This window comes from Hordeum vulgare, chromosome 3H, assembly GCF_904849725.1.
Source record: "Hordeum vulgare subsp. vulgare chromosome 3H, MorexV3_pseudomolecules_assembly, whole genome shotgun sequence".
NCBI lineage: Eukaryota > Viridiplantae > Streptophyta > Magnoliopsida > Poales > Poaceae > Hordeum > Hordeum vulgare.
This window is the reverse complement of record NC_058520.1, coordinates 511542996-511615084: the sequence shown is the minus strand read 5'-3', so window position 1 is coordinate 511615084 and position 72089 is coordinate 511542996. Positions and strand designations below refer to the sequence as shown.

General features: G+C 46.0%; 3 protein-coding genes and 1 long non-coding RNA gene across 5 annotated transcripts; 2 read left to right on the top strand and 2 right to left on the bottom strand.

Annotated features, from left to right (window-relative positions):
- Positions 1–37191: 37191 nt before the first annotated feature.
- On the bottom strand, positions 37192–37587 carry LOC123440339. The gene is made up of 3 exons (XR_006630310.1): positions 37534–37587; positions 37349–37410; positions 37192–37283 (listed from the first exon to the last, which is right to left on the bottom strand). It is a non-coding gene; the product is annotated as an uncharacterized LOC123440339 (long non-coding RNA).
- Positions 37588–53521: 15934 nt separating this feature from the next.
- Positions 53522–56724, top strand: LOC123444580 (2-oxoglutarate-dependent dioxygenase 19-like). Of its 2 annotated transcripts, XM_045121356.1 has the most exons (5): positions 53522–53857; positions 53937–54083; positions 54537–54775; positions 54869–55196; positions 55316–56724. In XM_045121356.1, exons 1-5 carry the CDS (start codon positions 53831–53833, stop codon positions 55637–55639), a joined length of 1065 nt encoding a protein of 354 aa, XP_044977291.1. In that variant the 5' UTR covers positions 53522–53830; the 3' UTR covers positions 55640–56724. The 2 variants fall into 2 exon arrangements, with proteins under 2 accessions (XP_044977291.1, XP_044977290.1); XM_045121355.1 differs by having other exon boundaries at positions 53522–54083.
- Positions 56725–58011: 1287 nt separating this feature from the next.
- Positions 58012–58593, top strand: LOC123444579 (calcium-binding protein PBP1-like). Its single transcript, XM_045121354.1, has one exon. It carries the CDS (start codon positions 58154–58156, stop codon positions 58472–58474), a length of 321 nt encoding a protein of 106 aa, XP_044977289.1. The 5' UTR covers positions 58012–58153; the 3' UTR covers positions 58475–58593.
- Positions 58594–58632: 39 nt separating this feature from the next.
- LOC123444578 (frataxin, mitochondrial) lies at positions 58633–60907 on the bottom strand. Its single transcript, XM_045121353.1, has 5 exons — positions 60571–60907; positions 59746–59818; positions 59583–59630; positions 59382–59476; positions 58633–59018 (listed from the first exon to the last, which is right to left on the bottom strand). The coding sequence occupies exons 1-5, from the start codon at positions 60816–60818 to the stop codon at positions 58889–58891; spliced, it is 594 nt and encodes a 197-aa protein (XP_044977288.1). The 5' UTR covers positions 60819–60907; the 3' UTR covers positions 58633–58888.
- Between the last annotated feature and the right edge of the window lie 11182 nt (positions 60908–72089).

Here is a 72089-nt window from a genome sequence, read left to right as displayed (position 1 = left end):
TTTAGGGCAGATTTGAGACGACTTTCTCACGGCTGCCCGACCACATACCTCCATAGTTTTTCCTCTAGATCGCGTTTCTGCGGAGCTCGGGCGGAGCCCTGCTGAGACAAGATCATCACCAACCTCTGGAGCGCCGTCACGCTGCCGGAGAACTCTTCTACCTCTCCGTCTCTCTTGCTGGATCAAGAAGGCCGAGATCATCGTCGAGATGTACGTGTATTGAACGCGGAGGTGCCGTCCGTTCGGTACTAGATCGTGGGACTGATCGCGGGATTGTTCGCGGGGCGGATCGAGAGACGTGAGGACGTTCCACTACATCAACCGCGTTCTCTAACGCTTCTGCTGTACGATCTACAAGGGTACGTAGATCACTCATCCCCTCTCGTAGATGGACATCACCATGATAGGTCTTCGTGCGCGTAGGAAATTTTTTGTTTCCCATGCGACGTTACCCAACAATAGGGTGTCCGGGGCCACCCTGTGGTGGTGCGCGGTGAGCTAGCTGCCGGCGCAGCAAGCACTCACCTCGCGGGCGTGCGCGTGTTGGCACTGCTCTGGGATTCGCAACGAGCACCGACGGCCGAGTGGCGAGCGGGCTGGTGGCCTTGCCAGTGGCTCACCGAGCCTGGCTATAAATTGGCCAGGGAGTTCTTCTCGTTCTCTCACCCGGACTCGTCCCTTGCTGCTGCTCCGGTCCTTTTCCTCCTTCTTCTTCTCCTTGCAGGTGCTCGAGGAGAGACTTCAATGGCGGACGAGCCCCCGGGGTGTCTCATAATCCTCCTGTACGGAGTGGTGGCGATGCTGGTGGGGGTCTCGACGCTGTACTGCGCGATTATCCATGATGATCGTCATGATGTTGTTGCCCCAACAGCGGCTCTCCGTGACGGCAGGGTTCATGACGACTAGGCAACTACTAAGTGTATGTGTGGTGCTAGTGTGTTAGCGGTGTCTCCATGAAATAAATACGTATGCAGGTTTCTTCCCACGAAGGAACTGAGGTGTACCATAGTGGCAAGCGGTTAAGTGTTAAGGCATGTGGTCTTGAACATGGTTGTGGTCCGGGTGAAGGTTGCTTCCGGTGCGTCTGTCCTTGCTAGTCTTATTGTCTTGCACATCGTAGTCGGCGTAGTTGACATAGGAGTTGCAATAAAACTTGTTGTTTCTTCTCCGTTGTCGTGGCTCCTTGATCATGTCGATGCTTCACCATGCTTGCGGGGAATTGTCTTCGGTTGCTGGAGGGTTGTAATGCCTCGCTCTCGAGAGGCGTGGCGATCTGTGGAGTCCGGGGTTCGTCCAAATAGGACTAAGGTGTTCATCATCTTATTGGGCTAATAAGTATGTCATTTGTGAGGATAACAACATATTTTCCCAAGCATCACATAAGCACAGTGCTCATGAGATAGGTGAGGGGAACGGAAGCTCGCTATGGGCGGTCATTGCTCGAGGGGTTCGTGGTCCAACATGACCTAGTCCTTCATGCCCATGTTCGTCATAGACACGATGGGTGGTGGTCGGGGCGGAGTACTGGCCATATTCCAATGACTTAGAGTTGTTTTCTATGGTCGTAACCCGACCACCTATGGCTTGGTGAAGCTTTGGGGTCTCGAGGAACTTAGGATGTGAGTGAACAGTTATCATCCTATCTCTAAGCACATTCCTTAGATGCCAATAGTTTGACCTCTCACTCTGGACAACAATCGCCCTATTTCAACAGAGACGCCACCTCACATAAGTCAACTCCACACCACTCATGCTAGTCAACTCTGGGGTTGAGGGAAGGACTAAACCCAAACACCACAAGTATGGTGTAGTTACATTGCACATGCATTCCTATGCAAGAACCTCGGGGAAGCATACAAGCTGCTAAGCTTGAACTGGGATGCTACAAATCCAAATGTCCAGCTAGATCATTCAATTGACATGGTACTGCATTTCTATATTAAGGAAACACGTAGTATTCCAATCCAAGATCTGGTTTCCTTTCTACTAATCCAATCAAGTGGTTCATCAATCCGGTCGATCACCACTGGACCCATCGCTCCTACAGATCTGATATGGATGGGGTTCTACAGGATCACTTAGAGTCCTCATATTTCACATGTTACCGCAAGGATTACGTCATAGTATATCCACCAACTTCCAATATCATGGCCAACTTATCTCCAAGGACATGCTTATACGGGTTCGTAAGTTATTTCTACAACTCCAATTACTTCTACTCGTTATCCACCGAGAATCATGTTATCATGATCGAGATCATCGGCTAAATCCAATTTACTCCAAACCATGTGGTCTCTGTCTTCATCGATACTCTATTGAGACTACCTATTTAAATCCAAAACTCAAGTCCAATAAGAACTTTTACTTGCTACTCCAAGTCATCATGGTAAAGCATCAAACCATGTCAACTACTCGATAAAGTCAATTATACCACCAAGAACTATTGCACGCGATCATAGTCGTCCTACTAAATTCAATCTTACTCCAGGAACATGTAGGTTATGCTACTATATCAACTTGTTCCACCAAGTTCACCTACCTTTATAAGGGTCTTATGATCCACCAAGATAGTCTAGTTATATCCTCAAGACACCTATCATCATCACAACAACCTTAGTCTAATGCTCTCGGATCCAAGAACGGACCTTCTTATGGCATCATGGTTTTGGTGCTCGCTTAAGAATGAAGGATACTCGTTCACCGTGATTCACTTCTTCCATAAAGAACTCGGTGCTACTCAGAGGTTTATCGGGGCTCGACAGGTGTTCTGGCAAATCCGTGTATTAGACATGTGACCAGAAATTTGAGCCGGAAAGGCTTGCGGAGGTTAGTCTGGGCTAGCGAGGGTTTCTAATCTTGAGGGAAAGCATAACTCCTATGGTTGTGTGTGGTTAAGCTTGGCACAGTTAGTGTCTTCAGTGTCAGCTGTCCATCGAAGTGGATCCTTGGTGCATATTTTCTTGATGGTCTTCAGTTGCCGAGAAGGTTGTGAGAGAGAGAGAGTAGTAGTAGCACAGAGGGGAGTGCCCCTGGGGTGCTACAGTGCAGTTGCAATCAAACAAGTGTTGGAAAGTCAACTCACACATCAAGATGAGGCGGGTGATATGAACGCATGCTTGTTGCCTAGAGCAAAAGTGCGACTTATATCAAAGCACAAACAACAAAAACAAACAACACACAACATGGTCCCATCTGAACCATTCCACAGACTCGACTTCGCATAAGGGATTTATGACTCATCCTACCCTAGGGGTTCTTGGACTCGACAGTCATCCTTGCTTCGCGTCCCGAAGAGGGTCCGCTAAGTCTTTTGTACCTTCTCATGGTGTTGCCACGTCTGTTGTTGTTGCTCACCGAAACAGCTTGAGTTGAGTTGAAAGAATTCTTGATGACTTCCTCTTTGGAGAGTTGCTGACGAAGGTGGTTCCTCATGGCTGTCGTTAGCAGGGTCTTCTGTTGTCTTCATAATCTTGTCACTGTCTTCTTGTCTTCTGAGGCTTCGAGAGTTCAATTGGGCGACCTTTATGTGATGACATCAGCAACGCATGATAGAGTTATGACCCGTCAGTCACGCTGATCACGATATCGACACTTAAAGCGGGGGATGAAGAGAACCGTTTTCCTGCTCACTAAGGTGAGGCGGACCAAATTGCGATGTTCTCATCCACCGGTGGTGGTCGACACAATCTTGATATTGACAGGGTCGCTCTATTAGCGATGTAGATCATGGCCTTCTATATATTACGTCATGTTCATCGTAGGTGTAGGTGGCATCACTCCAGAACAGTGTCGAGGGTGTCTCCATCTTCTAGGCCTCGATGTCCTTGTTCCTCTTGGAGGTACTTCTGTTGGTGTCATCTGGTCGTAGCTTGTCATCCTTGTCCTTCAGTACATGGGTGGTTACTTAGAATGATTGCTTCCCTCCAAGTTTCCCAAGAGGATTTTAAGTAATCCTGTGGTCGGGCATAAGGGTGCAAGCGGCCATTTGCAGTTTTTGAAAAAGCACGCGAGGAGTGCCAAGAGAATAAGTGTGGAAGTACTAAGGCAAAAAAACTTGCTTCCTTTGAAAATTTAGGAGAGGTGAGAAAGATACAAGTTTGTAAGTACTTTTGAAGGGTCTGGAAACCAGTTTTGTCCTAACTAACGTCCGTGCTAACTAAGGGCTTCCTACAGTCAAGATGGCTCTGATACCAGCTCTGTGGGGACCCCGACTTATGAGTCAAGATCAACGAATCAGCGTGCTCAGTGATCCCAGAGATCAATTGTGATAGCCTCGCTTATTAGGGATGATAGACTACTGATATCAATAAGGAATTCCTTCTTTTCCAGGAACCCATTCGAACAGAACTCTTAGGTTAAGCGTGCTCAACTTGGAGTAGTTCTAGGATGGGTGACTGATACGTCTCAAACGTATCTATAATTTTTGATGGTTTCACGTTGTTATCTTGTCAACTTTGGATGTTTTATATACCTTTTATATCTTTTTTGGGACAAACTTATTAATTCAGTGCCAAGTGCCAGTTCCTGCTTTTTCTTTTTTTGACTCTTTTCAGATCTGATTTTGGAACGGAGTCCAAACGGAATAAAAATCCCCGAAATAAATTTTTCTAGATCAGAAGAAGGTCAGGGGACTTGAGGGCCAAGGCAGGGGGCCCACAGGGAGCCCACAAGCCCTGTTGCCGCGGCCAAGGGGGCCCGCGGCAACCAGGCTTGTGGCCTCCCTGGCGCTCCCCTGCCCTAGCTCTTTGGCCTATAAATTCCCTAAAATCGCAGAAAAAATCAGGGCATCCACGAAAACACTTTTCCGCCGCCGCAAGCTTCCGTTTCCGCGAGATCTCATCTGGAGACCCTTCCCGGTGCCCTGCCGAAGGGGACTTTGGAGTTGGAGGGCTTCTACATCAACATCATCGCCTCTCCAATGACTCATGAGTAGTCCACTTCATACCTACGGGTCCGTAGTTAGTAGCTAGATGGTTTCTTCTCTCTCTTGGATCTTCAATACAAAGTTCTCCATGATCTTCATGGAGATCTATCCGATGTAATCCTCTTTGGCGGTGTGTTTGTCGAGATCCGATGAATTGTGAATTTGTGATCAGATCATCTATGAATTATATTTGAGTCTTTGCTGATTTCTTATATGCATGATTTGATATCCTTGTAAGTCTCTCCGAGTCTTGGGTTTTTGTTTGGCCATCTAGATCTATGATTCTTGCAATGGGAGAAGTGCTTGGTTTTGGGTTCATACCGTGTGGTGACCTTTCCCAGTGACAGAAGGGACAGCAAGGCACACATCGTGTTGTTGACATCAAGGGTAACAAGATGGGCTTTCATCATAGATTTGAGATTGTTCATCTACATCATGTCATCTTGCTTAAGGCGTTACTCTGTTCTTTTGGACTTAATACACTAGATGCATGCTGGATAGCGGTCGACGTGTGGAGTAATAGTAGTAGATGCAGAAAGTATCGGTCTACTTGTTTTGGACGTGATGCCTATAGATATAATCATTGCCATAGATAACGTCACGACTTTGCACGGTTCTATCAATAGCTCGACAGTAATTCGTTCACCCACCGTCTACTTTCTTTCATGAGAGAAGCCCCTAGGGAACAATACGGCCCCCGGGTCTATTCACAACTATCGTCTCCACTTTCACTTTTACTTTGCTTTGTTTACTCTTTGCTTTCAGTTCTCACTTTGCAAACAATCTATAAGGGATTGACAACCCGTTCATAGCGTTGGGTTCAAGCTCTTTGTGTTTGTGCAGGTACTTGTGACTTGACGCGATCCTCCCACTGGATCGATACCTTGGTTCTCAAACTGAGGAAAATACTTACCGCCGCTGTGCTACATCACCCTTTCCTCTTCAAGGGAACACCAACGCAAGGCTCCAAGGCCGCGGGGAAATCCTTTGCATATTTGCCAAGGAAGTCCCTAGAGGCGTAGCCCATAGCAGAAGGATTCCTGGCGCCGTTGTCAGGGAAGGTCTGTAGTCGCAGTAGCAGAAGGATTTCTGGCGCTGTTGCCGGGGAGGAGGATCAAGTCAAGAATAGTCTCCCATCAATGTGCCAATTTCTGGCGCGGGGAGGAGAGACCAAGTCAAGATCTATCCAAGTAGGTGTCACAAACTCATCTCTTGCATTTACTTTTTTTGCGAGTTGCCTCTCGTTTTCCTCTCCCCCACTTCACATTTGCCGTTTTCATTTGCCTTTTTCGTTTGCCTTTTTTCGTTTGCCCTTTTTCTCACTTGCTTTTTGTTCACTTGTGTGCCATTTGCCTTCAATATGCTTGCATCTTTGCTTGCTGAAAATCTAATGATATGGATCCTCATCCACTTGCTAATCTCTTTAAGAGATCCAATTATGTTGATCCAATTGCTAGTGAGTTGAGTGCACTTGACTATCTTTACGGAGTTTTGCTTGAGATGCGTGAATCTGAAAATTGTGAGGAAGAAATTTATGAAGTGATTCACGAGGGCTCCTTGGATGAAAAGCATGATTGCAATGGTTTCACTATAAATTCTATTAGTGACAATCTTGCTAAAAATATGCAAAACCCTAAGCTTGGGGATGCTAGTTTTGCTATGCCCACCACTTGTTGCAATGATCATGAGTGGGGCGATGATTTTTCTTATGATCTTGAAAATTTGTTTAAGCCTCATGATGAATATGATATTTGCAATATTAATGAAAGTGGGTTTCGAGAAGTCATGACTTTAGTTGACGATAATCCCACTATTTATGAAGAGCGTCAACTTTGCATGCTTGTGGATCATGAAAAGAATATCCTTTGTGATAGTTACATTGTTGAATTCGAATATGATCCCACATGTAATTATTATGAGAGAGGAAAATATGGTGGTATAAACTTTCATATCACTAGGTCACCTCTCGTTATGTTGAGATTGCTCTTGTCTCTTTCTTCTTCCTTGCATTTGGCAGTTATTTGTTGTCTTGACAATCTGTTTTCCTATAAAATGCCTATGCATAGGAAGTATGTTAGACTTAGATGTGATTTTCACATGCTTTATGATGCTCTCGTTGTGCTTCGATTCTTGTCTTTTGTGTGAGCATCATTGATGCCTAGCTAAGGCCGTTAAACAATAGCGCTTGTTGGGAGGCAACCCAATGAATCTATCCTTTTTCTTTCTGCTTTGTGTTTTCCACACTTTCATAATTCTGTTATGATTGTGTTTTTTTTGTGTTTCTTTTTGCATTTGTGCCAAGTAAAACCATTATGATTAGTCTTGGGGATGATCGTTTGGTCATGCTGGAAAAGACAGAAACTTTCTGCTCATGAAAATATTTTTTATTTTTTTCTGTAAGAGCTTTTGAGTTGATTCTTTTTGCTGCAGATTGCTATGCAAATTCTTCAAAGTGTCGTAATTTTTCAGAATTTTTGTGAAGTACCAGAAGTATACGAAGTATACAGATTTCTACAGACTGGTCTGCTGTTAACAGATTCTGTTTTTGTTGAGTTGGTTGCTTATTTTGATGAAACTATGGATAGTATCGGGGGGTACTAGCCATGGAAGATTGAAAATACAGTAACTCAACATCAACATAAGTAGAATTTAAGTTTGCTACAGTACCTAAGGAAGTGGTAGTTTGCTTTCTTATACTAATGTTATCATGAGTTTCTGTTTAAGTTTCGCGTTGTGAAGTTTTCAAGTCTTGGGTGAAGTTCTTATGGACAAAAAGATAAAGAGTGGCAAGATCTCAAGCTTGGGGATGCCCAAGGCACCCCAAGTTGATTCAAGGATGCCGTAAAAGCCTAAGCTTGGGTATGCCCTGGGAAGGCATCCCCTCTTTCGTCTTCAATCCATCGGTAACATTACTTGGGGCTATATTTTTATTCACCACATGTTATGTGTTTTGCTTGGAGCGTCTTGTATCGTAGGAGTCTTTTATTTTTGTTGTGTCACAATATTCCTTGCTGCACACCTAGAGAGAGAGACATGCACTCACCTTGATTTTGTCGAGCTTCACTTATATCCTTTGGTTAGACAATTCAGCTCCCATGTGCTTCACTTATATCTTTTGAGCTAGTTGATTTTGCTCTATGTGCTTCACTTATATCTTTTAGAGCACGGAAGCACGTGGCTTGGTAGTTTATCTGTGCTATGATAGTATTCTCAAAAGGGGTAGTTATCCAAAGGGATATGAAAACTTCCACCTTCATGTGCATTGAATAGTTAGAGAAGTTTGATTCATCTCAATTAGTTTTGAGTTGTGGTTGTGGTAATATTGAAGTTATATTAGTAAGGTGTTGTGGATCTAGAAATACTTGTGTTGAAGTTAGTGATTCCCATAGCATGCACGTATGGTGAACCGCTATGTGATGAAGTCTGAGCATGATTAGTCTATTGATTGTCATCCTTTGTGTGGTGGTCGGGATCGCGCGATGGTTTATACCTACCAACCCTTCCCCTAGGAGTATGCGTTGAATGCTGTGTTTCGATTACTACTATAACTTTTGCAACAAGTGTATGAGTTCTTCATGACTAATGTTGAGTCCATGGTTTAGATGCACTTTCACCTTCCACCATCACTATCTTCTTTAGTGTCGTGCAACTTTCGCCGGTACACAAAACCCACCATTAGCCTCCCTCAAAACAGCCACCATACCTACCTACTATGGCTTTTTCAAAGCTGTTCCGAGATATATTGCCATGCAACTACCACCATGACATGGGCCACCACTTCTACATTGCCATTGCATGATCATAAGATAGCTAGCATGATGTTTCCATTGATGTCTATGCCATGCTAGATCATTGTCACGGTACACTACCGAAGGCATTCCATATAGAGTCATCATTGCTCTAAGTTTTGAGTTGTAAGTGTGATGATCATCATTGATGGAGCATTGTCCCATGTGAGGAAATAAAAAGAGGACAAAGATGCCCACCAAAATAAAAATAAAAAATAAAATAAAATAACAGGCCAAAGAGCCCACCAAAAAATGAGAGAAAAAGAGAGAAGGGACAATGCTACTACCTTTCCACACTTGTGCATATTAAGCACCATGATCTTCATGATTGAGAGTCTCTCGTTTTGTCACCACCATATAGCTAGTGGGAAATTTTCATTATATAACTTGGCTTGTATATTCCAATGATAGGCTTCCTCAAATTTGCCTTAGGTCTTCGTGAGCAAGCAAGTTGGATGCACACCCACTAGTTTTCTTTAAGAGCTTTCACATACTCTTAGCTCTAGTGCATCATTTGTATGGCAATCCCTACTCATTCACATTGATATATATTGATGAGCATCTCCATAGCTCGTTGATATGCCTAGTCAATGTGACCATCTTCTCCTTGTTTACCTTGCAACCTCCACCACACTCCATTCCACTTATAGTGCTAAAACCATGGCTCACGCTCATGTATTACGTGAGAGTTGAAAAGGTTTGAGAAAGTAAAGGTGTGAAAACAATTACTTGGTCAATACCGAGGTTGTGCATGATTTAAATTCGTTGTGCAAGGATGATAGAGCATAGCCAGATTATATGATTTTGTAGGGATAACTTTCTTTTGGCCTTGTTATTTTGAAAGTTCATGATTATCTTGCTAGTTTGCTTGAAGTATTATTGTCTCCACGTCAATAGCAAACTATTGTTTTGAATCTAATGGATCTGAACATTCACATCACATAAGAGGAGTTACAAAGGACATCTATGCTAGGTAGCATGAAAGCATCAAAAATTCATTCTTTATCACTTCCCTACTCGAGGACGAGCAGGAGTTAAGCTTGGGGATGCTTGATACGTCTCAAATTTATCTATAATTTTTGATGGTTTCACGTTGTTATCTTGTCAACTTTGGATGTTTTATATACCTTTTATATCTTTTTTGGGACTAACTTATTAATTCAGTGCCAAGTGCCAGTTCTTGTTTTTTCTCTGTTTTTGACTCTTTTCAGATCTGATTTTGGAACGGAGTCCAAATGGAATAAAATCCCCGAAATAAATTTTTCCAGATCAGAAGAAGGTGAGGGGACTTGAGGGCCAAGGCAGGGGGCCCACACGGAGCCCACAAGCCCTGTTGCCGCGACCAGGGGGGCCTGCGGCAACCAGGCTTGTGGCCTCCCTGGCGCTCCCCTGCCCTAGCTCTTTGGCCTATAAATTCCCTAAAATCACAGAAAAATAAGGGCATTCACGAAAACAATTTTCCGCCGCCGCAAGCTTCCGTTTCCGCGAGATCTCATCTGGAGACCCTTCCCGGTGCCCTGCCGAAGGGGACTTTGGAGTTGGAGGGCTTCTACATCAACATCATCGCCTCTCCAATGACTCATGAGTAGTCCACTTCATACCTACGGGTCCGTAGTTAGTAGCTAGATGGCTTCTTCTCTCTCTTGGATCTTCAATACAAAGTTCTCCATGATCTTCATAGATATCTATCCGATGTAATCCTCTTTGGCGGTGTGTTTGTCGAGATCCGATGAATTGTGGATTTGTGATCAGATTATCTATGAATTATTTTTGAGTCTTTGCTGATTTCTTATATGCATGATTTGATATCCTTGTAAGTCTCTCCGACTCTTGGGTTTTGTTTGGCCAACTAGATCTATGATTCTTGCAATGGGAGAAGTGCTTGGTTTTGGGTTCATACCGTGTGGTGACCTTTCCCAGTGACAGAAGGGGCAGCAAGGCAGGCATCATGTTGTTGCCATCAAGGGTAACAAGATGGGCTTTCATCATAGATTTGAGATTGTTCATCTACATCATGTCATCTTGCTTAAGGCGTTACTCTATTCTTTTGGACTTATTACACTAGATGCAGAAAGTATCGGTCTACTTGTTTTGCACGTGATGCCTATATATATATCGTCACGACTTTGCGCGGTTCTATCAATTGCTCGACACTAATTCGTTCACCCACCGTCTACTTGCTTTCATGAGAGAAGCCACTAGTGAACACTACGGTCCCTGGGTCTATTCACAACTATCGTCTCCACTTTCACTTTTACTTTGCTTTGTTTACTCTTTGCTTTCAGTTCTCACTTTGCAAACAATCTATAAGGGATTGACAACCCCTTCATAGCGTTGGGTGCAAGCTCTTTGTGTTTGTGAAGGTACTTGTGACTTGACGCGATCCTCCCACTGGATCGATACCTTGGTTCTCAAACTGAGGGAAATATTTACCGCCGCTGTGCTACATCACCCTTTCCTCTTCAAGGGAACACCAACGCAAGGCTCCAAGGCCGAGGGGAAATCCTTTGCATATTTTCCAAGGAAGTCGCTATAGGTGTAGCCCGTAGCAGCAGGATTCCTGGCGCCGTTGTCAGGGAAGGTCTGTTGTCGCAGTAGCAGTGACCGACCGGGAAGTCGATCCCGGGTGCGCATAAGTGAGGATAAAGTGCGCAGAAAAGACTAGTATTGATATGTGGGGCCAGTCTAGATCCCGCCAGGAGTAACGACCGCCGGTGGGTGTGTCCAGGGCATTATATCAATGCTCACCGAACACACAGTAACTGAATAACAAGAGTCTTACATCCATACATACCGCTTGATACAATAAATGACCATTGTGGTCAAATCTTAAATATATAGGGCCTTGAGGGCCAACACACCAAACTTTGACCAATAGCGGAAATATTGGTCGAAAGCGTGAACCCATGCCATCAGCCTTAACCTACACACATTCTGACTGGGAAGCGTCCTAGCTCGTAGGAACGTCACCAAGGTGCTCTTCACCAGTTCCTGTTCTCTCATACTTGGTCAGAAATAACCAGTGGCAAGCTAATGAGTACTTTTAATGTACTCGCAAACAACCCATGATATGGATAATGCATTTGGTGTGATAACAAGTAAAATGCAGTATTGGTGGATAGCACCTTAACAGTAAATAAACATGATCGTAGATGGATGTCCAACATAGCTAGATCGTATTTAGAAGAGCAGGTTACACATAGCAACATATATGTTAAGGGTTGAACACTTCGGGTTCACCAGATATGCCAAGTCACCAAACTTGGTCATATCAACTCTTTCTCAGATATCACCTTGAACACACACACACACTTGGTTTATGCGAAAACGACTAGACGTAGTTTAAGCAGGATTACCCAACTGTCCTTGACCGTGGACACAGCTATTCGAATAGTTTTACACTCTCCAAAGGTTGTAAGTTGTACCCACAATATCCGGGAAACTTCCGTGTCATCCACGACTCGCGGTATATAACATACCCGAGGTAAGTACCCGATCAATGCCTTTCCCCTGATGATACTAGACAAAGAGGTCCACTCGATTGGTACCCAGCCCGCATGATGTACATCTTACGAGCACCGACTCTGGCCAGTATCATCTATGCGGGGACGAACGGTGTGCCCGGAACACGTAAAAACGACATAGTCGTCCTACCTGGCACGACCCCATCACGAGAGTGACCACACATCACTCCCGCCACTAGTAATGTGGCTCTTTGCTAGCACCGACCAAAGTAATCAACAAAGCACCGTCCCATAAAGGGGTAACGTGGTCGCACGTGTAAGGTTGGGATGATCGACACATCATAAATCTATTCCCATTTCCGAAACCACTCACACCAAAATATACCCGGTGCACCACTTGTCCAAAAGTGGCCACCTAACTCATCACCACCCTCGGGCATTAGTGGCACCCGACGGGGTTTTCATAAACCTTTGATATTTACCATCATCATGCTCATGCTTCTACTATGATTAGCTCTTCTTGTCAACATAGTATTAGCGTGACCCTCATAGGTGGTAGGATCTTGCTCAAGATGCAAGTGCTCCGGACGAGCCATCAGTAACATCACATTGATGATTTACCCAACATTCATGATCATATGCAACGGGAATAATTTATCTACTAGCATGCAGTATAACATTTGCTCACACATGGTCAAAGGGCTTCTTGCCTTTGCTTTCATAAGTTCTCGGGGTCTTCGAGGTCTTCCGGTCCAACTCCGAGTTCTCCATCTACTCCGTCAACTATCGTCGGAAACAATCACGGTAAGTCACACAACAAGCATAAATAAAAGTGTTGAATAAATAGGAGTTATATTTTTCTTGGACCTCTCTCGTCATAAGAAAAATACCTGAAGCTTGCTATAGGGGATTTGGACCATCAGGGTTTTTTGAATGGATGAAAGGAAGGATAGGTGATCCTTATAGAAGCCTACAGAAAATATCATGATAAAAATGAGTGGAGGCACTCATTTAACAGAGTATAATTTTAGAAATATTTAGGAAGTTGTTTCACTGGATTTGGAGTTGGTATGAATATTCTAGGGGGTTTATAACATGGAATAAATAGCAAAAGGGAGCTATTTATTTATTGCAACAAAAATATGTCATACAAAAATGTTGACCAAGGCTTCAAAAATAGGGCATGATGTTAGAAGGCTCTGGAATTTGAAATCACTCAATTTGGATTTGATCTGAATGCTATAGGAATATTGAAAGGGGGGCTACAAGCACCCCAAATCTGTATTTAAATATAAATACAATATAAAAGTTATTTGGAAAAATGTGCAAAACACTCCTCTGGATAGATCTTGATTTTTGTGACCTGCAGAATTTTGTATCAACCAAATTGGAGTTAAAATGATTTTTCTATAGAATTTTGAACTTTCTGGAAAAGTAAAAAAGCAAAGAACGGGGCCACGAGGGAGGCCATTGCGTGCTCAGGGCGACCGATAGGCAGGTGGTCCGGCCCAGCTGCGCTAGCTGCCAGCGGAGCGACCACACCGAAGGCGCACGACGCCCTTTACGCTTCCAGCGCGGGGACGCGCACGTGGAGGAACCCGCCTCCACTTAACCACATGGGCCCGACTCGGAGGAGGCTTATAGGGGGGCTCTGGTCAGGTCCTTCCCCAACCTCCTGCTCGCACGCAGGGAGGAGGAGGAGGCCGACCGATCTGTTGCCTGCCCGGGGCTCCGGCCAGCTCCGCCAGCACCCGGGTCGTCGACGCCCTCGGGACGATGTGTCGCGCCCTTCTGAAGCACCAGCCCCGTCGGGGAGTGACGAGGCAGAGGAGGCCTCGGCCGCGGCTGAGGGAGGCAACGGTGGCCATGGGGAGCGGCGCCCGGCCACCTGCAAGGGGGAGGGAGGATGGAGAAGAAGCTGCGGGGTCTGGAGGTGCCCCTGGGGTAGTTAGAAGGGGAGGAGAGAATTGTGTGAGCCTGGACGCGAGCTTGGCTGAAGCGGCCATGAAAGGATAGTAGGGAGCTTGGGAGGAGAGTGGGGCTCAAGGGGAAGCTCTGGGTGCTCAAGGAAGAAGGGGCAAGAGGGGCTCGGGGGAGAGGAGATAAGAGGGTGGAGGGAAAGAGAGAGCTCGAGAGCTCTCAGGTGCTCCTGGTGCATGGATGCCACGCACCCCAGAAGGAGCTTGGAAGCTATCTAGTGATGGGAAGTGCTTGGAACGATCAAAAGGAGATGATGTGACATGCTGATACAAGGTGTGGCTACCTGATTCGAGCCGTGGGGCAAGGTTAGGGTGCAAAGCACCAGTTTTGCATGCCAGGGTGGTGGTCACCATGGCCACCTGTGCCTACACCAGCAGCTTGACCAGTCAAAGGTGTCTGGGATGTGGGGCATCTTAGCTCGAGGGTGAGTGAGGAGTTTGGTCTCTAATGGAGTTAGCTTGAATGGTCTTTGACTGAGGTTAAGTTTGTAACAACAAACTTAGAGCTAATTAAAGTGGGTCTCAACTAGAGAGTCCTGGGGAAAACAATGTATGGCAGTGTTAGCTATGCAATGACTAAAACACTGCCAAGTTTGAGCTCAAGAAGAGGAGGTAGCTAGTACTTGGTGTATAAAGCTGCATTTCAGCTAGAAATCAACTTGTAGATGTGCTGCTCATTTTTCCTACATGAGCATGCCCACTCTTGGTTTGAACGATGCCTTGGGATTCTAGGGACCCTCTGGAAAGAGGTGAGGGCTTTGGCTTAAGCAGAAGTGAGATAAGAGGGGTAAAAACTGTGATCCCAGGGTAAAAATGAGAAGTAGTTACATGGAGTCTCCCTCCAATAATTGACGAGAGGCCATGGAAAAGCTACTGGAGGTGAAATGTAACTATATAGAGTTGTGGTCAAAGTTTAAGGTTAAGGGTAAATGTGGAAGGGCCAAAGTAGCCAATTTGGTGAATGCACACAAGGTGTTTGATGAGTGTCAGGGTTACCAGATGGACTACAATGGATATGAAACTTAACAGTATCAAATAATAGGTGAAAATAAGTTTGGACACCAAATTTGGGATTTGGTGGACAAGGTTTCCAATGTAGACTTGGAAAACCCATGAAATGGGCAGAAATTGCTTTGTGCTTACAAAACTATTCAAATCAATTCCCACAAATCCAATATTTGGTGTGGGGGCATTCTTTGAGCAGTAAAGCATGCCCAAAAAGTTTGCAGTCAATTGGAGGAACTTTATAATGTAAAGTATCCCAAAGTCAGAAATCAACAAAGAGGGTTTTAAGGGGCTTGGGACAAGTTCTTCTATCCTCCTTGGTGCACCACTTGGTGTGAATGTATTATTGGAGTATCAGAACACGTACACCAAATTTGAGCACAATTGGAGACACTTGGCAATGTAGAGTTGCTCAAATTTGGATCCAGACAGATATGGTTCTGAAATAATTAAGTGAATCAAATCAACTTGGATTGAGATGAAACTTGGCAAGATCATCACAAATATCATGTGTGACATGATAGAATTTTAGTGGAATTTATGGAGAATATTTCTTATAGAAATATTCCAAAAACTTGAAATTGGCAGGAAGGGTTTTGAAGGGGTTTGCCCAATATTTTGAACATGACCATGTGTTGAAACTCATATATATGGAATATATATGTCCAGTGAGTTTCCCTAAATTTTATTAAATATTTTGAAGGCAATAAAAATAACTTTCATTCATAAGAGACCATTTTTGGCCTCATAGAAAGGCATTTAAATAAAATAACAAAATAACTTTTAAAATAATAATATTGTGGTTTTGGAAAGCCATTTTGATAATGGGTTTTAAATAAAATAATTGGTGCAAAATAAATTCCCTAATTTGAGGACTTGTAGTACAAATCCCATCTGAGGGGGTTTTAAACCTTAATTCGAGGAAATGCTTTTTGGTGAAAATAATATTTGGTAAAATAGTTTCTGGTCCTAAACACATGACATGATCATTAGGCAGGAGTTTTGGGCTAAGGAGGTGAGTCTCGAGAGTAACAGGAATTATTGAGAATCAAACACAAGCATACAAGTAAGCAAGCAAATAATAGTCACTTCAAGCCTTACAAGCATTCACAAAAAAATTAATTGGTCCTAATTTTTGGGAAAAACCAAATTAGTCAGGAGAGTTAAAAACAGGGTATTACAGTTCAAGTCCTGGGGCACGTATTTATCCTGAATTTATTTTAAAATTTTCATTGATGCGCGTTTAATGGAAGGAGACGTTTCAGTCGACTACGAGACGCCTATGGTGAATTCGTAAAATCTCAAGATGATATGTCTAAGATCATCAAAATCATGATTTTGAATCGGATCGAAGCATTGATGGTAGAATCGTACAACGTAGAATCTTCACTATCAAGATAATAGAAACGTAGATTCTAATAACTAAAATCATAGAATCAGAACAGTTAGTTTGCATCATAAAGTCGTAGAATCTTATAACAGAATCGTGATTCTGACAACCTTGGATATGCCGGCTCAGTCTCTTATAGATGCTCATAAAGACATGATGTGCGTATGTGCGTCCATAGAGCTAGGCGTATGCGCGTGTATATAAGAATTTACATTATATTTTGTTAAAAAAAGAAAACTTCATGTTGGAACAAGATGAAGAGATTAGGTATGCCCGATCAAAATATGTCGGAGCTTTTGTTTTTCACTTTAGGGAGCCACGATTAGGAGGAGATTCAAGGCTCCTCCATATGCTGATGTGCAGAATATTACAACAAAAATGAACTACTCTTTTTTTCCATGAAAGAAAAAAGAACCATTTCAGATGTTGCCGGTGATAAGTGGATTACAGCAACTCTATCAGAGTAGTCATATCCATATTATTTGAATGCTACCGAGGAGACACACAAGCTTAGAGTCGACAAAATGCAGCCTTCATAATTTATTTGCACATTTAAAATATTCTTTTGTTTGAAATTTATATTTAAGTGAATCAAGACCAAATGACACTCAAAATACTAAAAGTTTTTATAATAAGGGCCAAAATTCATTGCATTTACATATAGTTTTCAATTTAAAATGTTGTTGAGCGATATTTGCAACACTAAGATATGCAATGACTATACTCGACATTGCTAGCTAGCTAATAGTGCAGTTCCGGCATCCTGTCCTCGTCCTCGTTGAAAGAGATGAGCATGTCGTCGAGCAGCTTGTCGGCAGCTCAGTAGTGGCCGAGCTCCTGTCAGTGTTGGGCTCGTGACTCCCTCGCACGTCCCCTGACCTAATTCCACTTTTACATATTTGCAAATACCCCAAGCCAACAGAGATCCATCCAAAATATATTTGTTTCTATCGCCGTAAGTCTCTTTTCCACCATGATTCCATCTGGAGGCCTTTTTCGGTGATCTGCCGGATAGGGAATCTTGGAGGCCTTCTTCATCAATCTTGTTGCCTTTATAATGATGGGTGAGTAGTTCACCACAGGCCTACGAGTCCATACTTATTACCTAGATGACTTACTTTCTCTTTTTGATCTTCAATGCAATGTTCTCCTCGATCTCCTTGGAGTTCTATCCGATGTAATCTTGTTTTACGGTGTGTTTGTTGGGATATGATGAAATGTGGGTTTATGATCTGATTATGCATTGAAAGTAATTGATTCAAACCTGAACTTTATTATGCATGATGTTTATAGCTTCGTATTTCTATTTGATCTATCCATTTGGTTTGGCCAACTATACCGATTTATCCTCAACGGGAGTGGTGCGTTGTAAAGGGTTGAATCTTGCGGTGCTCTATATCCCAGTGACAGAAGGGGACAAGACATGTATTTGTATTGTTTCCATTAAGGATAAAAGGATAGATTTTATACATATTGATTGGGTTTACTTTGTCTACGTCATGTCATCTTGCCTAAAGCGTTAGTCTGTTTGTTATGAACTTAATACCATAGATGCATGCTAGATAGCGGTCGGTTGGTAAAATTATAATTAGTAGATGCAGACAGGAGTCGGTCTATTTGTCTATGGATGTGATGCCTATATATATTATCATTGGTGTGAATAACATCATAACTATGCATTTTTCTATCAATTGCCCAACAGTAATTTGTCTACCTATCATATGCTATGCGTTCGAGAGAGAAGCCTCGAGTAAAAACTCTGGCCCCAGGTCTACTTAATCATATTTCTAAAAAACCTAAACACCTTGCTGCAATTTTATTGTTTTGTTTTTTACTTTTATTTTGTTACAACTATCACTATCAGAATTAATCCTTGCAAGTAACGAGTTCAAAGGGATTGACAATCCCCTTGCCCACGTTGGGTGCAAGTGTTTTTCTGTGTGTAGTTACCGAAGAGGGAAATTTGCGTGTTTCTCCTTTTGGTTCGATAACCTTGATTCTCATCGAGGGAAATACTTATCAGCTATTATATCGCTTGACTCTTTCTTTTTGAGAAAAATCCTAACGCAGTTCACAAGTAGCACTACTTTACTACTTCACCTTTTCCCCTTTAGAGAAAACCCAACACATGTACAAAGTAGCACCGCTCGAGATCGACTCGTATTTTAGCTCGTGTAGGTATCGGCTCGAAATGAAATGAGTTGAGTATGAGCACTTTAGGCTGGCCATAGTGGTGGTATCTTGCTAATATCTTGCACTTGGGACTAGCAAACATGCTGATGTGGCAACTAATTAAAGAAAAGTGAGAGGGTTAAAGTAACATAGGTAAATACCGTATCATAATAAATGTTATGCTACTGTGTGTCATGTATAACAACAAAAAAGATCATTTATGATACTATATACTATGAAAATAGTAGAATACACCACTATCATATGCATTGTATTAACATATGATACTCCCCACTATGAATAGCCTTATGTAGCTCGATCGAGAAAGGAGCCGATCTTAAGCCAACATTGTCTCACTCAATTTTACCTTGATACCATATAAGTATATTAAATAATCTGCACGTCTATTACCAATTAGGACCATCCATTGCCATATATATTTTTGTACAATTTTCTTGTTTATTTTACCTACTAGCAAACATCAAACACATTAAGCATCGCCAATGGTGGCCAACCAGCTACGCCACATGGCGCAAGCTGGTTGGCCGCAGTGAGAAAGCTTTTTATTCTTTTAGGGTTTTTTTTCAAAAGCCAAACAGCTATGCCATGTGGCGCATGCTGGTTGGTCGCAGTGAGAAAGTTTTTGATTTTTTGAATCCTTTTCAAAATGAAAATCAGATTTTTTTTCTATTCAAGAAAAGTTTTTTTTAGGTTTTTTCTTTTCTTTTGAGATCGATGTGATGTTCACATGATATATGAACTTTTTTTAATTTCAAGATGAAGATATGGTGCATATAACTTCCTTTCAAGTGGCTCGCAACGGCAGGCCCCAACCACTAGTGGATATTAAGCATGGAGAAAATTTAGCCTCAATATGACACATTGTCGTGGCCAACGTGTGTTCTATATCTTGTAATTTTGGCCAAAGTTTGAGAGAAGACGCACCTTCGTTGTCCTTTATCCATGATCTTTTGTTATTAATTACTAGTCTTTGGTTGAGAAATAATAAATTGAAGGTTGTGCTAACCACCAATAGGTCGGACTATAAGGAACAGATCCGCACGATCCTTCCTGCGCCGACCCGTGAACACCTCTTCTAATCTCCCCTAATAATAAAGCGCGGAGCGCTTCTGTCGTATGTCGCCCATTTTTGCAGAAAAGTCCTTCTGTTCCTTCGAAATCAACCCGCAGTCCTATAGTAAGTGGAAAAAATGTTTCGTCATCTGGGTCGTGGCGTCCTTCCTCGCTCCTCCACCTCCCCCGCCGGAGTCCTCGTCCCCGCTCGCCGCACCCGTAGAGGTGGACGGAGAGGTGGGCTATGTGGACGGGGAGGGGATCGCGGGGATCAGGATATAATCCTAGCTCAGGACCATGCACCCGCGCCTCTTGGCTTCTTCCTCCTCTCTCCCTCACCTCTCTTCCTTCTCTCTCGCAGGTGGCTGCCATGGTCGACCTCAGCCCGGAGCTCTTCGTCGATGGAACCGCCGGCCCCGTCTTCGACCAGATCCGGGCAGGTTGCGCCCGGATCTGCCATTCTTGTGCTTCGTAGGGCATTAGTTTTCCAAATAAGCGTGTCTTTTCTTAATCAGATCTCTGGCGCATTTGGCCAGATTGGTGGTCGGGCTCGTGGGATGCTGAAGGGAGCAGTTGAACGCACCCCACCTCGGACCGGCAACTACAGTATGAAGAAAAGAAGGCATGTACATTCCAGATAAATGATTCTGTCGCTGCATTTTAGGTCGAAGATGATCCCTTCCTGCACAAACAGCTCCTCCAGCAGATCCACATCCTCCTCCTTCAGGCTCAACCATAGCTGCACATACATTTTTGTGGGGGAACGTCGCATGGGAAACAAAAAAATTCCTATGTGCACGAAGACCTATCATGGTGATGTCCATCTACGAGGGGGATTTCAGATCTACGTACCCTTGTAGATCGCACAACAGGAAGCATTAATAAACGTGGGTGATGTAGTGGAACATCCTCACGTCCCTCAATACGCCCCGCGAACTGTCCCACGAACCGTCCCGCGATCCGTCCCCCGATCCGCTCCGACATAGTGCCGAACGGACGGCACCTCCGCGTTCAGCACACGTACAGCTCGACGATGATCTCGGCCTTCTTGATCCAGCAAGAGAGAGGGAGAGGTAGATGAGTTCTCCGGCAGCGTGACGGCGCTCCAGAGGTTGGTAGTGATCTTATTCCAACAGGGCTCCGCCCGAGCTCCGCAGAAACGCAATCTAGAGGAAAAACCGTGGAGGTATGTGGTCGGGCTGTCGTGGCAAAGTTGTCTCAAATCAGCCCTAATACCTCAGTATATATAGGAGGGAGGGGAGGGGCCTTGCCTTGAGGCTCAAGGAGCCCCAAGGGGTTCGGCCGAATGGGGGGGAAGGAATCCTCCTCCAATCCTAGTACAACTAGGATTGGAAGGTGGAGTCCTTCCCTTCCTTCCCACTTCCCCTTTTTTCTCTTTGATTTTTTTATCTCCTGCGCAGGGGCCTTCTTGGGCTTGCCCACCAGCCCACTAAGGGCTGGTGCGGCACCCCTAAGGCCTATGGGCTTCCCCGGGGTGAGCTGCCCCCCGGTGAACATCCGGAACCCATTCGTCACTCCCGGTACATTCCCGGTAATGCCGAAAACTTTCCGGTAATCAAATGAGGTCATCCTATATATCAATCTTTATCTCCGGACCATTCCGGAAACCCTCGTGGCGTTCGTGATCTCATCCGGGACTCCAAACAACATTCGGTAACCAACCATATAACTCAAATACGCATAAAACAACGTTGAACCTTAAGTGTGCAGACCCTGCGGGTTCGAGAACTATGTAGACATGACCCGAGGGACTCCTCGGTCAATATCCAATAGCAGGACCTGGATGCCCATATTGGATCCTACATATTCTATGAAGATCTTATCATTTGAACCTCAGTGCCAAGGATTCATATAATCATGTATGTCATTTCCTTTGTCCTTCGGTATGTTACTTGCCCGAGATTCGATTGTCAGTATCCGCATACCTACTTCAATCTCGTTTACCGGCAAGTCTCTTTACTCGTTCCATAATACAAGATCCCGTGGCTTACACTAAGTCCCATTGCTTGCAAGGCTTTTGTGTGATGTTGTATTACCGAGTGGGCCCCGAGATACCGCTCCGTCACACGGAGTGACAAATCCCAGTCCTGATCCATACTAACTCAACAAACGCTTTCGGAGATACATGTAGAGCATCTTTATAGTCACTGAGTTACATTGTGACATTTGATACACACAAAGCATTCCTCCGGTGTCAGTGAGTTATATGATCTCATGGTCATAGGAATAAATACTTGACACGCAGAAAACAGTAGCAACAAAATGATACGATCAACATGCTACGTCTATTAGTTTGGGTCTAGTCCATCACATGATTCACCCAATGATGTGATCCAGTTATCAAGCAACAACACCTTGTACATAGTCAGAAGACCTTGACTATCCTTGATCAACTGGCTAGCCAACTAGAGGCTTGCTAGGGACAGTGTTTTGTCTATGTATCCACACATGTATCTAAGTCTTCATTCAATACAATTATAGCATGGATGATAAACGATTATCCTCATACATGAATTATAATAATAACTTATTTATCATTGCCTCTAGGGAATAATTCCAACAGTCTCCCACTTACACTAGAGTCAATAATCTAGCCCTCACATCACCATGCGAATTACATTGTAATAAATCTAACACCCATACAGTTCTGGTGTTGATCATGCTTTGCCCGTGGAAGAGGTTTAGTCAGCGGGTCTGCCACATTCAGATCCGTGTGCACTTTGCATATATTCACGTCCTCCTCCTCGACGTAGTCGCGGATGAGGTTGAAGCGTCGTTTGATGTGTCTGGTCTTCTTGTGAAACCACGGTTCCTTTGCTAAGGCAATGGCACCCGTGTTGTCACAAAACAGGCTTATTGGATTCAGTGCGCTCGGCACCACTCCAAGATCCATCATGAACTGCTTCATCCAGACACCCTCCTTAGCTGCCTCTAAGGCAGACATGTACTCCGCTTCACATGTAGAATCAGCTATGATGCTTTGCTTGGAACTACACCAGCTTACCGCACCCCCATTAATAATAAATACGTATCCGGTCTGCGGCTTAGAGTCGTCCGGATCTGTGTCAAAGCTTGCATCGACGTAACCCTTTATGGCGAGCTCTTTGTCACCTCCATATACGAGAAACATATCCTTAGTCCTTTTGAGGTACTTCAGGATATTCTTGACCGCCGTCCAGTGATCCACTCCTGGATTACTCTGGAACCTGCATGCCATACATATGGCCAGGCTAACGTCCGGTCTAGTGCACAACATTGCATACATGATAGAACCTATGGTTGAAGTATAGGGGACGGTGCTCATATGCTCTCTATCTTTATCAGTTGCTGGGCACTGAGTCTTACTCAATCTCGTACCTTGTAAAACTGGCAAGAACCCCTTCTTGGACTGTTCCATTTTGAACCTCTTCAAAACTTTATCAAGGTACGGGCTTTGTGAAAGTCTGATACGTCCATTTTGCATCATGCTTTCATGTTGATATGTATTGCTTTTTGGGCTGTTATATTACTTGTGGTACCATATTTATGCCTTTTCTCTCTTATTTTGCAAGGTTTATTTGAAGAGGGAGAATTCAGGCAGCTGGAATTCTGGACTGGATAAGGAGCAAATCCTAGTCCACTATTCTGCACATCTCCAAATGCCCTGAAAAGTTACGTGGATTTTTTCTGGATTATATAAAAAATACTGGGCGAAAGAACTACAGGAGGGGGGCCACCAGGGCTCCACAAGCCCCCACTCCGCCACCACCCCCCTAGTGGCGCAGGGCAAGCTTGTGGGCTGCCTGGCGGCCCACTAGCTCCCCTCTTTTGCTATATGAAGGGTTTTGGTCTGGAAAAAATCAATAGGGAGCTTTTTCGTGGTTTCGCCGCCGCCACGAGGCGGAACTTGAGCAGATCCAATCTAGAGCTCCGGCCGGACGATCCTTCCGGGGAAACTTCCCTCCCGGAGGTGGGAATAGTCCCCATCGTCATCACCAACACTCCTCTCGTCGGAGGGGAGGCATCTTCATCAACATCTTCATCAGCACCATCTCCTCTCCAATCCCTAGTTCATCTCTTGTAACCAATCTTCATCTCGCGACTCCGATTGGTACTTGTAAGGTTGCTAGTAGTGTTGATTACTCTTTGTAGTTGATGCTAGTTGGATTAGTTGGTGGAAGAGTTTATGTTCAGATCCTTGATGCTATTCATTATACCTCTGATCATGATTATGATTATGCTTTGTGAGTAGTTAATTTTGTTCCTGAGGACATGGGATAAGTCATGCTGATAATAGTCATGTGAATTTCATATTCGTTCAGTATTTTGACATGTTGTATGTTGTCTTTTCCTCTAGTGGTGTTATGTGAACGTCGACTACATAACACTTCACCATATTTGGGCCTAGAGGAAGGCATTGGGAAGTAGTAAGTAGATGATGGGTTGCTGGAGTGACAGAAGCTTAAACCCTAGTCTATGCGTTGCTTCGTAAGGGGCTGATTTGGATCCACTAGTTTAATGCTATGGTTAGACTTTGTCTTAATTCTTCTTTTTTAGTTGCGAATGCTTGCGAGAGAGGTTAATCATAAGTGGGATGCTTGTCCAAGTAAGGGCAGTACCCAAGCGCCGGTCCACCCACATATCAAACTATCAAACTAACAAACGCGAATCATATGAACATGATGAAACTAGCATGACAGAAATTCCCGTGTGTCCTCGGGAGCGTTTTTCCTCCTATAAGACTTTGTTCAGGCTTGTCCCTTGCTACAAAAGGGATTGGGCCACTTGCTGCACCGCTGCTACTACGTGTTACTTGTTACTCTTTGCTTGCGACGTTTCACCTCACTACACAATCACTTGTTACCGCTACTTTCAGTGCTTGCAGTTATTACCTTGCTGAAATCCGCTTATCAGAACCTTCTGCTCCTCGTTGGGTTTGACACTCTTACTTATCGAAAGGACTACGATTGATCCCGTATACTTGTGGGTCATCAAGACTCTTTTTTGGCGCCGTTGCCGGGGAGTGAAGCGCCTTTGGTAAGTGGAAATTGGTAAGGAAACATTTATATACTGTGCTGAAATTTATTGTCACTTGTCACTATGGAAACTGTTCCTTTGAGGAACTTGTTGTTGGGGAACATCGCATGGGAAACAAAAAAATTCCTACGCGCACGAAGACCTATCATGGTGATGTCCATCTACAAGAGGGGATGTGTGATCTACGTACCCTTGTAGACCGTACAGCAGAAGCGTTAGTGAACGCGGTTGATGTAGTGGAACGTCCTCACGTCCCTCGATCCGCCCCGCGAACCGTCCCGCGATCAGTCCCACGATCTAGTGCCGAACGGACGGCACCTCCGCGTTCAGCACACGTACAGCTCGACGATGATCTCGGCCTTCTTGATCCAGCAAGAGAGACGGAGAGGTAGAAGAGTTCTCCGGCAGCGTGACGGCGCTCCGGAGGTTGGTATTGATCTTGTCTCAGCAGGGCTCCGCCCGAGCTCCGCGGAAGCGCGATCTAGAGGAAAAACCGTGGAGGTATGTGGTCGGGCTGCCGTGGAAAAGTCGTCTCAAATCAGCCCTAAAACCTCCGTATATACAGGTGGGAGAGGGGGGGCCTTGCCTTGGGGCTCAAGGAGCCCCAAGGGGGTCGGCCGAGCCAAGGGGGGAAGGTCTCCCCCCCAAACCGAGTCCTACTTTGTTTGGTGGGTGGAGTCCTTCTTTCCTTTCCCACCTCCCCTTTTTTCTCTTTGATTTTATTCCTATGGCGCATAGTGTTGGAATTATGCCCTAGAGGCAATAATAAATATATATAATTCTTGTATCAAGATAATCGTTTATTATCCATGCTATAATTGTATTGAATGAAGACTCATTTACATGTGTGGATACATAGACAAAACATTGTCCCTAGCAAGCCTCTAGTTGGCTAGCCAGCTGATCAAAGATAGTCAGTGTCTTCTAATTATGAACAAGGTGTTGTTGCTTGACAACTGGATCACGTCATTAGGAGAATCACTTGATGGACTAGACCCAAACTAATAGACGTAGCATGTTGATCGTGTCATTTTGTTGCTACTGTTTTCTGCGTGTCAAGTATTTGTTCCTATAACCATGAGATCATATAACTCACTGACACCGGAGGAATACTTTGTGTGTATCAAACGTCGCAACGTAACTGGGTGACTATAAAGATGCTCTACAGGTATCTCCGAAGGTGTTAGTTGAGTTAGTATGGATCAAGACTGGGATTTGTCACTCCGTGTGACGGAGAGGTATCTCGGGGCCCACTCGGTAATGCAACATCACACACAAGCCTTGCAAGCAATGTGACTTAGTGTAAGTTGCGGGATCTTGTATTACGGAACGAGTAAAGAGACTTGCCGGTAAACGAGATTGAAATAGGTATGCGGATACTGACGATCGAATCTCGGGCAAGTAACATACCGAAGGACAAAGGGAATGACATACGAGATTATATGAATCCTTGGCACTGAGGTTCAAACGATAAGATTTTCATAGAATATGTAGGATCCAATATGGGCATCCAGGTCCCGCTATTGTATATAGACCGAGAAGTCTCTCGGGTCATGTCTACATAGTTCTCGAACCCGCAGGGTCTGCACACTTAAGGTTCGACGTTGTTTTATGCGTATTTGAGTTATATGGTTGGTTACCGAATGTTGTTCGGAGTCCCGGATGAGATCACGGACGTCACGAGGGTTTCCGGAATGGTCCGGAAACGAAGATTGATATATAGGATGACCTCATTTGATTACCGGAAGGTTTTCGGAGTTACCGGGAATGTACCGGGAATGACGAATGGGTTCCGGGAGTTCACCGGGGGGGGGCAACCCACCCCGGGGAAGCCCATAGGCTTTGAGGGTGGCGCACCAGCCCTTAGTGGGCTGGTGGGACAGCCCAAAAGGGGCCCTATGCGCATTGGAAGAAAAATCAAAGAGAAAGAAAAAAAAGAGGAGGTGGGAAGGTAAGGAAGGACTCCCACCCACCAAACCAAGTCCAACTCGGTTTGGGGGGGGAGACCTTCCCCCCTTGGCTCGGCCGACCCCCTTGGGGCTCCTTGAGCCCCAAGGCAAGGCCCCCCCTCTCCCACCTATATATACGGAGGTTTTAGGGCTGATTTGAGACGACTTTTCCACGGCAGCCCGACCACATACCTCCACGGTTTTTCCTCTAGATCGTGTTTCTACGGAGCTCGGGCGGAGCCCTGCTGAGACGAGATCATCACCAACCTACGGAGCGTCGTCGCGCTGCCGGAGAACTCTTCTACCTCTCTGTCTCTCTTGCTGGATCAAGAAGGCCGAGATCATCGTCGAGCTATACGTGTGTTGAACGTGGAGGTGTCGTCCGTTCGGTACTAGATCGTGGGACTGATCGCGGGATTGTTCGCGGGGCGGATCGAGGGACGTGAGGACGTTCTACTACATCAACCGCGTTCTCTAACGCTTCTGTTGTACGGTCTACAAGGGTACGTAGATCACTCATCCCCTCTCGTAGATGGACATCACCATGATAGGTCTTCGTGCGCGTAGGAAAAATTTTGTTTCCCATGCGACGTTCCCCAACAGTGGCATCATGAGCTAGGTTCATGCGTAGATGTCTTCTCGAGTAGAACACAAAAGTTTTTGTGGGCGGTGATGTGCGTTTTGCTGCCCTCCTTAGTCTTTTCTTGATTCCGCGGTATTGTTGGATTGAAGCGGCTTGGACCGACATTACTCGTACGCTTACGAGAGACTGGTTTCATCGCTACGAGTAACCCCGTTGCTCAAAGATGACTGGCAAGTGTCGGTTTCTCCAACTTTAGTTGAATCGGATTTGACCGAGGAGGTCCTTGGATGAGGTTAAATAGCAACTCATATATCTCCGTTGTGGTGTTTGCGTAAGTAAGATGCGATCCTACTAGATACCCATGGTCACCACGTAAAACATGCAACAACAAAATTAGAGGATGTCTAACTTGTTTTTGCAGGGTATGCTTGTGATGTGATATGGCCAACGATGTGATGTGATATATTGGATGTATGAGATGATCATGTTGTAATAGATAATATCGACTTGCACGTCGATGGTACGGCAACCGGCAGGAGCCATAGGGTTGTCTTTATACTAACATTTGTGCTTGCAGATGCGTTTACTATTTTGCTAGGATGTAGCTTTAGTAGTAATAGCATGAGTAGCACGACAACCCCGATGGCGACACGTTGATGGAGATCATGGTGTGGCGCCGGTGACTAGATGATCGTGCCGGTGCTTTGGTGATGGAGATCAAGAAGCACGTGATGATGGCCATATCATGTCACTTATGAATTGCATGTGATGTTAATCCTTTTATGCACCTTATTTTGCTTAGAACGACGGTAGCGTTATGAGGTGATCTCTCACTAAAATTTCAAGACGAAATTGTGTTCTCCCCGACTGTGCACCGTTGCTACAGTTTGTCGTTTCGAGACACCACGTGATGATCGGGTGTGATAGACTCAACGTTCACATACAACGGGTGCAAAACAGTTGCGCACGCGGAACACTCGGGTTAAGCTTGACGAGCCTAGCATGTGCAGACATGGCCTCGGAACACATGAGACCGAAAGGTCGATCATGAATCATATAGATGATATGATTAGCATAGGGATGATTACCACTGAAACTATACTCAACTCACGTGATGATCGGACTTGAGCTAGTGTAAGTGGATCATGAACCACTCAAATGACTAGAGAGATGTACTTTTTGAGTGGGAGTTTAGCGAATAATTTGATTAAGTTAAACTCTAATTATCTTGAACATAGTCTAAGTCCACTTTGAATATATTTGTGTTGTAGATCATGGCTCACGCGACAGTCACCCTGAATTTTAATACGTTCCTAGAGAAAGCTAAGTTGAAAGATGATGGAAGCAACTTTGTAGACTGGGCTCGTAATCTTAAGCTAATCTTACAAGCTGGGAAGAAGGATTATGTACTTAATGTTGCGCTAGGAGATGAACCACCCGCTACGGCAGATCAGGATGTTAAGAACGCTTGGTTAGCACGTAAGGAGGACTACTCAGTAGTTCAATGTGCAGTCTTGTATGGCTTAGAACCGGGACTTCAACGTTGCTTTGAGCGTCATGGAGCATTTGAGATGTTCCAGGAGTTGAAGTTTATCTTTCAGAAGAACACCCGGATCGAGAGGTATGAGACCTCCGATAAATTATATGCTTGCAAGATGGAGGAAAACTCGTCTGTCAGTGAACATGTGCTCAAAATGTCTGGGTACTCAAACAGTCTAGCTGAGCTGGGGATTGAACTCCCGCAAGAGGCTATCACTGACAAAATCCTTCAATCACTGCCGCCAAGCTATAAAGGCTTTGTGTTGAACTACAACATGAAAGGGATGAACAAGTCTCCCGGCGAGTTGTTTGCGATGCTGAAAGTCGCAGAATCTGAACTCCGTAAAGAGCATCAAGTGTTGATGGTGAATAAGACCAGTAGTTTCAAGAGAAACGGCAAAGGCAAGAAGGGTAATTCAAAGAAGAGCGGCAAGCCTGTTGCCAATCCGACGAAGAAACCCAAAGCTGGACCTAAGCCTGAAACGGAGTGTTACTATTGCAAGGGTATGGGTCACTGGAAGCGCAATTGCCCCAAGTATCTGGCAGATAAGAAGGCGGCCAAAGAAAAATCAGGTATATTTTATATACATGTTATTGATGTGTACTTGACCGGCTCTCGTAGTAGTGCCTGGGTATTCGATACCGGTTCTGTTGCTCATATTTGCAACTCGAAACAGGAACTGCGGAATAGACGAAGGCTGGCGAAAGATGAAGTGACGATGCGCGTAGGAAATGGTTCCAAGGTTGATGCAATCGCCGTCGGCACAGATTCACTTCAGTTACCATCAGGATTAGTTATGAACTTAAATCATTGTTATTTAGTGCCTGCGTTGAGCATGAACATTATATCTGGATCTTGATTATTGCGAGACGGTTACTCTTTTAAGTCAGAGAATAATGGTTGTTCTATTTCTATAAGTAACATCTTTTATGGTCATGCACCCAATGTGAGAGGATTGTTCATATTGAATTTTGATAGCGATACACACATACATAACATTGAGACCAAAAGAGTTAGAGTTAACAATGATAGCGCCATATTTTTGTCGCACTGCCGCTTAGGTCATATTGGTGTAAAGCTCATGAAGAAACTCCATGCTGATGGACTTTTGGAGTCACTTGACTTTGATTCACTTGACACGTGCGAACCATGCCTCATGGGCAAGATGACTAAGACTCCGTTCTCCGGAACAATGGAGCGTGCAAGTGACTTGTTGGAAATCATACATACCGATGTGTGTGGTCCGATGAGCGTGGAGGCACGCGGCGGATATCGTTATTTTCTCACCTTCACTAACGATTTGAGTAGATATGGTTATGTCTACTTGATGAAGCACAAGTCTGAAACATTTGAAAAGTTCAAGCAATTTCAGACTGAAGTTGAAAATCATCGTAACAAGAAGATCAAGTTCCTACGGTCTGATCGTGGGGGTCAATATCTGAGTTTCGAGTTTGGTGCTCACTTAAGACAATGTGGAATTGTTTCACAGTTGACACCGCGTGGAACACCACAGCGTAATGGTGTGTCCGAACGTCATAATCGTACTTTATTAGAGATGGTGCGATCTATGATGTCTCTTACCGATTTGCCGTTATCGTTTTGGGGTTATGCATTAGAAACAGCTGCATTCACTTTAAATAGGGCACCATCAAAATCCGTTGAGACGACACCATACGAACTGTGGTATGGCAAAAGGCCAAAGTTGTCGTTTCTTAAAGTTTGGGGATGTGATGCTTATGTCAAAAAGCTTCAGCCTGAAAAACTGGAACCCAAAGCGGAAAGGTGCGTCTTCATAGGTTACCCAAAAGAGACAGTTGGGTACACCTTCTATCTCAAATCCGAGGGCAAAGTGTTTGTTGCTAAAAACGGAGCTTTTCTCGAGAAGGAGTTTCTCTCGAGAGAATTGAGTGGGAGGAAGATAGAACTTGACGAGGTTGTCGAACCTCTCATCCCTCTGGATGGTGGCGCAGGGCAAGGGGAAACCTCTGTCGTTGCGACGCCGGTTGAGGAGGAAGTTAATGATAATGATCACGAAACTCCGGTTCAAGTTTCTGTCGAACCACGCAGGTCGACGAGACCACGTGCTGCTCCAGAGTGGTACGGTAATCCCGTCTTATCAATCATGTTGTTGGACAACAATGAGCCTGCAAATTATGAAGAAGCAATGGTGGGCCCGGATTCCAACAAATGGCTAGAAGCCATGAAGTCCGAGATAGGATCCATGTATGAGAACAAAGTGTGGACTTTGGAGGTACTACCTGAGGGCCGCAAGGCTATTCAGAACAAATGGATCTTTAAGAGGAAGACGGACGCTGACGGCATTGTGACCGTTTATAAAGCTCGACTTGTGGCAAAGGGTTTTTCACAAGTTCAAGGAGTTGACTACGATGAGACATTCTCACCCGTAGCGATGCTTAAGTCCGTCAGAATCATGTTAGCAATAGCTGCATTTTTCGATTATGAAATCTGGCAGATGGATGTCAAAACGGCGTTCCTTAATGGTTTCCTTAAGGAAGAATTGTATATGATGCAAGCCGAAGGTTTTGTCGATCCTAAGAATGCTGACAAGGTGTGCAAGCTCCAGCGATCCATTTATGGACTGGTGCAAGCATCTTGGAGTTGGAACAAACGCTTTGATGAGGTGATCAAAGCATTTGGGTTTATACAAGTGGTTGGAGAATCTTGTATTTACAAGAAAGTGAGTGGGAGCTCTGTGGCGTTTCTAATATTATATGTGGATGACATATTGTTGATTGGAAACAACGTAGAGTTTTTGGAGAGCATAAAGGATTACTTGAATAAAAGATTCTCTATGAAGGACCTAGGAGAAGCTGCTTACATTCTAGGCATTAAGATCTACAGGGATAGATCAAAACGCCTGATAGGACTTTCACAAAGCACATACCTTGATAAAGTTCTGAAGAGGTTCAAAATGGAACAGTCCAAGAAAGGAGTCTTGCCAGTTTTACAAGGTACGAGATTGAGTAAGACTCAGTGCCCAGCAACTGATGAGGATAGAGAGCATATGAGCAACGTCCCCTATGCTTCAGCCAGAGGTTCTATCATGTATGCAATGCTGTGCACTAGACCGGACGTTAGCCTGGCCATAAGTATGGAAGGCAGGTTCCAGAGTAATCCAGGAGTGGATCACTGGACAGCGGTCAAGAATATCCTGAAGTACCTGAAAAGGACTAAGGAGATGTTTCTCGTGTATGGAGGTGACGAAGAGCTCGCCGTAAAAGGTTACGTCGATGCAAGCTTTGACACAGATCCGGACGACTCTAAGTCACAAACCGGATACGTATTTATTCTTAATGGGGGTGCGGTAAGCTGGTGCAGTTCCAAGCAAAGCGTCGTAGAAGATTCTACATGTGAAGCGGAGTACATGGCTGCCTGAGAGGCGTCTAAGGAGGGTGTCTGGATGAAGCAGTTCATGACGGATCTTGGAGTGGTGCCAAGCGCACAGAATCCAATAACCTTGTTCTGTGACAACACGGGTGCCATTGCCTTAGCAAAGGAACCACGGTTTCACAAGAAGTCCAGACACATCAAACGACGCTTCAACCTCATCCGCGACTACGTCGAAGGAGAGGACGTAAATATATGCAAAGTGCACACGGATCTGAATGTAGCAGACCCGCTGACTAAACCTCTTCCACGGCCAAAGCATGATCAACACCAGAACTGTATGGGTGTTAGATTTATTACAATGTAATTCGCATGATGATGTGAGGGCTAGATTATTGACTCTAGTGCAAGTGGGAGACTGTTGGAATTATGCCCTAGAGGCAATAATAAATATAGTTATTATTATAATTCCTGTATCAAGATAATCGTTTATTATCCATGCTATAATTGTATTGAATGAAGACTCATTTACATGTGTGGATACATAGACAAAACACTGTCCCTAGCAAGCCTCTAGTTGGCTAGCCAGTTGATCAAAGATAGTCAGTGTCTTCTGATTATGAACAAGGTGTTGTTGCTTGATAACTGGATCACGTCATTAGGAGAATCACGTGATGGACTAGACCCAAACTAATAGACGTAGCATGTTGATCGTGTCATTTTGTTGCTACTATTTTCTGCCTGTCAAGTATTTGTTCCTATGACCATGAGATCATATAACTCACTGGCACCGGAGGAATACTTTGTGTGTATCAAACGTCGCAACGTAACTGGGTGACTATAAAGATGCTCTACCGGTATCTCCGAAGGTGTTAGTTGAGTTAGTATGGATCAAGACTGGGATTTGTCACTCCGTGTGACGGAAAGGTATCTCGGGGCCCACTCGGTAATGCAACATCACACACAAGCCTTGCAAGCAATGTGACTTGCCGGGGATCACACACATCACACACAAGCCTTGCAACCCACCCCGGGGATCTTGTATTATGGAACGATTAAAGAGACTTGCCGGGAAACGAGATTGAAATAGGTATGCGGATACTGACGATCAAATCTCGGGCAAGTAACATACCGAAGGACAAAGGGAATGACATACGGGATTATATGAATCCTTGGCACTGAGGTTCAAACGATAAGATCTTCGTTGAATATGTAGGATCCAATATGGACATCCAGTTCCCGCTATTGGATATTGACCGCGGAGTCCCTCGCGTCATGTCTATATAGTTCTCGAACCCGTAGGATCTGCACACTTAAGGTTCGGCGTTGTTTTATGCGTATTTGAGTTATATGGTTGGTTACCGAATGTTGTTCGGAGTCCCGGATGAGATCACGGACATCACGAGGGTTTCCGGAATGGTCCGGAGACAAAGATTGATATATAGGATGATCTCATTTGATTACCGGAACGTTTTTGGCATTACCGGGAATGTACGGGGAGTGACGAATGAGTTCCGGATGTTCACCGGAGGGGGCCAGCCCACGTGGGAGAAGCCCATAGGCCTTAGGGGTTCCGCACCAGCCCTTAGTGGGCTGGTGGGCAAGCCTAAGAGGGTCTTTGCGCAGGAGAGAAGAAAAACCAAAGAGAAAAGAAAAAAAAAGGGGGAAGTGGGAAACTAGAGAAGGACTCCACCTTCCAATCCTAGTTGGACTAGGATTGGAGGAGGATTCCTCCTCCCCCCCCCCCACTTCGGCCGACCCCTTGGGGCTCCTTGAGCCTCAAGGCAAGGTCCCTCCCCTCCCTCCTATATATACTGAGGTATTAGGGCTGATTTGAGACAACTTTGCCACAGCAGCCCGACCACATACTTCCACAGTTTTTCCTCTAGATCGAGTTTCTGTGGAGCTCGGGCGGAGCCCTACTGAGATTAGATCACCACCAACATCCAGAGCGTCGTCACGCTGCCGGAGAACTCATCTACCTCTTCGTCTATCTTGTTGGATCAAGAAGGCCGAGATCATCGTCGAGCTGTACGTGTGGTGAACGCGGAGGTGCCGTCCGTTCGGCACTAGATCGGAGCGGATCGTGGGACGGATCACGGGACGGTTCGTGGGACGGTTCGCGGGGCGGATCGAGGGACGTGAGGACGTTCCACTACATCAACCGCGTTTATTAACGCTTCTGCTGTGCGATCTACAAGGGTACCTAGATCTGAAATCTCCCTCGTAGATGGACATCACCATGATAGGTCTTCGTGCGCGTAGGAATTTTTTTGTTTCCCATGCGACGTTCCCCAACAAACATCACATGCAATTCATAAGTGACATGATATGGCTATCATCACGTGCTTCTTGATCTCCATCACCAAAGCACCGGCACGATCTTCTTGTCACCGGCGCCACACCATGATCTCCATCAACGTGTCGCCATCGGGGTTATCTAGCTACTCATGCTATTACTACTAAAGCTACATCCTAGGAATATAGTAAACGCATCTGCAAGCACAAACATTAGTTGAAAGACAACCCTATGGCTCCTGCCGTTTGCCGTACCATCGACGTGCAAGTCGATATTAACTACTACAACATGATCATCTCATACATCCAATATATCACATCACATCGTCGGCCATATCACATCACAAGCATACCCTGCAAAAACAAGTTAGACGTCCTCTAATTGTTGTTGCATGTTTTACGTGGTTACCATGGGTATCTAGTAGGATCGCATCTTACTTACGCAAACACCACAACGGAGATATATGAATTGCTATTTAACCTCATCCAAGGACCTCCTCGGTCAAATCTGATTCAACTAAAGTTGGAGAAACCGACACTCGCCAGTCATCTTTGAGCAACGGGGTTGCTCGTAGCGATGAAACCAGTCTCTCGTAAGCGTACGAGTAATGTCGGTCCGAGCCGCTTCGATCCAACAATACCGCAGAATCAAGAAAAGACTAAGGAGGGCAGCAAATCGCACATCATCGCCCACAAAAACTTTTGTGTTCTACTCGAGATGACATCTATGCATGAACCTAGGTCATGATGCCACTGTTGGGGAACATCGCATGGGAAACAAAAAAATTCCTACGCGCACGAAGACCTATCATGGTGAGGTCCATCAACGAGGGGGATTTCAGATCTACGTACCCTTGTAGATCACACAGCAGGAAGCGTTAATAAACGCGGTTGATGTAGTGGAACGTCCTCACGTCCCTCGATCCGCCCCACGAACCGTCCCACGAACCGTCCCGCGATCCGTCCCACGATCCGCTCCGATCTAGTGCCGAACGGACGGCACCTCCGCGTTCAGCACACGTACAGCTCAACGATGATCTCGGCCTTCTTGATCCAGCAAGGGAGACGGAGAGGTAGATGAGTTCTCCGGCAGCGTGACAGCGCTCCGGAGGTTGGTGTGATCTTATTCCAGCAGGGCTCCGCCCGAGCTCCGCAGAAACGCAATCTAGAGGAAAAACCATGGAGGTATGTGGTCGGGCAGCCGTGGCAAAGTTGTCTCAAATCAGCCCTAATACCTCAGTATATATAGGAGGGAGGGGAGGGGCCTTGCCTTGAGGCTCAAGGAGCCCCAAGGGGTTCGGTCGAAGGGGGGGGAGGAGGAATCCTCCTCCAATCCTAGTCCAACTAGGATTGGAAGGTGGAGTCCTTCCCTTCCTTCCCACTTCCCCTTTTTTCTTTCTCTTTGATTTTTCTTATCTCCTGCGCATAACTATGTAGACATGACCCGAGGGACTCCTTGGTCAATATCCAATAGCGAAACCTGGATGCCCATATTGGATCCTACATATTCTATGAAGATCTTATCGTTTGAACCTCAGTGCCAAGGATTCATATAATCCCGTATGTCATTCCCTTTGTCCTTCGGTATGTTACTTGCCCGAGATATGATCGTCAGTATCCGCATACCTATTTCAATCTCGTTTACCGGCAAGTCTCTTTACTCATTCCGTAATACAAGATCCCGTGGCTTACACTAAGTCACGTTGCTTGCAAGGCTTGTGTGTGATGTTGTATTACCGAGTGGGCCCCGAGATACCTCTCCGTCACACGGAGTGACAAATCCCAGTCTTGATCCATACTAACTCAATGGACACCTTCGGAGATATCTATAGAGCATCTTTATAGTCACCCAGTTACGTTGTGACGTTTGATACACACAAAGCATTCCTCCGGTGTCAGTGAGTTATATGATCTCATGGTCATAGGAATAAATACTTGACACGCAGAAAACAGTAGCAACAAAATGACACGATCAACATGCTACGTCTATTAGTTTGGGTCTATTCCATCACATGATTCACCCAATGATGTCATCCAGTTATCAGGCAACAACACCTTGTACATAGTCAGAAGACCCTGACTATCCTTGATCAAATGGCTAGCCAACTAGAGGCTTGCTAGGGACAGTGTTTGTCTATGTATCCACACATGTATTTAAGTCTTCATTCAATACAATTATAGCATGGATAATAAATGATTATCTTGATACAGGAATTATAATAATAACTTATTTATCATTGCCTCTAGGGCATAATTCCAACAGTTTTCAGTGCCAAGTGAGATATATCTGCCATGCAGATTGTAGAGTGGGACCGAATCGACCACTTCTGGTTGGTCGGTTGCTTGCTACTAACCTTGCTCAGTATTCTGTCACGCAAATCATCCTCGTCGCAAGAATCAAGGCTCAGATCGGACACCTCTGACTGGCTGCTACCAACCTTGCTTGGTGCTCTGCCACGCAGATCATCTTGATCATGAGAATAGGAGCTAGGCTTCTTGACGCTGTCCACTTCGGTGGGAATCAGTTTGGGTAGAGTCTTTATGAGCTTCGTCCTGGACAGATATTGATATAGAGCTATGATAAACTGCAGCACACCAATAGTACGAAAATTATGCAAGTGCAATGTTCAAGGGATATGCCTGGTTCCGAAGCGAATGGTAGACAGACTTTCTGGTGCGTTCGACGAACTAGGAGAACATCAGCATAGTAATGTAGCTCTTGAGCTGCCACCCTGCAAGCAACAGCCATGTAAACAAACCTACAGATTTGGAAATACTGAAGAATTTTTTTACAGACCAGTGCATCTTGAAGTATGCGTGTAAGCTTCGAGTCACGGTAAGGCACGTGATTTGGTTTAGCTGGAGATGAGAAAAGGATAAGTAAAGCTGATCATTAATCAGAAAGGTACAATAGTGGTGTAGTTACGTTTTCTGTTTAGTCTTTGCACAGAGTATTGTTGTATACTTGTACTTGCCACTTACCAGTAGTTAGGGCATTGATAACATTTCCAAGAGCCGTGAGTGATTTGTTGATAAGATGAATTTGGGTGATGCTGCCTTCTTCTACCTACTGCTGTCCCTCCAGGTTTAGGATGCAGCAGCGGCTGATCTTGGCTTCACAAGAAGCGATTTCCCACACGAATTCGTCTTTGGAGCTGGAACCTCGGCATATCAAGTAAGCTGTGGCGTGTTCCGTCCATCGGGTGACATTGAAGATGGTGTTTTTTTTCTCCCGTTGCAACGTAGCGCATGCAAGGACTTTGTCTACGCGCATGCAAGGCTTTGGACATTAGCTGCATGCAGAAAAAACAAAAGCTGATGTGAGCAAAGATTCCATTAAAAATGAAACTTCAAAATGTTTTGTAGCTCAAACTGTTGGTCAGATTGAAAAACTATTTTCACGTAAAAGATTCATCGCGGCGAGAGGTCCAAAACTAGATCCCATGTTGGTATGTTTTGATGATTTTTTTGGATCAAAAGTTATCAGACCTAGGCTAAATAAGTTATCACCTACGTTGTACGCTCAGTTACCATCCTGTTTACATGGAGATAATCGGGACATAAGAATGGCTCTTGCAACATTCTCTCCACATGCAAATGTCCTAGACCACAGGAAAAGATGATGTGATTGTAGATTCTCACTATTTAGATTCTTTCCTATTTCAAAACTTCAAAATGTTCTATAGTGCAAACCAGGTCAATCTTACCATGGGGTGTACATAAGTTATCATGTCTTCGAGATTGTAAAATACCATGTTATTTGCACAAAATTTAACATGATATGTTTTAACAACTCCCCACCCGTGCCCTCTTCATCGATGTTACCTGGATCGGGGTACATAAGTTATCAGGTCTTGATGTGTGAGTTACCATGCTATTCGCATAAAAATTAATGAGGGGATATTTCATCAACTCACAACCCCCACCCCCGTCGCCAAAGTTACTAGGACCAGGATACATAAGTTATATGTTCTCGAAATTATGAGTTACCATGCTATTCATACAAAAGTTACCAAGGAGATATTTCATCAACTTCCCGCGCTCTTCGTCGCCAAAGTTACCAGGACCGGGGTACATAAGTTATCAGGCCTACGATGTGTGAGTTACCATGCTATTGAGACAAAACCTACGGATGGGATATTTCATCAACTCATACCCCCACCCCCGTCACCAAAGTTACCAGGATTGGGCTACATAAGTTATCAGTTCAACAATGTGTGAGTTACCATGCTATTCACATAAAAGTTCATCAACTCCCACCCATGTCGCCAAAGTTACCAGGACTGGGCTACATAAGTTATCTGGTCAGCAATGTATGAGTTATCATACTATTCACACACAAAATTACCGGGGTATATTTCTTCAAGCCCCACCCCTCCCCCGGGTTGTTAAAGTTACCAGAACCTAGGTGCATAAGTTGTCAGGTCTACGATGTCTGAGTTAACATGCGATTCATACAAAAAGTTACCGAGGGTATATTTACACTAACTTTTTGGGGGGTCAATATAGGTACTACGACTATCAGGTTTGTGGTGGATATAATTATCACGATCTTTACGTAGAATTTATAAAGGGGTGTTTCAAAACATTTTTTTTCTTGGACACCATGATAATTCTAATCTGGGCAAAAGAAGTTGTTGAATAACGTATCCTCGATAACCTGTATGTAAACATCATGATACTTTTACGCACAATAGACCTGATCATAGGTGGCCAACGGCCCGACCTGAGCACTGCATGGCTCGAAACACGTCTAAACGGGTTTGGCCCAACACGGCCCACACAGTTCCATTTTATAAACGGGTCATATCATGGACCTCACCTCGCTGCAAATACGACACCGACGGTCCATGGTATTTACATACCAGATATTTACTTACAAATACCATGGTAAATTTTGATCCGGACAAAAATAAAAGTAGTTGAAACATATCCGGTGATGGGGTTATAGTCCTAGGGTAGGGTCATAGGCCTGCCCTATAAGTCCTACCCAAGGACTACCCTTCATAAGGGATAAGGCCCTTAGTCAGTTCCGACTGAATTAAGGACTTCCCATCATCCATTCGGTGACGAATCCTCCATCATCCAGTCGGAGATGAGCATTCGGAGTGTATCAAACTAACTGACTGGATTCCACTCTGTGCATCGTAACCCCCCTGGAGGGAAACGGTCGTACGTTTCCATGTGCCTTTATTAGCGTTTAAGACAGACGTTACCTGTAACGTAGGCATTTATTCACCACTACTCCATCCCTGTGTACCGAACCGTTGTGAAGGGCAGCGCACTCTATATAAGCCACCCTTCCCCACTGGTGCAGGGGTTAGCAATTCACTGTAATCCTTATTCCACTCGACAACAAGCTCCCAAGAGCACTGAGACGTAGGGCTATTACCTCCACCGTTGAGGGGCCTGAAATCATACAACCTCGCTGTAGCTAAGGCTCTGCCCATCCTTTCGTACCCTACACATCTACTGTCAGGCTTATACCCACGACAGTTGGCGCCCACCGTGGGGCAGGCGTCTAAGCAACTTCCGGCGAGTTTGCGACTACATCTTTTCGTCATGTCATCCGATGGAGATTTGAGCATGGGTCACGAGATCCTCTTCGGCGCTCTCTCCTTCATCGTCGACGATTCGGCATGGCTTCGGGATGCCCCTCTCGACGTCGAGGCGCTCCCCCATCGCGGGGCTACGCACTTCCATGCCAGCGCCCGCGGTATTCTTCTTCTCCAGCAGTCGGCTCAGGTGTCGACCTACACCACCGTCACGCGCCGCAACAAGCGGTCCCGGCGTCCGCGGCTCCAGCGTTGGGTGCAACACGCCCAGGCGCCAGAACGCGTCTTCACAAGTGGCGGTCCTAGAGTCGGTTGTGGTTGCCCCGCCGTCCCAGCGCTCGGACTCGGTTCCGACTGAGTTTCCTTCCAAGTACTTGGGTCGCGGGCCTGCAGCAGAAGTGCACATGGCCAACTCCCGTGAAAGTCCCCGCCAAACTGGCCGGAACGAGCACGAGATCGGCGAAACATCCGGCGCTCGCCGTCCGCCCCGCCGTTCTGCCAGTCGGCACACTCGGCGGAGCAACGTGGAGGTGTTCCGCACACCCGTCCTCAACCTGGCTACCGCTGCCAAGATAACCGATTCCCTCCAGCCGACTGATTCAGAGGCTGGCAGGGGGATCGAGCAAATCCGCGCCCTGCTGCACACGACGCAGCAGCAAAATTCGGCGGTCTCCCAGTCGCACAACAGGATCCACAATAGTTATGTTCATGCGAACACGCATCGGTCAGTTCACAGCCCTGGTTCTCATCAGCGACACAGGGGAGGCAGCCGTTCCATAAATCCCGAGGATCATCGCCGTTCACGCACCCTCCGCGGGGTGGGCCTTACGGGCCCCGACATCATGATGATCGGCGTTCAGTCGGTGACACTTACGATCCAAGGCCCGACGCGAGAGGGCATATCGCCCAGCGGAGGGTCGACAGGGGCCGAGCCCACCGCGATGGTCACGATATGGACCGTCCGAGTGGAAGCAGGACCATCGTCTCTGGTCCCGAGTGTTTCAGTCAAGCCATCCGGTCGGCTCACATCCCTCCCAACTTCCGATTGGCGACGGGGATCAGCAAGTTTACAGGAGAATCCAAGCCAGAAACGTGGTTGGACGACTACCGAGTGGCAGTCCAGATCGGAGGAGGGGACGACCATGTCGCCATGCAACACCTACCTCTAATGCTCGACGGCTCGGCACGAGCGTGGATGAACCAGTTGGCTCCCTCAAGCATCTACAGCTGGGCAGATCTGGCCCGAGTCTTCATCAGGACCTTCGAAGGGACGTGCAAACACCGTGCTGGCCTCGTGGAGCTCCAGCATTGTGTCCAGAAGCAGAATGAGCCCCTGCGCGATTTCATTCAGCGTTGGACGACCCTCTACCACACGGTGGAGAACGTCACAGAGCACCAAGCAGTCTACACCTTCAAGGCAGGCATGCGGTACAGAGATTTGTACCTGAAGTTCGGTCGAACAGGCGACATCTCCATGAGCAAGATGATGGAGATAGCGGCACGCTATGCAAATGGCGAAGAAGAGGACCGCATCCATAGCGGCAAGCACAAAGCAGTCGCCGATGGGGATGGGAATAACACTCGGAAGCAGAAGTAGAAAGCTCCGTCCACTGCGCAGGCAGAAGCCGGAGCTGTTACCAATGCCAAGTTCAAAGGCAAGGGGAAGGCTCAATTCACCCCCAAGAAGAAGCAGTTCAGTAACCCCATCCTGGACCAGCCATGTCCGATTCACACGAAGATGGATGAAGAGGGCAACACCATATATCCGAAGCATACCACTCGGCAATGTCGCCTCCTGATCCAGGGGTTCGGCGAAGGGCAACCGAGTGAAAAGGGCAATGAACAGGATGAGGAGGACAAGGAGGATCCTATCCCCCAAGTCCATGCAACACTAATGATTTTTGCTGACGTTGAGAGCAAGAGTCGACTGAAGCTGGTGAACAGGGAGGTGAACATGGCCACGCCTACCAACCCCAAGTTCCTCAAATGGTCTAAGACTACGATCACCTTTGACCAGTCGGATCATCCAGCACACGTACCCACTCCAGGGAGACAGGCTTTGGTCGTCGACCCGGTGGTGGAAGGAGTCCGACTGCGCAAAGTCCTCATGGACGGCGGTAGTGGCTTGAACATCATGTACGCCGACACTCTCAAGGGGATGGGCATTCCGATGTCCAAACTCAGCGAGAGCAGCATGCAGTTCCATGGAGTCGTCCTTGGACGAAAGGCCAAGTCACTCGGCCAGATCGCGTTGGACGTCGTTTTCGACTCCGACAAGAACTTCTGCAAGGAAAAGCTGACGTTCGAGGTGGTGGACTTCCAGAGCGCGTAGCACGCAATTCTGGGCCACCCGGCGTATGCGCGTTTCATGGCCCGTCCATGTTACGTGTACCTGAAGCTGAAGATGCCAGGCCCGAAAGGTGTGATCACTATCACACGCAATCAACAGCGGGCCGAGGAGTGTCTGCAGCAGGGATCAAGAATCGTCGATCAGCAGATGGTTGTCCTCGAGCTTGACGAGTACAAGAAAACAGTCGGCCCCACTGACTTGATGTGTGCAAAGAAGCCAGCTTCGGAGTCCGCATTCCAGTCGGCGGGAGAGACGAAGAAGGTCAGCATCCACCCGACGGACGACACCGCTGCCCCGACGAACATCTCCACCACCCTCGATCCTAAATAGGAAACCGAGCTCATCCAATTCCTCCGTGAGAACTAGGACATCTTTGCATGGAAGCCCTCTAACATGCCAGGTGTACCCAGTGAGTTGGCTGAGCACCGACTGCATGTGGATCCCGCCGCTCGGCCTGTCCGAGAACGCCTACGTCGGTCCGCCGCGCACAAGAGGAAGGCAATCGGAGAAGAGGTGGCCAAGCTTTTGGCAGCCAACTTCATTCGCGAGGTACACCACTCCGAGTGGCTCGCCAATGTTGTCATGGTGCCCAAGAAGGACAAGTCGCTCCGAATGTGCATCGACTTCAAGCATCTCAATAAGGTCTGCCCGAAAGACCATTTCCCGCTCCCCCGCATCGATCAAATTGTCGATTCGACTGCGGGTTGCGAGCGTTTGTCGTTTCTGGATGCCTACTCGGGCTATCATCAGATCCGTCTGTATGGCCCCGATGAATTAAAAACAGCCTTCATCACCCCATTCGGGTGCTTCTGCTACATCACTATGCCATTTGGTTTGAAGAATGCAGGAGCAACCTTTATGCGCATGATCCAAAAATGCCTTCTCGACCAGATCGGTCGGAATGTGTAGGCGTATATGGATGATATCGTAGTCAAGTCACGCAAAGGTTCTGACCTGCTGACTGACTTGGCAGAAACATTCGCCAACCTTCGTAGGTACGATATCAAGCTCAACCCAGCCAAGTGTTCATTCGGTGTTCCCAGCGGAAAGTTACTCGGTTTCTTCGTTTCCGAACGAGGGATCGATGTCAACCCCGAAAAGATCGGGACCATCGTCTGAATGGAGCGGCCGGTCAGAATACACGATGTTCAAAGGCTCACAGGTTGCCTAGCGGCTTTGAGCAGGTTTATCAGTCGACTCGGCGAGAAGGCACTTCCTCTGTACCGACTCATGAAAAAATCAAATACTTTCGAGTGGACAGACGAAGCCCAAGTCGCATTCGACGACCTCAAAGTCCTACTTTCCACCCAGCCGGTTCTTACTGCTCCGCTCAGTAAAGAGCCCCTTATTCTGTACATCGCGGCTAGAAATCAAGTCGTCAGCACTGTTCTCACAATCGAACGAGAAGAAGAAGGCAAAGCATACAAAGTTCAGCGGCCAGTGTATTACGTCTCCGCAGTCCTGACTCCTTCCAAGCAGAGGTATCCCCACTATCAAAAACTTATCTACGGGATTTACATGACCGCGAAGAAGGTGGCTCATTATTTCCAAGACCACTCGATGTCCGTCGTTTCTGATGCTCCGTTGTCGGAAATCCTCCACAATCGGGACACATCGGGCCGAGTGGCGAAGTGGGCAATGGAGATGTTGTACTACGACATCAAGTTCGAGGCCAAGAAAGCTATAAAGTCTCAAGCTCTGGCTGACTTCATAGCAGAATGGGTAGAACAACAGCAACCGACCCACATCTACTCGGGTCATTGGACAATGTTCTTTGATGGGTCCAAGATGTTGAATGGCTCCGGCGCTGGCGTTGTGATCATATCGCCAAAGGGTGACAAACTCAAGTATGTGTTGCAGATACACTTTGATTCCTCCAACAATGAGGCAGAGTATGAAGCTCTCCTTTATGGACTGCGCATGGCCATCGCACTCGGCGTCCGTCGCCTGATGGTCTATGGCGATTCGGATTTGGTGGTTAATCAGATGATGAAGGAGTGGGACGTCAGGAACCCACCATGACCACATACTGCAATGCAGTGAGGAAGCTCGAGAAAAAGTTTGAAGGTCTAGAACTCCACCATGTTCCGCGACTGAAGAACCAGGCAGCTGATGAGTTGGCAAAACTCGGATCCACTCAGAGACCAGTCCCGAGTGACGTATGCCTTGAGCACCTCCACCTTCCCTCAGTTAAAGAAGATCCTTTCATGGAAGAACCAGTACAACCAAAGAGCTCGACAGATCCGACTGAAGTCGACGTACCTGCTGTGGTTGATTTGATCATGGAGATTCTTGCTGTTATCCCCGATTGGACTATGCCGATCATTGCATACATCCTGAGGCAAGAATTACCAGAAGACGAAGTCCAAGCCAGACAGATCGTCCGCAGGTCAAAGTCGTTCACTGTCATCGATGGCCAGTTGTACAAGGAAAGCGTTTCAGGCGTCCTTCAACGATGCATCTCCCCTGAGGAGGGACAGTTAATCCTGGAAGAAATTCACTCGGGAACCTGCGGTCATCACGCCTCTTCAAGAGCAATCGTCGCCAAAGCATTCAGAGTTGGCTTCTTCTGGCTGCAGGCGAATGAAATGGCGAAAGATATGGTCGACCGATGTGAAGGCTGTCAGTTCTACTCTAACAAGTCCCACAAGCCAACATCTGCGTTGAAGACAATCCCTCTTGTTTGGTCGTTTGCGGTTTGGGGATTAGATACAGTCGGTCCACTCAGGACAGGCCAAGGGGGCTTCACACATCTGTTGGTGGCAGTCGACAAGTTCACAAAGTGGATCGAAGCCAAGCCCATCAAGAAGCTCGACGCCCTAACAGCCATCAAGTTTGTCAGGGACATCATCTCCAGATTCGGGGTACCTCACAGCATAATCACTGACAACGGAACAAACTTTGACTCAGACATATTCAAAGGTTTCTGTACAGGCCAAGGTATCCGAGTGGATTTTGCATCTGTGGCGCATCCCCAAACAAACGGGCAAGCAGAGTGGGCGAATGGACTTATTCTGCAAGGTTTGAAGCCTCGACTCCTGCGAGAGGTGGGACATGCCGCTGGCGCATGGGTCATCGAGCTACCTTCGGTGCTTTGGGGTCTCCGCACAACCCCACATAGATCTACAGGGCGACCCCCGTTCTTCCTCGTTTACCGAGCAGAGGCAGTCCTTCCGAGTGACTTGCTTCACAACGCTCCATGAGTTGAACTCTTCTCCGAAGCTGAAGCAGAACAAGCAAGGCAAGACAGAGTGGATCTTCTAGAGGAGGAGCGCGAGATGGCACTGACACGCTCAACAATTTACCAACAAGATCTGCGGCGCTTTCACGCGCGACACGTCAGGAGTCGTACATTCCAAGCAGGCGACCTGGTGCTCCGAGTGGATCAGCAGAGACCTCACAAGTTGGCTCCCGCCTGGGAAGGACCCTTCATCATCTCCAAGGTGCTGAACAACGGAGCATACCGACTCTACAACATCGACAGGGAAACGGACGAGCCGCGAGCATGGAACGGAGATCTCCTGAAGCGCTTCTACACGTGACCGTCGACTGAAGCAATGTAAAGAACAAGTACCGGTGAAATAATACAAAGCAGATTGAGTTTTTGCAGATTCAAAATTCTTCCACGGTCGCAGACTCCGGTCTCAAAAAAAAAACTTAGCTGCGATCCAGAATCGCCTAAGTATTAACTTTCTCCGAGTGTGCACTTAACGTCACACTCGGGGACTTAGCTGCGATCCAGAATCGCCTAAGGATTAACTTCCTCCGAGTGTGCACTTAACGTCGCACTCGGGGACTTAGCTGCGATCCAGAATCGCCTAAGGATTAACTTTCTCCGAGTGTGCACTTAACGTCGCACTCGGGGACTTAGCTGCGATCCAGAATCGCCTAATTATTAACTTTCTTCGAGTGTGCACTTAACGTCGCACTCGGAGACTTAGCTGCGATCCAGAATCGCCTAAGTATTAACTTTCTCCGAGTGTGCACTTAACGTCGCACTCGGAGACTTAGCTGCGATCCAGAATCGCCTAAGTATTAACTTTCTCCGAGTGTGCACTTAACGTCGCACTCGGGGACTTAGCTGCGATCCAGAATCGCCTTAGCATTAACTTTCTCCGAGTGTGCACTAAACGTCGCACTCGGGGACTTAGCTGCGATCAAGAATTGCCTAAGTACAAATTTTCTCCGAGTGTGCACTAACCGTCGCACTCGGGGACTTAGCTGCGATCCAGAATCGCATAAGCATTAACTTTCTCCGAGTGTGCACTAAACGTCGCACTCGGGGACTTAGCTGCAATCAAGAATTGCCTAAGTACAAATTTTGTCCAAGTGTGCACAAACCGTCGCACTCGGGGACTTAGCTGCGATCACGAATCGCTTAAATAGAAAGCTTCCTTCTAGTGTATCTCACAGATCCACTCGGAGGCTTAGCAGACCCTCATTGAGGCTCATGTAGATGTCAAGACAACTGACAATTACATGAGTAGCAGAACCTCATTGAGGCTCATGTAGATGTCAAGACAACTGACAATTACATGAGTAACAACTCGCTCCGAGCACGACCTTACAGTCGCACTCGAAGACTTAGCCGCGATCACGAATCGCCTAAGTACTCAATTGCCTTCGAGTGTATCCTACAGATATACTTGGGGACTCAGCGGACCCTTAGTGAGGCTCATGTAGATGTCAAGACAACTGACAATTACATGAGTAGCAGAACCTCATTGAGGCTCATGTAGATGTCAAGACAACTGACAATTACATGAGTAACAACTCGCTCCGAGTATGACCTTACAGTCGCACTCGAAGACTTAGCCGCGATCACGAGTCGCCTAAGTACTCAATTGCCTTCGAGTGTATCCTACAGATCCACTCGGAGACTCAGCAGACCCTAAGTGAGGCTCATGCAGATGTCAAGACAACTGACAATTACATGCTCTGCATGTTTGCCATTGGCTTCACCAAGAAACGCCAAACAAAAACCACGAGCCAAAATCGTATCAACAACTCTTTGGCAAAAGAAGAGAAAAAGATTCGATTCAAATTCAAAGTTTGCATAAGGATAGTTGGCTTGGTGTAGATCAAGCTTATCCACACCGAACCACGAATGTGACGGCCAACAGCAGTGGCCCAAGTTTCATACAACTAACACTCGGCATACCGAGGCAAAAAGTTTTCTTAAACGTCGTCAGGACTGGCACTGGGACTGGCAGGCTCCACGAATGTGTCGAGGTCGATCCCGTTTGCGATGCGAGTGGCGCTCTCAAGGAACGTTTCCAATCGAAGCTTTTTGGTGTTCGCGACTTGCAACGCCTTCAGCTTCTCTTCGCGCGCCTCCTTGCAGTGCACTCGGACAAGCGACAGAGCGACATCCGCACCACAGCGAGCCGCATATTTCTTCCACGCTTGCACTCGGTTCGGGACCTCCTCCAGCCGAGTCATCAAGCCTTCCATCTCGTGCCGAGACTCGTCTTCAAGCCAAAGCTCCTTGTCGATTAGGCCGACGACCTCTCTCAGTTGACCGAGGAAAGGTCCCACTTTGCCCAGGCGAATGTGCGCTCGGAGCATATCTCGATTGGCGTCCTCGCCGAGTGGAACGTTCGGAAGAATCGACCGCTCAACGTCAGCTGCTTCAACCTCAGCGTCCATGCAAAAATCTGCAAAGACAGGACGAGCAAAAAGTAAGCACAGCATGAAATGCACAGTCGGGAAGCACTCGGAAAAACAGAACTTACCACCGAGAAGCGCTATCATCTTCCGGGCCCAGTCACTGACGTAATTCTCCTGTGCTATGCACCGCCTGTTCAACACCTGCATCTGTCCCATTAGCTCGGTCCTTTGTTTCCCCATTTTCTCCACTTCAGCCACCAATGCCTTGTTTGCCTCACGGGCCTCCTCCAAGGACTTTTCTCGTTCAGCCAGAACATCCTTCATACCAGCCAAGGCAACCATTGCTGCATCCAGTTCCCCAGCAAACTGAACCTTTTTATCCCTCAGAGTCTCGTACGCTGCTCCCATCTCGCAAGTTTTCTGCAAGTCGGCGCCAAGAGACGATCAAACAAGTTCAACAAGGACAACAATAAAAATTCTAAGTTCTTCAGACCCCTGCCGACGCAAGCAGTCGACAGCGGTCTCGGGGACTACACCCAGTGGGTTCACTAAGAGTGACCCCACTGGCATGAAGCTCAAACAGGTCCGCCCTATTGAGATACATGACAACAAACAAGCCTATGAGGTTACTACTACCCGACCTGAGTAAAATTACTCTCGGGGACTCATCCAGTAGGTGCACTCTGAGTGCCCCCACCGGTAACATTCGACCAGATTAGTTTTTGATCTGATCAAGTTAAAGAAAATGTGTATAAAGACAACTGCCGGTGCAAGCACTCGACAGAAGTCTCGGGGACTACACCCACTGGGTTCACTAAGAGTGAACCAATGCAAAATAATCATACTGTATCCGAGTGCATTGCTCAAACACCCAGTGGGTTACAAGAGGAAAGTAAATACTTACTAGCCCACTTACTCGGATATCGTCCCGTAGTTCCAAGCTTCGCTTGTACACGGACGCGATGGAGTCGTACGCTCTCTTGGCCTCTCCCGCCATCAACTCCGCCTGCATCATGGCCCCCTTGCCAGCTCCCACCTGGTCTTCCGGGAGGCGCTGGACGTTGTACTCGACAGTCGATGGACCTGGCATCGTAGGAGGCTCCTTGGGCATCCCAAGGCCTACTCCAGTCGGTTCAGCAGCGATCAGCGCCATTTCAGTCGACGACATCTCTCAGTCGGCGGCGCGTCCATGGCGAGAGTAGTAACCGGCGGAACAGCCTCAAGGACAGGCACCACAGCTTGCTCGGACCTCCTCGGGTCGCCCTCCTCCACATAAATCACCCCTGAGGGAAACCCGACCGAACGGCGTGAGACCACAGGAAAAAGGCAAGACCAAAGACAGAATTCGTGATGCAATAATGTAAACTCTCGGGATCACCACGACGCACCTGGCTGGGATGTGACAACGTTGTCCATGTCCATGGGATCGTCCCCCTGGCGTGCCGGAGAGGTGGCAGAGGTGGTAACTCTGTCGAGTAAAATTCATTCGACCAATAAGCAGGAGTTCAATCAAATACTGAAAGAAGATAGAAGAACAATGCACTTACGTTGAGGTGACGGGAACTGTGACCCTCATCCGCGGCAAAGCCTTCTGAGGCTTAGATCCACTCGGTTTGGCCACCTTAGAGGGCTGACCCGCAGGCTCAGCAGCAGAGTCCCTGGTCCTCTTTGTGCTCCGAGCACTCGGAGCCACGGGAACGGCTGGCGAGGCACTCGGTACCACAGGACCAGCTGGCGGCGCACTCGAGGATGCTAGAGGGGCCGAAGGAGCCACAGGTTCATGACGGCGCTTAGTCCGAGGCTCTGGCGGTGGAGGTGGCGAGTTCTGCTCCTCATCTGCCTCTTCTTCTTCTGCGGACTCCTCCTCCGTCTCCCCACTGTCGGAGACGTACTCGACGCTCTCCACGCTGCCCTCCTGGCTGCCTTCCTCCTCCTCGGTCGGATTCCCGTTCGAGACAGGAGAAAACCAGTTAGTCCATGCCTGCACAAGATACAGTCGACAACATCAGACGTCAGACAGTGATTCAAGAAAGCGATAAATCTAAGACAGTTGTGTGCACTCGACAAGTTATACTCACTTCGTTCGGAGGAGGGTTGTCCGCGCGGAAGGCCTTCACTCGCCGGGCTCCTCTAGGGTTTTCGCAGGCGCCTGTGATGTTGAGGACCCACGACGCCACCGTCTCCCCGGTCACGCACTCGACGTTAGTCCGAGTGGAGTCCTCAGGCCCTGTGTAGTGCCACATGGCATGGTGTCGAGCTTGTAGAGGCTGGATACACCGACCCAGGAAAACCTCCAGCAAATCTATGCCGGTGACTCCCCTTCGTACGACCTCTACAAGCGCATCGACCAGAGGCTGGATTTGGGTCTTCTCCGCCTTCGTGAGCGCGAGCTGCCTAGGCGGAGCCGGTCGGTCTAAGCTAAAAGGAGGCAATCCAGTTGTAGCATTCGGGCAAGCAACGTCCTGGCAGTAGAACCATGTCGACTGCCAATTCCTAACAGATTCAGTCAACTGAAGAGCGGGATAGCTACTTTTACTCTTCTTTTGGAAGCCTAAGCCCCCACAGAGCTGGCATCCGACTGGTTGAGTCGTTTGATGGTTTGGGATCTAGCAGAGAAGATGTGTTTGAAAAGCCCCCAATGGGGAGGACAGCCGATGAAACACTCGCACAGCACGACGAAGGCAGAGAGATGAGCTATTGCGTTGGGAGGAAAATGGTGGAGCTGCGCCCCGAAGTGGTTCATTATACCTTTGAAGAAGGGATGAGGAGGCAGAGAGAAACCTCGGTGCACGTGGCTGAGCAGCAAGACGCGCTCCCCCTCCCGGGGCGCCGGCTCGGTCTCGCCCTCCGCCGGCAACCTCCACGACTTGTGCGCGATCATTCCGTGCTCCACCAGCTCCAGCAAGTTCTCCTCCGTCACCGTGGAGGGGAGGAAATCCCCCTGGATCCAACCCGCCGGTAGCGCTCGCTGCCGCCGCTGAGCAGGATCCGACGCCTTCCCCTTCTTCTTCCGCGCCTCTAGCTTGCTAGTCTGCCCCTTTGTCATGGCGGAGGCTGCAGATCCGCGAGGGAGAAGGAGAAGGAAGGAGCTTGGGATGCGCAGGAGATGGCGAGAGAAGCGGGGCAAGTGCAAGTTATCCGGCGAGTGTAACGAAAAACCCTCGCCGCAGAAGTTTAAATAAGGTTCCGATTGGGTCACTAGCAAGTGGCCCCGAAATCTTATCCCCCGACCGGTTGCTGCGATATTAGTGGAGAAGATGAAGGTGCGGGAATCGAGGCGCCAGGTACTACTCGATTGCGATGTCGTCATCCCCGCTGAGCGCGCGGCAACCGAAATTTGAGGATCCCGGAAAATCCGCCGCTGTCAGTTGACTGGTCACGTCAAAAGATACCACGGAAGCACTCGGTCCCTGACAGTTCGTTTCACAAATACATCCACTCGGATCGTTGGTCAAAGAAGATAAAATGGATCGAGGCAAGCAACGCCAAACTCGCATCCGTACCAGTCGGATCCGTACTCCAAGCATCGCTTCATCGTTCCAACCCCAATCCATTCGGGGACTAATGATGGGGTTATAGTCCTAGGGTAGGGTCATAGGCTTGCCCTATAAGTCCTACCCAAGGACTACCCTTCATAAGGGATAAGGCCCTTAGTCAGTTCCGACTGAATTAAGGACTTCCCATCATCCAGTCGGTGACGAATCCTCCATCATTCAGTCGGAGATGAGCATTCGGAGTGTATCAAACTAACCGACTGGATTCCACTATGTGCATCGTAACCCTCCTGGAGGGAAACGGTCGTACGTTTCCATGTGCCTTTATTAGCATTTAAGACAGACGTTACCTGTAACGTAGGCATTTATTCGCCACTACTCCACCCCTGTGTACCAAACCGTTGTGAAGGGCAGTGCACTCTATATAAGCCACCCTTCCCCACTGGTGTAGGGGTTAGCAATTCACTGTAATCCTTATTCCACTCGACAACAAGCTCCCAAGAGCACTGAGACGTAGGGCTATTACCTCCACCGTTGAGGGGCCTGAAGTCATACAACCTCGCCGTAGCTAAGGCTCTGCCCATCCTTTCGTACCCTACACATCTACTGTCAGGCTTATACCCACGACATCCGGTAACTTAAGTGTAAAACACCTTGATAAGTTATGTACTATAGGCATGATAGTTTATGTAGTCGAGACGTGATAACTTTTGATGTGAAAAGAATCATCAAAACATACGAACATGGGATCTAGTTTTAAAGATCTCGTCGCAATGAATTTTTAATATGAAAACAGTTTTCCAATAGGATCAGCGGTTTGACCTACTCCCTCCATCACAGTATATTGGGCGTATCTCCAAAACGATAATTTTTCACAATTAAAAAGAAATAAGGCGCATGACATTAATTAGCGTATTAATTGGGGTGTTTTAAAAACCGTCTCCACCAATGCATGCGAGGAAGTCACTTGGTTAGTGGACGGGGGTTACTAATGCGTCAGTTTTGTGATTAATTAGACGCTTTTACAGCTCGTTGTCTCGATTTTTTTCTATCAATAGAAAAACATCTAGGTCCGAGAGCCCTGTGAGATACGCCCAATATACTGTGATGGAGGGAGTACAAAACATTTTAAAGTTCCGAAATGAAATGAATCTTTTACTAACGTCATACTTTGTCATGAAATGAATCTTTTACTGACGTCATACTTTGTCATTTAGTTGCATGCATGCACGAATCGTGCACAATATGCGGTTAACCTGCATGCATATATGATTAGCTATCCATAATCTTCATGCATATGTGAGTAGCCATTTATGACCTACTCCCTCCGTTTCTAAATATAAGTCTTTAAAATGTTTCATTAGTGGACTACATACGGATGTATATAGACATACTTTAAAGTGTAGATTCACTCATTTTGCCCGTATATAGACTTCACCTAAATATAAGTCTTTTAAGATATTTCACTAAGTGTCTACATACGGAGCAAAATGAGTGAATCTATACTCTATAAAATATGTCTATATACATCCGTATGTAGTCCATTAGTGAAACATCTAGAAAGACTTATATTTAGGAACGGAGGGAGTACATGCATGCACGGGAGGGATCAAGAGTGCGGATCTGTTCCTAAACTCCGAACGATAGGAAAATAGCAATCTCGTAAATTAAATTTTATAATGATTTTTATTTTGTTTTTTATCTTACTTTAAAATTTAACATAAAATAAATTTTAAAATCATTTTATTTAGTTCGAAATTAGCTCGAGATAGACTCGAATCATTATAAGCTGAGCTTCATATATTTTAAGCTCACTTAAATTTTAGTATGGGTTTTTTCAAAATTAATTTTAGTATGAGTTGAGCTGAGCATAGATCAACTCTTTGGAACTCGACTCGTTTTTAACCCTAGCCAGGCCTGCTCCAAACCGAACAGTTTTTACTTTTTAACCAAGCAGGTTTTATTTTGAGAAGCAAGCGGGCTCTTCGCTCCTGGCAAAATTCCCCTTCACTTCCTCGCTTCCTCAAAATCTGCTCGATCTGACGACCCTGCCGCCCGTTTGCGCCGCGCTCGCCGTTCGCTTCTGCCTGCTCCATTCCTCCGGGTTCCCTCGTCGAGCTCGTCGCCGTCCACGCCGCGGTCGGCGGCGGCAGCGCCCCGCGCGCGGCCCTCGCCTCCGGCGGCGGGCCTCTCTTCCTCGTCGCCGGATTCCTAGGCGCCGCCCCGTCGGGTCGTGTACGACTGTCTTTGTCGTGGACGGAGGGGAACACATGCCATCCACCTGGACCTCGCGGCAGGTCGTCTGGAACCCTCCCCTTTTCCCCGCTACACAACATGTCGACGCTGTCTCATCGCCATTGCCCTACCAATCCAAAGGGGGATAACGGTGACTGTGCTGGAGCATGCGGTGCGGACGGCATCCCCGTCGTCGACCTCGGCGTCCTCCTCAACGGCAACGCCGAGCAACGATCTCAGGCGACACGCGAGCTCGGCCATGCCTGCGAAGACTGGGGCTTCTTCATGGTACGACACTACCACCTAAGAACACCAGAATATTCGATTATTGCCCCGATGTTACATGCTTCCTTATTATTACCCCCGCTCATATTTTGTGTCAATTTTTGACCATTTTGATTAGCAAAATATAAGTTACCCCCTCCGTCCGGAATTACTTTTCACATAAATGGATAAAAATGGATGTATCTAAAACTAAAATACATCTAGATACATCAGTTCCTATAACAGATATTTTCGGACGGAGGGAGTATATAATATAAATCGTATCATTGGATTTATATTTGAAAGAAAATTCCAACGGTATTATTTTGCTACATAAAGCATATATTTTGTTAGTTATATTTATTGTCAAAATTTGATCCAAAATGTAAAGGGGTCTAATAAACCTGGATGGGGGAAGTACTAGGAAACAATTTGCTAGAGGTCCCATTAATAGCTTTTTTCTGATCTCTCATGAAGGTGATTAACCATGGGGTGCCTGTGGCTCTCCAAGAAGCAGTGATGGAGGCGTGTAAGGAACTATACAGCTTACCGAGGGAGGAAAAGGCAGAATACATTGCTGCTGGCCCAAAGGATCCTATACGTATTGGAACAGGTCTCTTCTACTCTGACGTTGACGATGCCATATGTCGGAGGGACTATGTGAAGATGATTGCTCACCCTGAGTTCCACTGCCCTGCAAAGCCTGCAAAGCTGAGGTAGCACAAGCTGCTAATTAACACCAAATTTACTTTCACATTATTGTTTGTATGTTGGTGCAAAAGCTATATTGACTACACTGTCATTGTTAGAGATATTGCTGTGGAGTACTCTACTCGAACGAGGCAGCTGTTGCTAGAGCTTGTGAAGGCGGTCTCCAAGAGCCTGGGACTTGACAGTGGCCGCATTTCTGAAGCCCTAAACCTTGAGTCCTGCTTCCAGATCCTTGTCGGGAACAATTACCCGCCATATGCTGGCTCGGATGGGGTTATGGGAATTTCAGCCCACTCTGACCACGGCCTTCTCACTCTGCTCTTCCAAAATGGCGTGGATGGTCTCCAAGTCAAGCACAACGGCCAGTGGCTTGTCGCAAAGCCCCTTCCAGGCTCACTGTTCATTATGACTGGCGATCAGTTGGAGGTATATGAATACTTTACAGTGTTCTTAACTTGACCATAAAAAGTTATGAAAACAGAAACTCTTGTTACTTGTACTTTCTCTAAATGATAGACATGCATGCCCTATACATGTGGGTGCAGATTGTGAGCAATGGAAGGTACAAGGCCGTGCTCCACCGCGCACTGGTCCATGGTGGGGATACAAGGATGTCGTTTGTTAGCCTGGTCGGGCCGTGCCTAGATGCCGTCGTTGAGCCAGTCCTAGAGTTGGCACGGAATGACCCCCAGGGAATGAAATTCCGTGGAATCAGGTACAGGGACTACATGGAGCACCAGCAGAGTAGCAAGATGAACACAAAAGCAGCACTGGACATCGTTCGTGTGCAGGGTGACATATTGACATGTGAGAACACACCTATCAATTCAACAGAGCCTGATTCTTCAGGTTACAGTCGTACAAGTTGATATGCTGAACATTTATGCCTTAGAGAATCAGTTCATGCCATGTCATAGCGTTTGCAAAACCAGCAACATCCATGTCTGGAATGATGATTTTGCCATAAAATAGTTGATAGACTGATTAGATATTCTAGTATTCTCTGTTGAGACTTGGGAGGAATGGATAATAGCCTAGCAGTAATGATCCTATGTGTCACAAAAGTGTGATCCAAGTATATATGGATTAGGAAGTATGCTTGCATGGTCAGATTTGGTGAAGCCTTGGGTTCGGTGGTTTTGAGAGATGGATGGATAAAGTGAGTCGGGCAGTGGACAATAGCATCCCTCCATTTCTTTTTACTCCGCATATAAGGTTTGCCTTAAGTCAAACTACATAGACTTTGACCAAGTTTATAAGAAAAGTTATCCATTCACAATACCAAATCAATGTCATTAGATGTATCATGGAATTAAATTTCATAGTGTATATCTTTAGTATTATAGATGTTAATACTCCTCAATATAAAGTTGGTCAAAGTTTACAAAGTTTGACTTGAAATCTTATATGCGGAGTAAAAAGAAACTGGGGGAGTATATGTATGTACAGTCAGCGGAGCTTCAGGGATGTTATTCATTGGCACAGCTGAGCTTTTGCTGGTGCTAGTTTGTGGAAAGCAAAACTTTCCTTCGAAAATCAAGGTATCCATGTGATTAGTGGTTCAAGATCGAATACAAATGTGCGGAGCAGATTTCTGAACGTGAAGGACCATGTATTAAGAGCTGTTTCTCATGTCGGATTCTCGAAAACAAAGACCATCATGTTTCGTCGCTGATTGACTGCCTTGGTGTGGATCAGCTTGAGAGAGGCATTCGCTGGGATCAAAGACTACAAGTTTGTACATCTAACTTCATGTGGGGTTGGTGAGGTCGAACAAGTGCTAAGCATAGAAATCTTGTTTGCTGAGGTTTTACAGCGGTATGCTAGACTCGATGTAGGATTCGAAACAAGTTGGCATTGAGGAGAAGATGATCTCCTAAATGGTATCTCTTTTGCAATTGTGAACATTGTCGACGACAATTTGACAAGTGACAATTAAGTGTGCTACTCATAATTAACATTGTCCGTCTTCCGTGATCTACTCTTTCTTGCGAAAGACCGTAACTTCACTTCATCGATCTCATTGCCGGTGCTTATGAAGATGGCGGATGGAGGACGACAAGGGGGACACCAGACACTGCGGTAGGATAGGTTTAGGGTGGGGTCGGAACTGAATTTTTGTTCTAAATGTTCAAAATTTAATAAAAATCTGCCGTGTCTACATGGATGTCGTCTGGTTTTGCATGAAATCCGCGCGTGTTTGCATAAATTTTGTTTGCTTGATTCATAAAGTGTATGAATTGTATGCGAACAGCGTTGAATGGCGGCCCTCCGCATCCGTGTCCACGGGCTGTTCCTTTCCCCCTTATTCGCGAATGGATGAAAAAGAGATTGCGGGTTGCCGATGCCCTTACTTCAACCATCCAGGCAGTGAATCAGTTGAAGGAGGATTTAAGCTTCCGGTTGGAGAATATTTAGCCGTGTTCTGTTGATCGTTGTTGTGTCCTTCTTTGTCTAGTCTAGGTTCCTCTGCTTTATGTGTCTCTACTATTCTCCGAGTATGTGCTTTGGTCGTCTCAGGACCTTTTTTTTTTACCCTTTTCTTATATCTTTTCGTTTTCGAAATGGGTTTTCTTATATCTTTATTGAATTCACATGCATGGTTCCTCCCATGTCTACGTTACTTTCTGTCACCTACTATAGCTCCACCAAGAAGGAGTCGGTACTGCATCAAAACATACCGGAATCCGAAACCCAGGCCAGTAAAACTCTCTTTAATCTTCATCGCAAACCATCAAGTGTGATCACAACTGACGAGCGACGGCGTTAGCGCGTAGGACTCGAGCACATATCAACGGAAAGGAAATTTCCTGCGACTTATACTTAAGATGACCACGTCAAAATGCCGTCCGTCGAACAGCTAAACAAATCGGAAACAAAATACGTCACCTTCCTCGACATCACTTCAGCTTATAGTTATGATCAGCCACACACATTGACCTGACTCTGCCCATTTCCTTAACGACCCATAGAGAAAACGTACTGCAAATTAAAGGAGGCACACATCACATGAGATGAGACCCCTGCAAGCAATCCGGTACGGGAGAAGCAAAGCCTCCTTCCCTACAACGTGCTGGCTACTTCGCAGAAACCAAGCGAAAACGGCCGGACGCAGCAACCTCCTAAAAATAGCTGCCTAGCTTAGCTGCGACGCCTGCAATTGCCTGTACTTTGGTTGGCATCCATGGGGCGGCTGCAGCTTCCTTCCAAGAAGCTCATGGACTCCTTCCTCCCCCATCACCACTCGCCACCCCCTTATTTAAGCACCCACCCACCATTCTCCTCTCATTCTCATTCCCCATTCTCCACTGTTGCATTGCAAGCCGGGCCGGCTGTTCTTGATCCCCCGTTCTTCTTCGCCCTCGACGTGGACCGGGCGTGGCATGGGCTCCTCGGTGCAGTTCGACGACTTCCTGCCGTCGATGGCGAGGAAGCTCGGCGTGGAGGGGCTGATCGAGGAGCTCTGCAAGGGGTTCCAGCTGCTCATGGACCCCAGGGCCGGCAGGATCACCTTCCAGAGCCTCAAGAGGAACGCGGCCAGGCTGGGGCTCGGCGAGCTCCGGGACGACGAGCTCCAGGAGATGATGAGGGAGGGGGACATGGACGGGGACGGCGCCCTGGATCAGACGGAGTTCTGCATTCTCATGGTCAGACTCAGCCCCGAGCTCATGGAGCAAGAGTCTTATAGGATGTTTGAATGCTGATGATGTAATCTGGTTCTTGTTACTTGCATACAAATAGAATATACTGATTGACACTGATACATAGATCCAGCGTTTCTGCATTCCCTCCTACTGAAACATACTAATAGTCTGGCTGATCATACTAGGAAATACCAACATACAATTTCTGGACAGCAGGCTTACAAAACATAGATCACTGCATGAAAACGTACGGTTGATTATAATGTGGCGTATCAGAGGCCTATGTCCTGCTATCGATAGCCGGCAGACAACTTATTAGGCAACACGTAAGAGCATATGGTGCAAAAATGTGCAGCACAACAATTCTTTTGGTCTACTTGGCAGGATCAACACATTGAAAGATGTCATCTCGTTTACTTCGACGAAATGTTGTATGCCCCATCGAACTTAACTACGTGACATTCTCCTCTCCCTTTACGAAAGGTCTACTGGAGTTCCACAGAGCTCACCGATCTCCTTCTCTAGAAGTCGCATGAGATTTACTCCAGTCCGCCTATAAACCCAACCGTCTGTTGCTGCATCCCAGTCAAACCTAGCAGGCCCGCTGCAGACATGATATAGGACATCCCTTTCAGATAGGAATCAACTCGTAACAGATCAAGATTGAAGAGCTTATGGGTAATAGACAGTTAAATTTAAGCAAACACTTGGATATGTAAGCATGATTTTTTATGAGTGGCATCTTTTGAAGAAATCAAGCACAAAGCCATACGGTATAAGTATCACTCCTTAAATCTAAAAGGTGCTGACGCCAGTAAACTATCCTACAGAAGTATCAGTGTAACATAATAGTAAGTAAACTTCAAAGTAAGGAAATACTGAATGGTAAATAAGATAATCATATGCTCACATTCAGGTACTTAATACAAGCATCAAATGGCCAGCAAATAAGATAAGACAGCCATACCTCACAGGCGAAGATAGCCAGATTTGTCTGTTTGGTGTTTGCTTGTTTACAACATAGGTCCCCAAATCGCCTAGCCTCAATGTTAGAACTTGATTCTTAAATTTCAGGGAAATGAAGAAAACAACATCAGTGATCCAATGCACAAAAACAGTTCAAAATAGTGAAACTAACATGAGTGCATGATATTTCATTATAACTAACCCCATAATCTATGTCGAAGCCATCCATCTGCTGAGAATCACCATATTCCTGAAACAGGCACACAGAAAAGTGTTAGCCAAATAAAGGATGAACTGACATATTCCTTGGTGGAGTTTCCAGTGAAGTACGAAGATATGAAAGACTTATCAAGAGAATCCATTACCTCAAGTTTTTCAAGCAAATCATGTATTGTATCATCTGCTAGTTTATGGAACTTATCCTCTGGCATTATCAACCTGTTCCATGTAAACAGATGCGGTATTTGGTCATCCAATGCAGCACCGCAAAGCATATATATGAATCACTAAGAACAAGGGATTTTTCAATTTTTTTTAGCACAGCTTATCATATTACACCATTTTCATGTACATTCCACTCTTCTAACTGTAATGATGAAATATATAGTGTTGAGCCTTCGAGAATCTGTTTTATGGGTTCACTGCAGTGCAGGAGGCAATGGCACAAAATCACAAGAAACAAAAAGGGCAGCCCGGTGCACGTAGCTCCCGCTTGCGCAGGGTCCGGGGAAGGATCCGACCACTTTATGTTTCTTGGCATAGAGTCTGTAATAAATTTAGAGGTAAGGTTATTTCGTATGCATGATACACATATATAGTTTGTACATATATAGAGCATCTAATTGACTCACAGCCTCCTCCAGTTCCCTGTCAGTTCCTCTTTTTCACCATTCTCCCTTTTTTTTCTAATCTCATGGCTATAAAGGAAAAGTAAATAATAGTACTGATTTATGCAATAAAACTTTTAAAGAGCAATTCTTGATCTCGCTATGGATACCCTAAATAAAAAAGGATTAATAATCTGCCGGACTGATTTTAATGATGGTCAAATTTATCGAAACATTTGATAAAAATGTGTATTGCGTTAGTCATCCCGACCAGCTAGCTATACTGGTACAAAGCAGAAACCATACAAACGCAGATACTGAAGATACGAACCCAACAAGGGGATTAAAGGAGGAGAAACAAACTTGTGGTCCACCGCGGATGGGGCGGGCACATCTCCAGCGGACTGTTGCGCCGGCGGCTTCGACGAGAAGGCCCTAGGGGAGAAGAGCAGCGCCCACGGCGATCCACCTGACGGCTTCGTCACGGGGGCGGCGGCGTGGGAGGCGGAAGTGGAGGCTTCCAGGAGGGGAGAGACCGAGAGGCGTACTGACGCGCGAGGACTGGCTCGCCTTGCTGCTGTGAGGCCGAAGAGGAGCTTCCGCGACGCCATCGCCGCCGGCGAGCCGTCGATCGAGAAGATTGGTTTTTTTTTTTTTTTTGAGACAAAGGATCGAGAAGATTGGTGAGTGTGTCCTGGACCGACCACCGACCCAACCCGGCCCAGTCGAAGATTAATGCGGTGCGGCGTTTTGGGGGTTGGGCCGTATCTGTGAATTGCGACTCCAACAGCCCAGGCGCTCCGCGGAATGAGCAGATGCGTGAGGCACACTAGTGGATGGTGAATCGGCAGAGCATTTTTTTTTTTGAATACAGTATAAATGCAAATGTTTATATACACCTGCATATATATATATATATATATATATATATATATATATATATATATATATATATATATATAAAATAATTGTAGTAAGGGTATTTCAAAGTTCAAAGACTGCAGTGTCATCTGAGGTCTGGGATTTACAATCCAATCCTTCCTTCAGGGCCGTCTGTATTTTTATGACACTTCATTTCCACCACTCCATCCTCCACATCATCTTCCATAAGGCCTTCCTATGCATCAAGCCCCATTTTGAGCTCTAGCTCAAGTTGTTTTGCCTCAACCCACATGCCAATGAAGGCCAGTTTACGGAGTGTGAAGAGGTCATGGTCAGCAAGATCCATGGGTCAAATGACTGCCCGACAAATTCATTGAGACAGTCCATACATATCATTGGAGAACTCGGAGGGAGTCCGTTCCTACTCGGTCGGGCCCTTGGAACGATTGCAGTCCTCAACATCCAAGAACCTCGCTTGGGGAACAAGGAGGAAGTCGAGACCCTCCAAGCTCGGGTGGACTTTTGCATCAACGAGGGTGCTTCAACATAAAGTTCAACCCCTTCAAACTCGAGCTTCTCCTTTATCGAAGTTTGCCCAGGGCTAGCAAGTCTCACGGGGCCTTAGCATATGACGACTTCTCTGTCTACAACGACAATGATTGTCTGGCTTTGATGAGGAAGGGGCGATGACGGTCATGCGTCTTCGACACGCTCAAATGGTTGTAGTCGTTGCTAGATCGTCTATGTACTTGAATGTAATTTTAGTTATTTCTCTTGTTCTTTGTAATGCCATGAGGTTGATGTTCGATGGATAAATTAAACTTTTTTCTCGAAAGTAAAAATACAACGAGGCATAAAAAAACAAAGGCGTGTCCTCATATCAACCTAATTCCTAAGTGGGGATTACTCATTTTAGGCCCTCTATGATTAGTAGGATTTTAAAAACACGAAAATAAAAAAGTATAGGATTGAAGTACCATGTCCATTTGAATCTTATAAAAAATGCAAAGAGTGTTTGAAGATGTCATAGAGAAAAACAAAAAAAATGTGAAAAGAGGTTGGAGTGGATGTTAAATTTCATATAAAATCGCAGTACAAAAGATTTATATTATTTTTTTATGGAATTCAATCCTGTGAATCAAAAGACCAATGCAAGAAAAATTTCGGATTTTAATCCTTTCAAAATCCTATAAAATTCCTTTGAGTCAAAGAAGCATTTGTTGGAATTATGCCCTAGAAGCAATAATAAATATAGTTATTATTATAATTCCTGTATCAAGATAATCGTTTATTATCCATGCTATAATTGTATTGAATGAAGACTCATTTACATGTGTGGATACATAGACAAAACACCATCCCTAGCAAGCCTCTAGTTGGCTAGCCAGTTGATCAAAGATAGTCAGTGTCTTCTGATTATGAACAAGGTGTTGTTGCTTGATAACTGGATCACGTCATTAGGAGAATCACGTGATGGACTAGACCCAAACTAATAGACGTAGCATGTTGATTGTGTCATTTTGTTGCTACTGTTTTCTGCGTGTCAAGTATTTATTCCTATGACCATGAGATCATATAACTCACTAACACCGGAGGAATGCTTTGTGTGTATCAAACGTCGCAACGTAACTGGGTGACTATAAAGATGCTCTACAGGTATCTCCGAAGGTGTTAGTTGAGTTAGTATGAATCAAGACTGGGATTTGTCACTCCGTGTGACGGAGAGGTATCTCGGGGCCCACTCGGTAATACAACATCACACACAAGCCTTGCAAGCAATGTAACTTAGTGTAAGTTGCGGGATCTTGTATTACGGAACGAGTAAAGAGACTTGCCGGTAAACGAGATTGAAATAGGTATACGGATACTGACGATCGAATCTCGGGCAAGTAACATACCGAAGGACAAAGGGAATGACATACGGGATTATACGAATCCTTGGCACTAAGGTTCAAACGATAAGATCTTCGTAGAATATGTAGGATCCAATATGGGCATCCAGGTCCCGCTGTTGGATATTGACCGAGGAGTCTCTCGGGTCATGTCTGCATAGTTCTCGAACCCGCAGGGTCTGCACACTTAAGGTTCGACGTTGTTTTATGCGTATTTGAGTTATATGGTTGGTTACCGAATGTTGTTCGGAGTCCCGGATGAAATCACAGACGTCACGAGGGTTTCCGGAATGGTCCGGAAACGAAGATTGATATATAGGATGACCTCATTTGATTACCGGAAAAAATTTCGGAGTTACCGGGAATGTACCGGGAATGACGAATGGGTTCCGGGAGTTCACCGGAGGGGGGCAACCCACTCCGGGGAAGCCCATAGGCATTTGGGGGGTCACACCAGCCCACCAATCCCCTATGCGCCAAGAAAGAAAAAATCAAAAGGAAAGGAAAAAAAAAGGAAGAAGTGGGAAAGGGGAAGGACTCCCTCCCACCAAACCAAGTAGGACTCGGTTTGGGGGGGGAGAGTCCTCCCCCCTGGCTCGGCCGACCCCTTGGGGATCCCTTGGACCCCAAGGCAAGGTCCCCCTCCCTCCTCCTATATATATGGGGCTTTTAGGGCAGATTTGAGACGACTTTCTCACGGCTGCCCGACCACATACCTCCATAGTTTTTCCTCTAGATCGTGTTTCTGCGGAGCTCGGGCGGAGCCCTGCTGAGACAAGATCATCACCAACCTCCGGAGCACCGTCACGCTGCCGGAGAACTCTTCTACCTCTCCGTCTCTCTTGCTGGATCAAGAAGGCCGAGATCATCGTCGAGCTGTACGTGTGCTGAACGCGGAGGTGCCGTCCGTTCGGTACTAGATCGTGGGACTGATCGCGGGATTGTTCGCGGGGCGGATTGAGGGACGTGAGGACGTTCCACTACATCAACCGCGTTCTCTAACGCTTCTGCTGTACGATCTACAAGGGTACGTAGATCACTCATCCCCTCTCGTAGATGGACATCACCATGATAGGTCTTCGTGCGCGTAGGAAAATTTTTGTTTCCCATGCGACGTTCCCAACAATACCTCCATAGATAACGCCTTTAGAACGGTTCGTGTTCAACCGTTGAGCTACTATAGCGCCCAAGCTATAAGTTTTATCATTATAAAGGGCTTCACACAAGACCGCAAGGTCCGGGGAGCTAAGGGACCCAGCTTTCCCACGGCCAATCAAAAAATTTCCCACAAATAATGAGAAGTACCGAAGCACGGGGAAATGTATGCTAGCAGCTCTAGCACAATACACTCCTCTCTCCTCTCCTACAACAATAGTATCGATGAAAGCTTCCAAGTCCCATGGACGAGGTTCATGAATATCCCCAACAAAAGGCAATTTGCAAACATTGCAAAAATCCTGGAGTGACATGCGCTGGGGGATATCATAAAGTTTGAACTCAACCATAGGAGGATTCTTCGTCGGATAGAAGTTAAAGCTTTGTACGGAGATATTAGTGAGGAGGAATTGCGGACACTTATCTTCAACGAAGGCGGTAAGGCCTGCGTTCTCCACCAAGTAATAAAAGTCCTCATAAAGTCCAGCGGCGCGTAAGAACACATCGCTTGGCCACTCGCACGCTCGAACTTCTGCAACTCGAGGGACCGGATACTTGGGATTCTTCTCACTTCCATCATCCTTGGGGTCACGGCTTGAAGAGCCTCTTAAGAACCTCCTCATCTTTTCCTTTTTCTACCTCTGAAAATTTCTGAAATTTTTGTAGTGACTCTAAGGAAAAGTGAACAAGGCTCAAGAAAACTCATAACAACTACTCCCACAAGTGCCTAGAGGCCATATCACGCATCAAAACTACTTGGGACCAGCTAAAATTAGCATGCAAAGCTCAAGAACATGGTCACCTAGGTAGCAAAAATACGCGAAGTATAAGGCACTAGAGCAAAAACTAATTGGACCAATGGAGGAGTCACTTACCGAGGAGTAATTTCCCCAAAACAGTTCGGAGAATGGTGCTTTGAACAAGGAGATCGAACATCCCAGCAAGAAGAGCAAGAACACGGGTTTGAGCTGCGAAACGATTTTTTCTGGAGGTAGGAGAAGTGGATGAGAGCTAGAATGAGTGGAGGGGGTGCACGTGGACCCCACAAGCCTAGTAGGCGCGGCCAGGGGGGTGCCCGCGCCTCCAGGGCTCGTGGCCCACTGGTGCAGCCCCCAGACTAGCTCTTCGTCTCAGTATTTTTGAAAAAATCCAGAAAAAATCATACTTGATTTTCACGACATTCGGAGAACTTTTATTTTCGGGGTACTTTTCTACGGGACGCTAAAAGCAGAAAACAGGGAAAACTAAACTAAATCTATCATTTTTCTTCTAAGCAACCGAAGGTGAAAGCTTGGAACAAAGGTTTGTGACTCCTCGATTCATCCACCTCATGGTCATCGAAAGAAATCCGTCAATGAGGTTGATCAAGTCTCTTTGACAAACTTTTTCAAATTGCAAAAGAGAACGGAGAATTTTCGAATAGTCACTAGATCACCTCAATGGGGATGTGTATCTCCCCAACAAGCAAATCATACTTCATCTTAACAGGAGGTATAGGGCATTCAAAGCTCCCAATAAGAATCGATGAAGTTTTTTCGATAGCATTGATGCAATGTACTCGATATTGTTTCTTTGGAAAGTGCACCGTATGCTCATTACCGTTGACATGGAAAGTGACATTGCCTTTGTTGCAATCTATAACAACCCCTGCAGTGTTTAAAAAGGGTCTTCCAAGGATGACCGCCATGGCATCGTCCTCGGGAATATCCAGAATAACAAAGACTATTAAGATAGTGACATTAGCAACCACAACAGGCACATCCTCGCAAATGCCGATAGGGAAAGCAGTTGATTTGTCGGCCATTTGCAGAGAGATTTCAGTGGGTGTCAACTTATCCAGCTCAAGTCTACGATAAAGAGAGAGAGAGAGGCATAACACTAACACCGGCTCCAAGGTCGCATAAAGCAGTTCTAGCATAGTTACCTTTAATGGAGCAAGGTATAGTGGGCACTCCGGGATCACCTAGTTTCTTAGGAGTTCCACCCTTGAAGGTATAATTAGCGAGCATGGTGGAAATCTCAACCTCAGGTATCCTCCTCTTATTAGTCACAATATCCTTCATGTACTTAGCATACGGAGACATTTTGAGCATATCTGTCAAACGCATTTGCAGGAAGACAGGTCTAATCATTTCAACAAAGCGCTCAAAATCCTCATCATCCTTTTTCTTGGATGGTTTGGGAGGAAAGGGCATGGGTTTCTGAACCCATGGTTCCCTTTATTTACCATGCTTCCTAGCAGCGAAGTCATTCTTATCATATCTTCTAGCCTTAGGCTATGGGTTATCAAGATCAACAGGTTCAATCTCCACATCCTTATCATTGCTAGGTTGAGCATCTTCATGAACATCACTATTGATATTATCATTAGGCTCATGTTCATCACCAGATTGTGTTTCAGCATCAGAAACATAGGCATCGTTTGGACTCTCAGGTGTATCAGCATCTGGGTTGCTAGCGTGCAAGTTCCTATGATCTTTCTTCTTCTTTCTAGGATGACTAGGTGCATCAGTGCTAACTCCTTGAGAATCTTGTTCAATTCTCTTCGGATGACCCCGAGGATACAAAGGTTCCTGGGTCATTCTACCGCCTCTAGTGATGACTCTGATAGAATTGTCATTCAACTCATTGAGCAAGTCATTCTGAGCCTTAAGTACTTGTTCTACCTGAGTACTAACCATAGAGGCATGTTTACTCAAAAGCTTAAGATCATTGACATTTCTGTCCACACAAGCACTTAAATGACTAAGCATACGAGCATTCTATTCCAATTGTCTGCTAACATAATCATTGAAACTTTGTTGTTTGGCAACAAAGTTATCAAATTCATCCAGGCATAGGCTAGCAGGTTTATCAAAAGGAATATCACTCTCATCAAACCTACACAGAGAATTTACTTCTACCACCTGTATCGGGTTATCAAGACCATGGATCTCTTCGATAGGTGGTAGATTTTTGACATCTTCAGATCTAATGCCTTTCTCTTTCATATATTTCTTAGCTCCTTGCATATCTTCAGGACTGAGGAATAGAATACCTCTTTTCTTCGGAGTTGGCTTAGGAACTGGTTCAGGAATAGTCCAAGCATTCTCATTGCACAAGATGTTACTCAATAGGATCTCAGCTTGTTCTATGACTCGTTCCCTAAAAACACAACCGGCACAACTATCTAGGTGGTCTCTAGAAGCATCGGTAAGTCCATTATAGAAGATATCAAGTATTTCATTCTTCTCAAGAGGGCGATCAGGCAAATCATTCAGTAGCTCGACGAGCCTCCCCCAAGCTTGTGAGAGACTCTCTTCTTCAGCTTGAGCAAAGTTGTATATTTCCTGCAAGGCAGCTTGCTTCTTATGGACAGGGAAATATTTTTCAGAGAAGTAGTAGACCATATCTTGGGGGCTACGCACACAACCAGGAGCAAGAGAAGTGAACCAAGTCTTAGCATCATCCTTTAGCGAGAAAGGAAACAGCTTGAGGATGTAGTAGTGGCGGATCTTTTCCTCACTTGTGAATAGGGTGGCTATATCGTGCAGTTTGGTAAGATGGGCTACAACCGTTTCAGACTCATAACTGTGAAAAGGATCAGATTCGACCAGAGTGATTAACTCAGGGTCGACAAAGAGTTCATAATCCTTATCGGTCACAAAGATAGGCGAAGTAGCAAACTTCGGGTCGTATTTCATCCTAGCGTTCAAAGATTTTTCTTTCCACTTGAGCAGTAATTTCTCAACATCATAGCTATCCTTACAAGCAAGAAAGTCCTCAGCTATCTCTCCCTCCATAACATAACACTCAGGCATATCAGGCAATTCATGTCTAGGAGAGCTAGTTCTAGCACGCAAAATAGCAGGTTCTACTTCAATAGTATCAGGCAATTCAAGTATTAGCAGTTGAGTTGTCAATTCAACCACACCTAAAAGATTTAGTATCTGCAGCAAAGTATCAGTAGCAAGGTAGTATGATAGCAGGAGTAGCAACAGTAACCAGTAGTAGCAAAGTGACAGCAGTAGCAGCAAAGTAACAGCAGTAGCAACAGAGTAACAGTAGCAGCAGTGACAGTAGTAGCGGCAAAGTAACGTAGCAAGGACCAGTAGGAAAAACTCGTAGGCATTGGATCGGTGATGGATGATTATGCCGGATGCTATTCATCATGCAACAATTATAACACTGAGATATAAGTAACTAGCTCCAGTTCGTCAATCTAATGTAGGCATGTATTCTGTATGTAGTCATACGTGCTTAGGGAAAAGAACTTGCATGACATCTATTGTCCATCCCTCCCGTGGCAGCGGGGTCCTAATGGAAACTACGGGATATTAAGGTTCTCCTTTTAATAAAGAACCGGACCAACGCATTAACACTTGGTGGATACATGAACTCCTCATACTATGGTCATCTCCGGGAGTGGTTCCGGCTATTGTCACTCCGGGGTTGCCGGGTCATAACACATAGTAGGTGACTACAACTTGCAACATAGGATCTAAAACACACATATATTGGCGACAACATAATAGGTTCAGATATGAAATCATGGCACTCGGGCCCTAGTGACAAGCATTAAGCATGGCAAAGTAGTAACAACATCAATCTCAGAACATAGTGGATACTAGGGATCAATCCCCGTCAAAACTAACTCGATTACATGATAGATCTCATCCAACCCATCACCGTCTAGCAAGCCTACGATGAGATTACTCATGAACGGTGAAGAGCATCATGGAATTGGCGATGAAGGAAGGATGATGATGACGACGGCGACGATCTCCCCTCTCCGGAGCCCAAAACGGACTCCAGATTTGCCCACGAGATGAAGAATAGGAGGTGGCGGCGCCTCCGTATCGTAAAACGCGATGAACTCTTCTCCACAAGCCTGCCCACAAGCCTGCCAGGCGCGGCGGGGGGGGGGGGGGGGGGGCGGCTGGTGTGCTTGTGGGCTCAAAGATCCACTTCCTCCGCTGATTCTTGCGCCAATATTTTTCATTAATTCCACAAAAATTCTCTGTAAATTGTCAGGTCGTTCCGAGAACTTTTATTTGTGCGCAAAAACAACAACATGGCAATTCTGCTGAAAACAACGTTAGTTCGGGTTAGTTCCATTCAAATCATGCAAATTAGAGTCCAAAACAAGGGCAAAAGAGTTCGGAAAAGTAGATACAATGGAGACGTATCAGTGCGCCACCCTAGGGTCACTGGGCTATATAACTCAACTATACTAAAACATCATCGAACTTTAAGTGTGCAGACCCTGTGGGTTCGAGAACTATGTAGACATGAACCGAGACACTCCTCGGTCAATATCCAATAGAGGGACCTAGATGCCCATATTGGATCCTACATATTCTCCGAAGATCTTATCGGTTGAACCTCTGTGCCAAGGATTCATATAATCCCGTATGTCATTCCCTTTGTCCTTCGGTATGTTACTGTCCCGAGATTCGATCGTCGGTATCTCCATACCTATTTCAATCTTGTTACCGGCAAGTCTCTTTAATCGTTCCATAATACAAGATCCCGTGACTTACACTTAGTCACATTGCTTGCAAGGCTTGTTTGTGATGTTGTATTACCGAGTGGGCCCCGAGATACCTCTCCGTCACACGGAGTGACAAATCCTAGTCTTGATCCATACTAACTCAACATACACCTTCGGAGATACCTATAGAGCACCTTTATAGTCACCCAATTACGTTGCGACGTTTGATACACACAAGGTATTCCTCCGGTGTCAGTGAGTTATATGATCTCATGGTCATAGGAATAAATACTTGATACGTCCATTTTGCATCATGTTTTCATGTTATTATTTATCGCTTCTTGGGCTGTTATTTCACTTCACCGTACAATTCTTATGCCTTTTCTCTATTATTTTGCAAGGTTTACATGAAGAGGGAGAATGTCGGCAGCTGAAATTCTGGCATGAAAGTGGAGCAAAGTTGAGATACCTATTCTGCACAACTCAAAACACCGTAAAAATCAACGAGGATTTTTTTCCGGATTTATAAAAAATACTGGGCCGAAGAAGCGCCAGAGAGGCGCCAAGGGTTGGCCACAAGCCTGCACGGCGCGGCCACCCCCAGACCGCGCCATGAGGGCTTGTGGGCAGCCTGCTGGCCCACTTGCCCCCTTCTTCTTCTATATGAAGGGTTTCGTCCAGGAAAAAAAATCAAGGAAGAGCTTTTCCGTGGTTTCGCCGCCGCCTCGAGGCGGAACTTGAGCAGAACCAATCTAGAGCTCCGGCAGGACGATCCTGCCGGGGAAACTTCCCTCCCGGAGGGGGAAATCATCGCCATCGTCATCACCAACACTCCTCTCATCGGAGGGGACTCGTCACCATCAACATCTTCATCAGCACCATCTCATCTCCAAACCCTAGTTCATCACTTGTAACCAATCTCCACTCGCGACTCCGATTGGTACTTGTAAGGTTGCTGGTAGTGTTGATTACTCTTTGTAGTTGATGCTAGTTGGATTATTTGGTGAAAGAGTTTATGTTCAGATCCTTGATGCTACTCATTACCTCTCTGGTCATGAATATGATTATGCTTTGTGAGTAGTTACTTTTGTTACTGAGGACATGGGATAAGACATGCTAATAGTAGTCATGTGAATTTGGTATTCGTTCGGTAATTTGATATGTTGTATGTTGTTTTTCCTCTAGTGCTGTTATGTGAACGTCGACTACATAAAACTTCACCATTATTTGGGCCTAGAGGAAGGCATTGGGAAGTAGTAAGTAGATGATGGGTTGCTAGAGTGACAGAAGCTTAAACCCTAGTTTATGTGTTACTTCGTAAGGGGCTGATTTGGTTCCACTAGTTTAATGCTATGGTTAGACTTTGTCTTAATTCTTCTTTCGTAGTTGCGGATGCTTGCGAGAGGGGTTAATCATAAGTGGGATTCTTGTCCAAGTAAGGGCAGTACCCAAGCGCCGGTCCACCCACATATCAAACTATCAAAGTAACGAACGCGAATCATATGAACATGATGAAAACTAGTATGACAGAAATTCCCGTGTGTCCTCGGGAGCGTTTTTCCTCCTATAAGACTTTGTCCACGCTTGTCCCTTGCTACAAAAGGGATTGCTGAACTGTTGTTACTTTTGTTACATGTTGCTTGCTACGAATCATCTCACCACAATATCACTTGTTACCGACAATTTCAGTGCCTGCAGATTTTTCCTTGCTGAAAACCACTTGTCAGATCCTTCTGCTCCTCGTTGGGTTGGACACTCTTACTTATCGAAAGGACTATGATTTATCCCCTATACTTGTGGGTCATCAAGAATCTTTTCTGACGCTGTTGCCGGGGAGTGAAGCGCCTTTGGTAAGTGGAACTTGGTTAGGAAACATTCATATAGTGTGCTGAAATTTATTGTCACTTGTCACTATGGATACTAATCCTTTGAGGGGCTTGTTCGGGGTATCTTCACCTCGAACGGAAGCACAAAGAGTTGCTCCTCAACCTGCTGCACCTACTGAAAATATTTTCTTTGAATTTCCTTCGGGTATGCTTGAGAAACTGCTGGCTAATCCTTTTACACGAGATGGAACATCACATCCAGACTTGCATCTAATCTATGTAGATGAAGTTTGTGGTTTATTTAAGCTTGGAGGTTTGCCCGAGGATGAGGTAAAGAAGAAGGTCTTTCCTTTATCTTTGAAGGATAAGGCGTTGACATGGTATAGGCTATGTGATGACACTGGATCATGGGACTACAATCGGTTGAAATTGGAATTTCATCAAAAGTCTTATCCTATGCATTTAGTACATCGTGATCGGAATTATATTTATAATTTTTGACCTCGTGACAGAGAAAGCATCGCTCAAGCTTGGGGGAGTCTTAAACTAATGTTATATTCATGCCCCAATCATGAGCTCTCGAGAGAAATTATCATTCAAAACTTCTATGCTCAGCTTTCTCATGATGATCGCACCATGCTTGACACTTCTTGT

Bases quoted from the DNA above. Each gene is read 5' to 3' on its own strand.
- LOC123444580 (XM_045121355.1), top strand. From the start codon at position 53,895: ATGTCGACGCTGTCTCATCGCCATTGCCCTACCAATCCAAAGGGGGAT. The intron at 54,776-54,868 runs GTAGCACAAGCT...TGTCATTGTTAG, and splicing joins GCAAAGCCTGCAAAGCTGAG to AGATATTGCTGTGGAGTACT. The intron at 55,197-55,315 runs GTATATGAATAC...ATGTGGGTGCAG, and splicing joins TGACTGGCGATCAGTTGGAG to ATTGTGAGCAATGGAAGGTA.
- LOC123444578 (XM_045121353.1), bottom strand. From the start codon at position 60,818: ATGGCGTCGCGGAAGCTCCTCTTCGGCCTCACAGCAGCAAGGCGAGCC. The intron at 59,819-60,570 runs GTTTGTTTCTCC...TACATGGAACAG, and splicing joins CCATCCGCGGTGGACCACAA to GTTGATAATGCCAGAGGATA. The intron at 59,019-59,381 runs GTATGGCTGTCT...TCATGTCTGCAG, and splicing joins TGGCTATCTTCGCCTGTGAG to CGGGCCTGCTAGGTTTGACT.
- LOC123444579 (XM_045121354.1), top strand. From the start codon at position 58,154: ATGGGCTCCTCGGTGCAGTTCGACGACTTCCTGCCGTCGATGGCGAGG.